Consider the following 71,035-nt stretch of genomic DNA (forward strand, 5'->3'; position numbering starts at 1 on the left):
ATTCCCATTCCCCGTTCCCCATTCCCCATTCCCATTCCCCATTCCCATTCCCATTCCCATTCCCATTCCCATTCCCCATTCCCATTCCCATTCCCATTCCCCATTCCCCATTCCCATTCCCCATTCCCCATTCCCCATTCCCATTCCCCATTCCCCATTCCCCATTCCCCATTCCCCATTCCCATTCCCCATTCCCCATTCCCATTCCCCATTCCCCATTCCCCATTCCCATTCCCATTCCCATTCCCCATTCCCCATTCCCATTCCCCATTCCCATTCCCCATTCCCATTCCCCATTCCCATTCCCCATTCCCCATTCCCCATTCCCATTCCCATTCCCATTCCCCATTCCCCATTCCCCATTCCCATTCCCCATTCCCCATTCCCCATTCCCCTTTCCCATTCCCCATTCCCCATTCCCATTCCCCATTCCCCATTCCCATTCCCATTCCCCATTCCCCATTCCCCATTCCCCATTCCCCATTCCCCATTCCCATTCCCATTCCCAATCCCATTCCCCATTCCCCATTCCCCATTCCCATTCCCCATTCCCATTCCCATTCCCATTCCCATTCCCATTCCCCATTCCCCATTCCCCTTTCCCATTCCCCATTCCCCATTCCCATTCCCCATTCCCCATTCCCATTCCCATTCCCCATTCCCATTCCCCATTCCCCATTCCCCATTCCCCTTTCCCATTCCCCATTCCCCATTCCCAATTCCCCATTCCCCATTCCCCATTCCCCATTCCCCATTCCCATTCCCATTCCCCATTCCCCATTCCCCATTCCCATTCCCATTCCCCATTCCCCAATCCCATTCCCCACATCCCATTTCCCATTCCCCATTCCCAGTTTTCCCTCCCTGCGGATCCCGAGCCCATCCCAAATCCCCCGTCCCGTCCCATCTGGGCCCGACCTGTCCGACCCGGGGCCGTTCCCGCCCCGGCGCTGGCCCGGAGCTCCGGCCGGATCTCCGGGATGCGCCCGGGCCCCGTCCGAGCGCCGGCGCCACGGCCCGGAGCAGCCGGAGATGCCACCAGGGCGGACACCGCGTCCCCACGTGAGTGTCCCGTCCGGAGACAGCGCCCGCGCCACGCAATCCTGGAATCCTGGAATGGTTTGGCTGGGAAGCCACCGTCAATCCCATCCAGTTCCACCCTCGCCATCTTCCACCGCCCCGGGCTGCTCCAAGCCCTGTCCAGCCTTTCCCTGGACACTCCCAGGGATCCAGGGGCAGCCACAGCTCCTCTGGGAATTCCCTTTCCAAATCCCAGCCAGGAATTCCATCCCAAATCTCCTCTTTTCCGCTTCCACGGCCATTCCCTGTGTCCTGTCCCTCCATCCTCATCCCAAGTCCCTCTCCAGCTCTCCTGGAGCAGGGATGGAGGACAAGGAAGCGCTCTGGGTGCTGAGGACCCAGGGAACCCAGAGTTCCCAAAAACGAGGAGGCAGAGCGACAGGATCCCAAACAATCCGACGCCGTTTCCACGGGGTTGGCTCTGGAAGCTCTTCCCGGTGCATCCCGAGGCTTCCCAGGGTCAGGAGCTGCTGGGAAAGCCTTTTTGGGGTCTCTGGGGTGTCCTGGTGCTTCACCCGGGGTTCCTCACCCTGAGTCTGTGACTCCTGGTGGGTTTTTTGTGCAAAATGCAGAGGGAGCAAAGAAAAGGAGGATTTTCATGGAATGCTGTTGGGATTTTAGGAAAGACACCGGGGCGCAGTGATGGGAGATCCTACAGGTGAATAATTCTTGGCGATCCCATCCAGACAGGAGATGATGGAGCACGTGGAGACCTCCAGGATCCCTTTGGATCTCCCAAACTTTGCCTTTTCAGCAGATCCATGGGTTCATCTCCACGAGGAGGATCCCCAAATCCTTGTGAGGAGAGAACAGATCCAAGAAATAGATCAGGGAAGCTCTGGAATGCTTGGATTGGACTGGATTAGGGATTGGATTTAAATAGATTTTAGGAAGATTTCCTTTGCTGGAAGGGCTGCCCCAGGGTGGAGTCCCCATTCCTGGAGGGATTTAAAATCCCTGTGGATGTGGCACTTGGGGACACGGACTCGTGGTGGCCGTGGCAGTGATGGACTCCACGGTCTTGGAGAACTTTTCCGACCTTAACAATTCCATGAGGAAAACACAAGCAGGAAGCAGAACATCAACACATCCCGGCCATAAAAGCACCGGGATCAGGCTGGAAAATCCCGTTCCCTCATGGGGTTGAAGCCCAACGAGGTTTCCATAAAACAGGCCCCTGATCCTGGAATCCCGGATAAAGTTGGGAATGGGGAGAAGGTGTTGGAGTCTCTCTCATGGAGCTGTTCCATGGGGAGAATTCCAGTGCTGTCAGAGAGGATGTGGGAGAACTGGGAATTCCTGCAGGGATGGGACATCCCAAGCTGCATCCAGGGAAATTAAAAACTGTGGAAGGGGAAGGGGTTAGGAGGGGAAGAATCAACCCACACCACTGCTGAGGAAAGGATCCCTGAGGGGTTGCACCTGGATTCGGGGCAGTTCTGCAAGGAAAAACTGAGTTTTGGTGGTTTTTTGTGTCAGAGAGACACAAATTCTCTCGTAATTCCTTCAGCGACCTCTCCCAGGCCTCTGTGAGCTCCGCCAGGCTCTTCCCAAATCGAACATCCCAAGTTTGGACGGGCTTTTTTTTTCCAGCTGGGATTTGCCAGCTTGTCAGGAGGGGACAGAAAAAGGGAAAATGTTCTGATCGATGATTATTTTTCCCTCTAACGAGATCCCGAGCAGGAATAATTTGGAAAGGTATTTGAGGTATTAAACTAAAATCCCAAGGAGTGGCTGAGCGCTTCAATACTTTTAGAACCCGAATGCTCGGAGTTAATCCGAATTTTCCGAGTCTGGTTTTTATCTTTTGTTCCTCTCATGCAGCACCTCCTCCGTTTGAGGCTCAACCCTGGCACGTTCCTTCATCCGACCACGGATCCGACACGGAGTAAAGGAGGATCCACGGCATCCTTCATCCAAGCAGAACATTTGGGAAAACGACAGGGAAGTTTTGGGATCTGAAGCTGTTTTCCTGTGGCTGCTGCTACTTTGCTTTTCCCTCTGGGTACACACGGAATTTCCGGAGCTCTGACCATGGAGAAGCTTCCTTAGATCCTTGCCGGAGCTGCTGGATCTCGCGGGAGGTCGCCCGTGGATCGTTTGGACATCCTGGAGCACATCCCACGGAAAAACCTGGAGACAGAATTCCTTTCTCACGTTAAACCAATTCCATCTTCTCCCTTGCGACAGCGAGAAGGAAATCAAATCCAACACTTTGGATTTGCACGCGGATCCACGAGGAGCTGGGATTGAAGAGATTGGGAATCCCGCGCTCGCTCTTCTCTCTTTCATTCCTGCAGTTTGGGAAATTCCCAAAAAACACAACAAAGAGCAGTTTTTGAGGATGAGGGGATTGAAAGCACTGGAATTCACCCCAGAGATCTGGGACGAAACGGAACCTTTTCCACGCATTGGGAAAAATCACGGCAGGAACCCTCAGCATTGATGGGCAAAAAATCACATTTCAGAGGAAATTCCAACCTCCAGCCACCAATCGCAGAACTCTGAAAGATGGAAAAGACCTTTGAGAGCCCCAAATCCACGCCCACCTTCCTTCAAACCACGTCCACGGGTTTTCCGGGCGCTCCCAGGAACGGGGATTCCATTCAGTGAGATGAAGATTCCATCTTTTCCATGAGGAAATTGCTCCTGATGTCCGACCTCATCCTCCCCTGGTGCAGCTCGAGGACGTTTCCGTGTGGATGAGGAGGAAACTTCTGAGCATCCAAATCATTGATTTTACAACTCAGCGCCTCTCCCAGATTTTGGGTTTTTTTTCCTGGTTTTCCTCGGTGCTTGGAAGGATGAGTTCATCCCAACCAACCCAAAGGCCTAAAACCCGACAAATCGGAGCTGCCAACTCCCAAAAAAATCATCCAGGAGCTTGCAGGTGGGAATTACCTCCTGCATCCTCAGATCTGTTAATTACGCAGGAGAGAGACGGATGGATTTTGATGAAGAAAGTGAAATTTTGAGAATTTAAAGCGAGGTGGAACAAAGCACCATTCCCTGGAATTGCAGATCTCTCCTCACCAGCCTTGTTTTTTTTTTTTTTTTTACATAGGAAACCAAATTAAACCGATTGCTCCATGGGTTCTTAAATCCAAAATTTTTTTATTTGTTTTGTTTCCATTAGGCAGCAGTCGAGGTCACAGCCACGTTCCAAAGATGGAAATTGTGTCCGTGGTTTATCTTTCCCCATCAACATTCCCTGGAATTGTACAATTCCCAGGATCTGAGTGGTCTCGGACAGGCTCTGTGCCTTGACTGCATTCTAAATGCTTCACTGCACATTTTAAAGCTTAAACCTTCTCTGATTTATACGGTTTTTTTTGGTACTTATTTTTTGTACTTTATTAAAAAAAAAATAAAGTTATTAAGAGAAGATTGAAGCTTTAAAATGATGCTGTAAAATAATAAACAGAACTGCCCGGGAGCGTGTCGAGCCAAGTCGATTATCCTCGGAATACCAACAGAGCTGCAGGAATTAATCAGAATAAAATCAGATGTACTTATACTGTCTGTAAACACATTTTACAACATTCCCGAGGTCAGGAAATGGGCTGGAATCTGAAATGGGGAAGAAAAATAAAAAAGTGTGTTTTTTGTGGATGGGGGCAGCAGGTGGGAGGGTTTTTGGGAATGCCCAGCTCCCAAAATGGAATTTTCTTGATGATTCCGAGCTAAAGAAGCAGAAAATTTGGGGGAAGAAAAAAAAATATAATATTAAGATATAAAGGTGCTGTAATCAGTGGATGAAGCTGATAAGGAGCAGGGGAGGAGATTTTAGTCCTCACTCAGGAATTTTTAGGGAATTTGGGAACAAGACCCCAAGGAAAAATCAGATTTAACTGGAGAATAGCAGGAGCTCATTAGTGAGAACTTCAGAAATTGTCCTTTTTTAGTTGTTTTTTTCCTCCCGGAGTCGGTGTTTTTAGGGAGGCACAAGGATATTGGGAATATTTGAGTGAGGAGCTGTTTTTAGGGAGGCACAAGGATATTGGGAATATTTGAATGAGGATTTGTTTTTAGGGAGGCACAAATATATTGGGAATATTTGAAATCCATCACCTTGTGCCTGCTGGAGGATGATTCAAACCCCATTTCAACTTGTTCCAATTCAAGTCCATTCCAACACAAACCATGCCAGCATTCTGGGATTCTCTCCAGGCTGAAGCTCCTTTCCAACGTGAAGGAATCTTTGTACAAAATCTAAATTTAAATAATGATTTTCCCAGGATGCCACCAGGGATGGGATCTGGGAGCTGGTGGCACCAAAAAGGTCCTGGCAAACAGCAACAACCTGGCTGAAGCTCCTTTCTCTGTGAGAAATAGAAATATCTGCATGAAATCTAAACTAAGTTAATGATTTTCCCAAGGAATAAAACCCTCCAGAATCCAGGGATTGACCAGGATGCCACCAGGGAGGAGATCTGGGAGCTGGTGGCACCAAAAAGTTCTCGGCCAACAGCACCGACCTGGCTGAAGCTCCTTTCCCACGTGAAGCCATTTTTGTATGAAATCTATTCTTCCCCACATGAAGAAATCTCTATACAAAATCGAAAATTAATGATTTTCCCAAGGAATAAAAACCTCCAGAATCCAGGGATTGACCAGGATGCCACCAGGGAGGAGATTTGGGAGCTGGTGGCACCAAGAAGGTCTTGGCAAACAGCAACAACCTGGCTGAAGCTCCTTTCTCTGTGAGAAATAGAAATATCTGCATGAAATCTAAACTAAGTTAATGATTTTCCCAAGAAATAAACCCTCCAGGATCCAGGGATTGACCAGGATGCCACCAGGCAGGAGATCTGGGAGCTGGTGGCACCAAAAAGGTCCTGGCAAACAGCAACAACCAAACAGTTTCCAATTCCCCAACCAAGATCTGAGAAAATCCCTGTCTCCAGAGCTCATGTGAGTTTTAGAAGTGGCTGGATGTTCCCAGATGAATCCTGAGATGATTTTATAGGATTGATGCAGAATTTGGGATGTAAGAGAATCCAGCAGACCTCTTCCAGCCTTCTGCTTTAAGCAGGGTCAGATCTGGGATCATCGCAGGATGCTGAAGGCTTTAGGGCTTCCAAATCCTCCCAAAGAGGAGAAGACACAATTACTGTGAGGGATATTGTGACATTTTGGGAATCACGGAAAATCCTGAGCCAAAAGAATCATTAAATCCAACTCTAGCCCTGCACAGACACCCCAAAAATCCCTCCCTGATAAAATAATCCCGTAGCCTTGGGAATGTCACCATTCCCTGGGGATCCTGGTCAGTACCCGACCCTTTAGTGAAGAACCTTTTCCCAATAAATAAAGTTTTTCTCAATATCCAGCTGCCCCTCGGCTGGGCTGGGTTTGCTTCCAGGGACCCCTTCATCATCTTCACCCTTCAAACAGCACATTCTCCTTCCCTGCTCCTCCTCCGTGCACTCCCCGGGAATCCCTCCCGCTCCAGGAGGGATTTTTCTCCTTTTGGCAGGAAAATTCAGTTATTTTTTCCCTCCTGGAGTCGGTGTTTTGCTATCACACAGCGCTGAGGGAGCGCTGATCCTCAGCCCCTCAGGCAGATCCCAGCACAGGCGGGAATTTGGGAACGAGACCCCGGGAAAAACTGGATTTTAACGGGGAAATAGCACGATCCCATTATTGAGAAGTTCATAATTTGTCCCTTTTTAGTCGTTTTTTTCCTCCTGGAGTCGGTGTTCTGTTACCACCGAGCGCTGAGGGGGCGCGGCCGCCTCAGCCCCGCGCGGTTCCCCTCAGGGCGGATCCCAGCACCGGCTGGAATTTAGGAACGAGATCCCGGGAAAAATTTGATTTAATGGGAGAATAGCGTGATCCCATTATTAAGAAATTCAGAAATTGTCCCTTTTTAGTCGGTTTTCCCCTGCTGGAGTCGGTGTTTTCCTACCACCCAGCGCTGAGGGGGCGCGGCCGCCTCAGCCCCGCGCGGTTCCCCTCAGGGCGGAATCGCAGAGAAAGCGCGAATTTGGGGAAAACCTGGATTTTAACGGGGAAATAGCACGATCCCATTATTGAGAAGTTCATAATTTGTCCCTTTTTAGTCGGTTTTACCCTCCAGGAGTCGGTGTTCTGTTACCACCCAGCGCTGAGGGGGCGCGGCCGCCTCAGCCCCGCGCGGTTCCCCTCAGGGCGGAATCTCAGAGAAAGCGCGAATTTGGGGAAAACCTGGATTTTAACGGGGAAATAGCACGATCCCATTATTGAGAAGTTCATAATTTGTCCCTTTTTAGTCGGTTTTTCCCTCCAGGAGTCGTTCTTTTCCTATAACCCAGCGCTGAGGGGGCGCGGCCGCCTCAGCCCCGCGTGGTTCCCTCAGGGCGGATTGCAGCACCGGCTGGAATTTAGGAACGAGATCCCGGGGAAAAACTGGATTTTAACGGGGAAACAGGATAATCCCCCTACTGGGAAATTCAGAAATTGTCCCTTTTTAGTCGGTTTTTCCCTCCTGGAGTCGGTGTTTTGCTGCCACCGAGCGCTGAGTGGCGCGACTGCCTCACCCCGCGCGGTTCCCCTCAGGGCTGATCCCAACATCGGCGGGAATTTAGGAAGGAATTCCCGGGGAAAAACTGGATTTTAACAGGGAAATAGCAGGATCCCATTATTGAGAAGTTCAGAAATTGTCCCTTTTTAGTCGGTTTTTCCCTCCTGGAGTCGATGTTTTGCTACCACCGAGCGCTGAGGGCGCGCTGATCCTCAGCCCCTCAGGGCGGATCCCAGCACCGGCGGGAATTTGGGAACGAGACCTCGGGGAAAAACTTCAATTTAACGGAGAAATAGCAGGATCCCATTATTGAGAAGTTCATAATTTGTCCCTTTTTAGTCGGTTTTTCCCTCCTGGAGTCGATGTTTTGCTACCACCGAGTGCTGAGGGAGCGCTGATCCTCAGCCCCTCAGGGCGGATCCCAGCTCCGGCTGGAATTTAGGAAGGAGTCCCCGGGAAAAAAACCTGGATTTTAACGGGGAAATAGCACGATCCCATTATTGAGAAGTTCATAATTTGTCCCTTTTTAGTCGGTTTTTTCCCTCCTGGAGTCAGTGTTTTGCCACCACCGAGTGCTGAGGGCGCGCTGATCCTCAGCCCCTCAGGGCGGATCCCAGCTCCGGCTGGAATTTAGGAAGGAGTCCCCGGGAAAAAAATGGATTTTAACGGGGAAACAGGATGATACCCCTACTGGGAATTTCAGAATTTGTCGGTTTTTTGTCGTTTTTTTCCTCCTGGAGTCGGTGTTTTGCTATCACCCAGCGCTGAGGGCGCGCTGATCCTCAGCCCCTCAGGGCGGATCCCAGCACAGTTGGGAATTTGAAAGCGATCCCGAGGAAAAAACGGATTTTAACGGGGAAACAGCACAATCCCAAGACTGGGACCTTCAGAATTTGTCCCTTTTCAATCTGCAGCTGTAAGATCAGCTACAAGGATGTTTTTACACCCTGGGAACGCTGTGTCCAGGGACAGGAGGGATGTGGAGCTCCAATAAAGATGAGGAAGGTCCTGGAGCATCTCCCTGGTGTGAAAAAAGCCAATCAACTTGGTTTTTAGAATTTTAAAAGTTTAACAATAATAAAATGGTTATAAAACTAATAACACAATTAGAGTAATAAGGTTTAGAGTTAGGACAATTATAAGACAAAAAGGAAAGAATTATGGATATCCGGATGCTCTCGGACACAAAGTCACGAAAAGCATCCCTTGTGAACAAAGGAATAACCTTAAAATCCTTAAATGCCTGTTGCGTATTCATATATCTCATACATGATGCATCAATTCCTTGCAAATTAAGAACTTTTTTGGATTGATTCCCTGATTGATTCTTTGGTCGATTCCCTGATTGATTCCTTGGTTGATTCCTGGATTGATTCCCTGATTGATTCCTTGGTTGATTCCTGGATTGATTCCTTGATTGATTCCCTGATTGATTCCTGGATTGATTCCTTGATTGATTTATTGAGTGATTCCTTGGTTGATTCCTGGATCGATTCCTTGATCGATTCCTTGATTGATTCCTTGATTGATTCCCTAATTGATTCCCTGATTGATTCCTGGATTAATTCCCTGATTGATTCCTTGATTGATTCCCTGATTGATTCCCTGATTGATTCCTTGATTGATTCCTGGATTGATTCCCTGATTGATTCCCTGATTGATTCCTTGATTTATACCTTGATTGATTCTTTGATTGATTCCCTGATTGATTCCTTGATTGATTCCCTGATTGATTCCTTGATTGGTTCCCTGATTGATTCCCTGATTGATTCCCTGATTGATTCCTGGATTAATTCCCTGATTGATTCCCTGATTGATTCCTTGATTTATACCTTGATTGATTCTTTGATTGATTCCCTGATTGATTCCTTGATTGATTCCTGGATTGATTCCCTGATTGATTCCTTGATTTATACCTTGATTGATTCTTTGATTGATTCCCTGATTGATTCCTTGATTGGTTCCCTGATTGATTCCCTGATTGATTCCTGGATTAATTCCCTGATTGATTCCTTGATTTATTCCCTGATTGATTCCCTGATTGATTCCTTGATTTATACCTTGATTGATTCTTTGATTGATTCCCTGATTGATTCCTTGATTGGTTCCCTGATTGATTTATTGATTGATTCCCTGATTGATTCCCTGATTGATTCCTTGATTTATTCCCTGATTGATTCCTTGATTGATTCCTGGATTGATTCCCTGATTGATTCCTTGATTTATACCTTGATTGATTCTTTGATTGATTCCCTGATTGATTCCTTGATTGGTTCCCTGATTGATTCCCTGATTGATTCCCTGATTGATTCCTTGATTGATTCCTGGATTGATTCCCTGATTGATTCCCTGATCCAGGCGACTCCGCATCCACCCGCCCCCTCAACTTTCCACAAACACAACCAGGGGAACCAGGGGACCCCCCAGAACCCCCCAAATCCCGGGATTTCCCCAAAAAACCCGGGATTTTCCCCCAAAACCCGGGATTTCCCCCCAAAACCCGGGATTTTCCCCCAAATCCCGGGATTTCCCCCCAAAACCCGGGATTTCCCCCCAAATCCCGGGATTTTCCCCCAAATCCCGGGATTTCCCCCCAAAACCCGGGATTTCCCCCCAAAACCCGGGATTTTCCCCCAAAACCCGGGATTTCCCCCCAAAACCCGGGATTTTCCCCCAAAACCCGGGATTTTCCCCCAAATCCCGGGATTTCCCCCCAAAACCCGGGATTTCCCCCCAAAACCCGGTATTTTCCCCAAATCCCGGGATTTCCCCCCAAATCCCGGGATTTCCCCCCAAAACCCGGGATTTCCCCCCAAAACCCGGGATTTCCCCCAAATCCCGGGATTTCCCCCCAAAACCCGGGATTTTCCCCCAAAACCCGGGATTTCCCCCCAAATCCCGGGATTTCCCCCCAAAACCCGGGATTTCCCCCCAAAACCCGGGATTTCCCCCCAAAACCCGGGATTTCCCCCCAAATCCCGGGATTTTCCCCCAAATCCCGGGATTTCCCCCCAAAACCCGGGATTTCCCCCAAAACCCGGGATTTTCCCCAAATCCCGGGATTTTCCCCCAAATCCCGGGATTTTCCCCCAAAACCCGGGATTTCCCCCCAAATCCCGGGATTTCCCCCCAAAACCCGAGATTTCCCCCAAAACCCGGGATTTTCCCTGAAAACCCGGGATTTCCCCCCAAAACCCGGGATTTTCCCTGAAAACCCGGGATTTCCCCCCAAAACCCGGGATTTCCCCCCAAAACCCGGGATTTCCCCCCAAAATCCCGGGATTTTCCCCCAAATCCCGGGATTTCCCCCCAAATCCCGGGATTTTCCCCCCAAAACCCGAGATTTCCCCCAAAACCCGGGATTTCCCCCAAAACCCGAGATTTCCCCCAAAACCCGGGATTTCCCCCAAAACCCGAGATTTCCCCCAAAACCCGGGATTTTCCCTGAAAACCCGGGATTTCCCCCCAAATCCCGGGATTTCCCCCCAAATCCCGGGATTTTCCCCCCAAATCCCGGGATTTTCCCCCAAATCCCGGTATTTTCCCCCAAATCCCGGGATTTCCCCCCAAAACCGGCCGCGCTCCCGGCGCGCTCCCGGCGCCCCCTGCTGGTTGCTATGGCAACCGCTCCCCTTGTGCAGCACGACGCTTTACGGCATTTCGCGACGGCGCGGGCCGGCGCTGCTTTACGGCAGCGCGGCGGCCTAGGCCGCGGGATCCGCCGGGATGAAGCAGAAAAGGAAAAAGGGAGAAGGTAAAAAATAAAAATAAGAATAAATAACGAGACCTGAGCGGCAGCAGCGGGTCCGGGGCAGGGGATGGAGCCGGGCACCGGCGGCGGTGGGAGCGGCGGGGGCTCGGCCTGGAGGAAAGGAGGCTCGGGGGGAACCGGGACGGGATGAGGAGAAGCGGCTTCAAAGTGTGCTGAGGGGGGAAAGGAGCGATTTATTGCCTAAAAACGGAACATTTCTGCCCTAAAACGGGGGGATTTATTGCCTAAAAACGGGGGGATTTATTGCCTAAAACGGGGGGATTTATTGCCTAAAACGGGGGGATTTATTGCCTAAAAACGGAACATTTCTGCCCTAAAACGGGGGGATTTATTGCCTAAAACGGGGGGATTTATTGCCTAAAAACGGAACATTTCTGCCCTAAAACGGGGGGATTTATTGCCTAAAACGGGGGGATTTATTGCCTAAAAACGGAACATTTCTGCCCTAAAACGGGGGGATTTATTGCCTAAAAACGGAACATTTCTGCCCTAAAACGGGGGGATTTATTGCCTAAGAACGGAACATTTCTGCCCTAAAACGGGGGGATTTATTGCCTAAAAACGGAACATTTCTGCTCTAAAACGGGGGGATTTATTGCCTAAAAACGGAACATTTCTGCTCTAAAACGGGGGAATTTATTGCCTAAAACGGGGGGATTTATTGCCTAAAACGGAACATTTCTGCTCTAAAACGGGGGGATTTATTGCCTAAAAACGGAACATTTCTGCCCTAAAACGGGGGGATTTATTGCCTAAAACGGGGGGATTTATTGCCTAAAAACGGAACATTTCTGCCCTAAAACGGGGGGATTTATTCCCTATAACGGGGGGATTTATTGCCTAAAAACGGAACATTTCTGCCCTAAAACGGGGGGATTTATTGCCTAAAAACGGAACATTTCTGCTCTAAAACGGGGGGATTTATTGCCTAAAAACGGAACATTTCTGCTCTAAAACGGGGGGATTTATTCCCTATAACGGATGGATTTATTCCCTATAACGGATGGATTTATTCCCTATAACGGGGGATTTATTCCCTATAACGGGGGGGATTTATTCCCTATAACGGATGGATTTATTCCCTATAACGGGGGGATTTATTCCCTATAACGGATGGATTTATTCCCTATAACGGATGGATTTATTCCCTATAACGGGGGATTTATTCCCTATAACGGATGGATTTATTCCCTATAACGGGGGATTTATTCCCTATAACGGGGGGATTTATTCCCTATAACGGATGGATTTATTCCCTATAACGGATGGATTTATTCCCTATAACGGATGGATTTATTCCCTATAACGGGGGATTTATTCCCTATAACGGGGGGGATTTATTCCCTATAACGGATGGATTTATTCCCTATAACGGGGGATTTATTCCCTATAACGGGGGGATTTATTCCCTATAACGGATGGATTTATTCCCTATAACGGATGGATTTATTCCCTATAACGGGGGATTTATTCCCTATAACGGGGGGATTTATTCCCTATAACGGATGGATTTATTCCCTATAACGGATGGATTTATTCCCTATAACGGATGGATTTATTCCCTATAACGGATGGATTTATTCCCTATAACGGGGGGGATTTATTCCCTATAACGGATGGATTTATTCCCTATAACGGGGGGGATTTATTCCCTATAACGGATGGATTTATTCCCTATAACGGATGGATTTATTCCCTATAACGGGGGGGATTTATTCCCTATAACGGGGGATTTATTCCCTATAACGGATGGATTTATTCCCTATAACGGGGGATTTATTCCCTATAACGGATGGATTTATTCCCTATAACGGGGGGATTTATTCCCTATAACGGATGGATTTATTCCCTATAACGGATGGATTTATTCCCTATAACGGATGGATTTATTCCCTATAACGGGGGATTTATTCCCTATAACGGATGGATTTATTCCCTATAACGGGGGGGATTTATTCCCTATAACGGATGGATTTATTCCCTATAACGGGGGGGATTTATTCCCTATAACGGATGGATTTATTCCCTTTAACGGATGGATTTATTCCCTATAACAGGGGGATTTTCCCTTTTTTTTCCCATTTTCCCCCATTTTTTCCCCATTTTTTCCCCATTTTTCCCCATTTTCCCTGTTTTTGCCCATTTTTGCCCATTTTCACCCCGTTTTTGCCACAGGGGAGCGCAGCCAGGCAGAGCTCAGGGTCATGGCCATCACTGACATCATCCAGCCGGGAAATCTGATTTTTCCCCGTTTTTTCCCCATTTTTTCCCCGTTTTTCCCCATTCTTTCCCCATTTTCCCCATTCTTTCCCCGTTTTTTTCCCATTTTTTCCCCATTTTTCCCCATTTTCACCCGTTTTCACCCCGTTTTTCCCGCAGGGGAGCGCAGCCAGGCGGAGCTGAAGGTCATGGCCATCGCTGACATACAACAGCCGGGAAATCTCTCATTTTCCCCATTCTTTCCCCGTTTTCCCCCATTTTTGCCCATTTTTGCCCGTTTTCACGTGTTTTCACCCCGTTTTTTCCGCAGGGGAGCGCAGCCAGGCGGAGCTGAGGGTCATGGCCATCGCTGACATAAACCAGCTGGGAAATCTCTCATTTTCCCCCATTTTTTCCCCGTTTTTCCCCCGTTTTTCCCCATTTTTTTGCTGTTTTTCGCCGTTTTTCCCATTTTTGCCCATTTTTGCCCGTTTTCACGTGTTTTCACCCCGTTTTTTCCGCAGGGGAGCGCAGCCAGGCGGAGCTGAAGGTCATGGCCATCGCTGACATAAACCAGCCGGGAAATCTCCAATTTTTCCCCATTTTTTCCCCGTTTTCCCCATTTTTTCCCCATTTTTTTGCTGTTTTTCACCGTTTTTCGCCGTTTTCGCCCATTTTTGCCCGTTTTCACGTGTTTTCACCCCGTTTTTTCCGCAGGGGAGCGCAGCCAGGCGGAGCTGAAGGTCATGGCCATCGCTGACATAAACCAGCCGGGAAATCTCCGATTTTTCCCCATTTTTCCCCCGTTTTTCCCCATTTTTTTGCCGTTTTTCCCCGTTTTTCCCCGTTTTTTCCCATTTTTGCCCATTTTTGCCCGTTTTCACGTGTTTTCACCCCGTTTTTTCCGCAGGGGAGCGCAGCCAGGCGGAGCTGAAGGTCATGGCCATCGCTGACATAAACCAGCCAGGAAATCTCCAATTTTTCCCCATTTTTTTGCTGTTTTTCACCGTTTTTCGCCGTTTTCGCCCATTTTTGCCCGTTTTCACGTGTTTTCACCCCGTTTTTTCCGCAGGGGAGCGCAGCCAGGCGGAGCTGAAGGTCATGGCCATCGCTGACATCATCCAGCAGCTGCTGGACGCGCAGCGCCAGGGGAAGGACGTGGACGTGAACAGGTCGGTGCCGCCGCTCCCGTTTCTTCCCTTTTTCACCCCAATTCTCACCCCGACCCACCAAAATCCCCAAATTTGGTGATTTTGGATTTTTGTGATGATTTTGTTGGGTTTTTTTTTGTGATTTTGGGGTTTTTTTGGATTTTTTTTGGTGATTTGGGGAGGTGATTTGAGTGATTTTTTTGTTAATTTTGGGTGGTTTTCCGTGATTCGAATTTTTTTATGATTTTGGAACTTTTTTTGAGGATTTTTGGGACTTTTTTGTGATTTCAGTGGTTTTTTTGGTAATTTGGGGAGGTTTTTGGTGATTTTAGGTGGTTTTATGGTGATTTTGGGGTTTTTTTTGTTAATTTTGGGTGGCTTTCGGTGATTCGAATTTTTTTATGATTTTGGAACTTTTTCTGAGGATTTTGGGGACTTTTTTGTGATTTCGGTGGTTTTTTTGGTAATTTGGGGAGGATTTTGGTGATTTTAGGTGGTTTTTTTTGGTGATTTTGGATGGCTTTCGGTGATTCGAATTTTTTACGATTTTGGAAGTTTTTTTGATGATTTTAGGGGCTTTTTTGTGATTTCGGTGGTTTTTTTGGTGGTTTGGGGAGTATTTTTTTGTGATTTGGGCTTTTTTTATGATTTTGGGAGGTTTTTTGGTGATTTGGGGGGTTTTTTGGATGATTCATGGAATTTTTTGGTGATTTTGGGGTTTTTTGATGATTTGGAGTGTTTCTTTGGGTGGTTTTGGGTGTTTTTTTGGTGATTTTGTGGTTTTTTTGGTGATTTGGGCGGGATTTCTTGAGATTTGGGTATTTTCTAATGATTTTGTCACTTTTTTGTTGATTTTTTTGTTCATTTTGGGTGGTTTTTGGTGATTTCATTTTTTATGATTTTTGGAACTTTTTTGTGATTTTGGTGGGATTTTGGTAATTTGGGGTGGTTGTTTTGGTGATTTTGGGGTTTTTTTAATTATTTTTGCTGTTTTTTGATGATTTGGGGAGGTTACTTGAGTGATTTTTGTTTTGGTGATTTGGGTGATTTTTTTATGATTTTGTCAATTTTGCTGATTTTTTTTTGTTATTTTGGGTGTTTTTTGGTGATTTGGAGAGGTTTTTTGATGATTTTTGGAGGTTTTTTGGTGATTTTGTGGTTTTTTAGTGATTTGAGGAGGTTTTTTGGTGATTTGGGTGGTTTTTAATGATTTTGTCACTTTTTTGTTGATTTTTTTTTCTTTATTTTGGGTGGTTTTTGGTGATTTGATTTTTTTATGATTTTGGGGACTTTTTTGTGATTTTGCTGGGTTTTTGGGAAATTTGGGATTGTTTTTTGGTGATTTGTGGAGGTTTTTTGGTGATTGTTGTGGCTTTTTTGTGATTTGGGGAGGTTTTTTGGTGAATTTGGATGTTTTTTGCTAATTTTGGTGTTTTTTTGTTGATTTTGGGTGGTTTTTGTCAATTTTGGGTGGGTTTTGTGTGATTTCAGGTGTTTTATGGTGAATGGGGTTTTCTGTGATTTTTGTTGTTTTTTTGGTAATGTTGCGTGTTTTTTGTTCATTTTGGGTGTTTTTTGATGATTTGAGTGGCTTTTTGATTATTTTAAATGTTTTTGTGATTTTTGGTTTTTTTTTGTGATTTGGGGAGGGTTTTTTATGATATGGGGAGTTTTTTTGGTGAGTTTGGGCTTTTTTGGTGATTTCAGGCGGTTTTTGTTTATTTGGGGATTTTTTTTTAATCTGGGGAGGTTTTTTGGTGATTTTTGTGGTTTTTTTGATGATTTTGGGTGGTTTTTTCTCATGATTTTGTGTGGTTTTTGATTTTGGTTATTTTTTTATGATTTTGTGTGGTTTTTTGATGATTTTGGGTGTTTTTTGGTGATTTTGGGACTTTTTGGTGATTTGGGGAGGTTTTTTGGTGATTTGGGGAAGTTTTTTGGCAATTTCGGGGTTTTTTTCTGATTTTGTGTGTTTTTTGGTAATTCGGGGAGGTATTTTGTGATTTTGGGTATTTTTTGGTAATTTGGGCGGGGTTGGTAATTTTTTGTGGTTTTTTTGGTGTTTTGGGTTTTTTTTTTGTGTTTTTGGTGGTTTTTTGTGATCTTGGGTGTTTTTTTGGGGATTTGGGGAGGTTTTTTTTGGTGATACTGTGGTTTTTTTAATGATTTTGGCTGTTTTTTATGATTTTGGCTGTTTTTTATGATTTTGTGCATTTTTTGATGCTTTGGGTTTTTTTTAATTATTTGGGTTGATTTTTGATCATTCTGGGTTTTTTTATGATTTTGGTTGGTTTTTACTGATTTTGGTTAGTTTTTAACGATTTTATGTGTTTTTTTCCCCATTTTTCCTATTTTTTCCCTATTTTTCCTATTTTTTCAAGTATTTCACACATTTTTTTTCATTCCCCTGTCCCTTCACCCTCCCTGTGTTTTTTGTGCCGATTTCTCTGCTTTTTTGCTGATTTTGGTTAGTTTTTTACCAATTTTATGTGGTTTTCTTCCCATTTTCATTATTTTTTTCTCGATTTTTCCTATTTTTTCCCGATTTTTCCTATTTTTTCAACAATTTCACACATTTTTTCCATTCCCCTGTCCCTTCAAAATCCCTGTGTTTTCCGTGCCGATTTCTCTGCTTTTTGCTGATTTTGGTTGCTTTTTTAAGATTTTGGTTGCTTTTTTACCAATTTTATGTCGTTTTTTCCCTGTTTTCATTATTTTTCCCACGATTTTTCCCATTTTTTCCACAATTTCACCCATTTCTCCCATTCCCCCGTCCCTTCCCAGTCCCTGTGTTTCCGTGCCGATTTCTCTGCTTTTTTTGCTGATTTTGGTTTGTTTTTTAAGATTTTGGTTAGTTTTTTAGCAATTTTATGTGTTTTTTTCCCTATTTTCCCTTTTTTCCCATCTATTCCACACATTTTTAAATTCCCCCGTCCCTTCACACTCCCTGTGTTTCTGTGCCAATTTTTGTGTTTTTCACCGATTTTGGTTAGTTTTTTACCAATTTTACGTGTTTTTTTTTCCCGATTTTTCCCATTTTTTCAACTATCTCACCCATTTTATTTCCATTCCCCGTCCCCTCCCTGTTCCCGGTGTTTTTGGTGCCGATTTCTGTTTTTCACCGATTTTGGTTAGTTTTTTACCAATTTTACATGTTTTTTTTTCCTGATTTTTCCTATTTTCCCCATTTTTTCAACTATCTCCCCCATTTTATTTCCATCCCCCGTCCCTTCACTCTCCCTGTGTTTTGTGCCGATTTCTGTTTTTCACCGATTTTGGTTAGTTTTTTCCCAATTTTACGTGTTTTTCCCCCCATTTTCCCAACAATCTCCCCCATTTTATTTCCATCCCCGTCCCCTCCCAGTTCCCTTTGTTTTTTGTGCCAATTTCTGTTTTTCACCGATTTTGCTTAGTTTTTTAGCAATTTTACATGTTTTTTTTCCTGATTTTTCCTATTTTTTCAACTATCTCACCCATTTTTTTTCATTCCCCTATCCCTTCGCCCTCCCTGTGTTTTTGTGCCGATTTCTCTGTTTTTCACCAATTTTGGTTAGTTTTTTCCCAATTTTACATGTTTTTTCCCCCATTTCCCCAACAATCTCCCCCATTTTATTTCCACCCCCGTCCCCTCCCAGTTCCCTTTGTTTTTTGTGCCAATTTCTGTTTTTCACCGATTTTGGTTAGTTTTTTACCAATTTTACGTGTTTTTTTTTCCTGATTTTTCCTATTTTTCACATTTTTTCAACTATCTCCCCCATTTTATTTCCATCACCCGTCCCTTCACTCTCCCTGTGTTTTGTGTTGATTTCTCTGTTTTTCACCGATTTCGGTTAGCTTTTTCCCAATTTTACGTGTTTTTTCCCCCCATTTTTCCAACAATCTCCCCCATTTTATTTCCACCCCATCCCCTCCCAGTTCCCTTTGTTTTTTTGTGCCGATTTCTGTTTTTCACCAATTTCGGTTACTTTTTTCCCCCATTTTATTTCCACCCCGTCCCCTCCCAATCCCCGGTGTTTTTTGTGCCGATTCGTGTTTTTCACCAATTTCGGTTACTTTTTTCCCCCCATTTTCCCAACAATCTCCCCCATTTTATTTCCACCCCGTCCCCTCCTAGTCCCCGGTGTTTTTTGTGCCAATTTCTCTGTTTTTCACCAATTTCGTGTAGTTTTTTCCCAATTTTACATGTTTTTTCCCCATTTCCCCAACAATCTCCCCCATTTTATTTCCACCCCATCCCCTCCCAATCCCCGGTGTTTTTGTGCCGATTTCTCTGTTTTTCACCGAATTTGGTTAGTTTTTTACCAATTTTTCATGGTTTTCCCCCATTTCCCCAACTATCTCCCCCATTTTATTTCCACTCCCGTCCCCTCCCAATCCCCGGTGTTTTTTGTGCTGATTTCTCTGTTTTTCACTGATTTTGGTTAACTTTTTCCCAATTTTACGTGTTTTTTCCCCCATTTCCCCAACAATCTCCCCCATTTTATTTCCACCCCGTCCCCTCCCAGTCCCCGGTGTTTTTTGTGCCGATTTCTGTTTTTCACCGATTTTGGTTAGTTTTTTACCAATTTTACGTGGTTTTTTTCCCTATTTTCCCAATTTTTCCAACTATCTCACCCATTTTATTTCCATCCCCCGTCCCTTCACTCTCCCTGTGTTTTTGTGCCGATTTCTGTTTTTCACCAATTTTGGTTCGTTTTTTCCCCCATTTTATTTCCACCCCGTCCCCTCCCAGTTCCCTTTGTTTTTGGTGCCGATTTCTGTTTTTCACCGATTTCGTGTAGTTTTTTCCCAATTTTACGTGTTTTTCCCCCCATTTCCCCAACAGTCTCCCCCATTTTATTTCCACCCCCGTCCCTTCACTCTCCCTGTGTTTTTGTGCCGATTTCTCTGTTTTTCACCGTTTTCGGTTACTTTTTTCCCCCATTTTATTTCCACCCCGTCCCCTCCCAGTCCCCGGTGTTTTTTGTGCCAATTTCTCTGTTTTTCACTGATTTTGGTTCGTTTTTTCCCAATTTTACGTGGTTTTTCCCCCCATTTTTCCAACAATCTCCCCCATTTTATTTCCACCCCGTCCCCTCCCAATCCCCGGTGTTTTTTGTGCCAATTCGTGTTTTTCACCAATTTTGGTTAGTTTTTTACCAATTTTACGTGGTTTTTTTCCCTATTTTCCCAATTTTTCCAACAATCTCACCCATTTTATTTCCATGCCCCGTCCCTTCACTCTCCCTGTGTTTTTGTGCCGATTTCTCTGTTTTTCACCAATTTTGGTTACTTTTTTCCCCCCATTTCCCCAACAATCTCCCCCATTTTATTTCCACCCCCGTCCCCTCCCAGTTCCCTTTGTTTTTGTGCCGATTTTGGTTAACTTTTTCCCAATTTTACGTGTTTTTCCCCCCATTTCCCCAACAGTCTCACCCATTTTATTTCCATCCCCCGTCCCTTCACTCTCCCTGTGTTTTTGTGCCGATTTCTGTTTTTCACCAATTTTGGTTCGTTTTTTCCCCCATTTTATTTCCACCCCGTCCCCTCCCAGTTCCCTTTGTTTTTGGTGCCGATTTCTGTTTTTCACCGATTTCGTGTAGTTTTTTCCCAATTTTACGTGTTTTTCCCCCCATTTCCCCAACAATCTCCCCCATTTTATTTCCACCCCCGTCCCCTCCCAGTTCCCTTTGTTTTTGTGCCGATTTTGGTTAACTTTTTCCCAATTTTACGTGTTTTTTCCCCCCATTTTCCCCAACAATCTCCCCCATTTTATTTCCACCCTGTCCCTTCCCAGTCCCCGGTGTTTTTTGTGCCGATTTCTGTTTATCACCAATTTTGGTTAGCTTTTTCCCAATTTTACGTGTTTTTTCCCCCATTTTCCCAACTGTCTCACCCATTTTATTTCCATCCCTGTCCCCTCCCAGTTCCCTTTGTTTTTTGTGCCGATTTCTCTGTTTTTCACCAATTTTGGTTCGTGTTTTCCCAATTTTATGTGTTTTTTCCCCCCATTTCCCCAACAATCTCCCCCATTTTATTTCCACCCCGTCCCCTCCCAATCCCCGGTGTTTTTTGTGCCGATTTATGTTTTTCACCAATTTCGGTTACTTTTTTCCCCCCATTTCCCCAACAATCTCCCCCATTTTATTATTAACATTTATTACTAACATTTATTACGTTTTTTGGGCTGATTTCTGCGTTTTCCCCGTGTCTGCTCCCCGCAGGCTGCGCAGCGCGGCGGCGGCGCGCGTGGGGCTGCGCTCGCAGCCGCGCCGGGTGGAGCTGCTGGCCGCGGTGCCGCCGGCGCAGCGGGACCTGCTGCTGCCCCTCCTCAGGGCCAAGCCCGTCCGCACGGCCAGCGGGGTCAGAAAATCCCTTTTTCCCCAATTTTCACCCCAAAATCCCGCGGGAATCGCAGCAAACGGAGACGCGGAAGTCGAGGGGGAGACCAGGGAAAAGGCCTTGGGGTGTGGGGTGTGGGGTGTGGGGTTTGGGGTTTGGGGTTTGGGGTTTTTGGGGTTTTTGGGGTTTGGGGTTTGGGGTTTGGGGTTTTTGGGGTTTTTGGGGTTTGGGGTTTGGGGTTTGGGGTTTTTGGGGTTTGTGGTTTTTGGGGTTTGGGGTTTGGGGTTTGGGGTTTTTGGGGTTTGTGGTTTTTGGGGTTTGGGGTTTGGGGTTTGGGATTTGGGGTTTGGGGTTTGGGGTTTGGGGTTTGGGGTTTTTGGGGTTTGGGGTTTGGGGTTTGGGGTTTGGGGTTTTTGGGGTTTGGGGTTTGGGGTTTGGGGTTTGGGGTTTTTGGGGTTTGGGGTTTGGGGTTTGGGGTTTGGGGTTTTTGGGGTTTGGGGTTTTTGGGGTTTGGGTTTTGGGGTTTGGGGTTTTTGGGGTTTGGGGTTTTTGGGGTTTTTGGGGTTTGGGGTTTGGGGTTTTTGGGGTTTGGGGGGTTTGGGGTTTTTGGGGTTTGGGGTTTGGGGTGTGGGGTTTGGGGTTTGGGGGTTTTGGGGTTTTTGGGGTTTGGGGTTTTTGGGGTTTTGGGGTTTGGGTTTTTTGGGGTTTGGGGTTTGGGATTCGAGGTTTGGGGTTTGGGGTTTGGGGGTTTGGGGTTTTTGGGGTTTTTGGGGTTTGGGGTTTGGGGTTTGGGATTCGAGGTTTGGGGTTTGGGGTTTTTGGGGTTTGGGGTTTGGGGTTTTTGGGGTTTGGGGTTTTTGGGGTTTGGGATTTGGGGTTTGGGGTTTGGGGTTTTTGGGGTTTTTGGGGTTTGGGGTTTTTGGGGTTTGGGGTTTTTGGGGTTTGGGGTTTTTGGGGTTTGGGGTTTGGGGTTTGGGGTTTGGGGTTTTTGGGGTTTTGGGATTTCGGGTTTTTGGGGTTTGGGGTTTGGGGTTTTTGGGGTTTGGGGTTTGGGGTTTTTGGGGTTTGGGGTTTTTGGGGTTTGGGGTTTGGGGTTTTTGGGGTTTGGGATTTGGGATTTTTGGGGTTTGGGGTTTGGGGTTTGGGATTTGGGGTTTGGGGGTTTTGGGGTTTGGGGTTTTTGCGGTGTGGGGTTTGGGGTTTGGGGTTTGGGATTTGGGGTTTTTGGGATTTGGGGTTTTTGGGGTTTGGGGTTTGGGGTTTGGGGTTTGGGGTTTTTGGGGTTTGGGGTTTGGGGTTTTTGGGGTTTGGGGTTTGGGGTTTGGGGTTTTGGGGTTTGGGATTTGGGGTTTGGGGTTTTGGGGTTTGGGGTTTGGGGTTTTGGGGTTTGGGGTTTGGGGTTTGGGGTTTGGGGTTTGGGGTTTTTGGGGTTTGGGGTTTGGGGTTTTTGGGGTTTGGGGTTTGGGGTTTTTGGGGTTTGGGGTTTGGGGTTTTTGGGGTTTGGGGTTTTTGGGGTTTGGGGTTTGGGGTTTTTGGGGTTTGGGGTTTTTGGGGTTTGGGGTTTTTGGGGTTTGGGATTTGGGGTTTGGGGTTTGGGATTTTTCAGATTTGAGATTTGGGGTTTGTGATTTTTGGGATTTGGGATTTTTGGGGTTTGGGGTTTGGGGTTTGGGGTTTGGGGTTTGGAGTTTGGGGTTTGGGGTTTTTGGGGTTTTTGGGGTTTTGGGGTTTGGGGTTTGGGGTTTGGGATTTGGGGTTTGGGGTTTGGGGTTTGGGGTGTGGGGTGTGGGGTGTGGGGTTTGGGGTTTTTGGGGTTTGGGATTTTTGGGGTTTGGGGTTTTTGGGGTTTGGGGTGTTTGGGGTTTGGGATTTGGGGGGTTTGGGGTTTGGGGTTTGGGGTTTTTGGGGTTTGAGGTTTGGGGTTTTTGGGGTTTGGGATTTTTCAGATTTGAGATTTGGGGTTTGTGATTTTTGGGATTTGGGATTTTTGGGGTTTGGGGTTTTGTGTTTGGGGTTTGGGGTTTGGGGTTTTTGGGGTTTGGGGTTTTTGGGGTTTGGGGTTTGGGGTTTTTGGGGTTTGGGATTTGGGGTTTGGGGTTTTTGGGGTTTGGCGTTTGGGGTTTTTGGGGTTTGGCGTTTGGGGTTTTTGGGGTTTTTGGGGTTTTTGGGGTTTTTGGGGTTTGGGGTTTGGGGTTTGGGGTTTTTGGGGTTTGGGGTTTTTGGGGTTTTTGGGGTTTGGGGTTTTTGGGGTTTGGGGTTTGGGGTTGGGGGTTTTTGGGGTTTGGGGGGTTGGGGGTTTGGGGTTTGGGGTTTTTGGGGTTTTTGGGGTTTGGGGTTGGGGGTTTTTGGGGTTTGGGATTTGGGGTTTGGGGTTTTTGGGGTTTGGGGTTTGGGGTTTTTGGGGTTTGGGGTTTGGGATTTGGGGTTTGGGGGTTTTGGGGTTTGGGGTTTTTGCGGTGTGGGGTTTGGGGTTTGGGGTTTGGGATTTGGGGTTTTTGGGATTTGGGGTTTTTGGGATTTGGGGTTTGGGGTTTGGGGTTTGGGGTTTGGGGTTTGGGGTTTGGGGTTTGGGGTTTGGGGTTTGGGGTTTGGGGTTTTTGGGGTTTGGGGTGTGGGGTTTGGGGTTTGGGGTGTTTGGGGTTTGGGGTTTGGGGTTTGGGGTTTGGGGTTTTTGGGGTTTGGGGTTTGGGGTTTGGGGTTTTTGGGGTTTGGGGTTTTTGGGGTTTGGGGTTTGGGGTTTGGGATTTGGGGGGTTTGGGGTTTGGGGTTTGGGGTTTTTGGGGTTTGAGGTTTGGGGTTTTTGGGGTTTGGGATTTTTCAGATTTGAGATTTGGGGTTTGTGATTTTTGGGATTTGGGATTTTTGGGGTTTGGGGTTTTGTGTTTGGGGTTTGGGGTTTGGGGTTTTTGGGGTTTGGGGTTTGGGGTTTGGGGTTTTTGGGGTTTTTGGGGTTTGGGGTTTTTGGGGTTTGGGGTTTGGGGTTTGGGGTGTGGGGTGTGGGGTGTGGGGTTTGGGGTTTTTGGGGTTTGGGGTTTTTGGGGTTTGGGGTTTGGGGTTTTTGGGGTTTGGGGTTTGGGGTTTGGGGTGTGGGATTTGGGGTTTGGGGTTTTTGGGGTTTGGGGTTTGGGGTTTGGGGTTTGGGGTTTGGGGTTTGGGGTTTGGGGTTTTTGGGGTTTGGGGTTTGGGGTTTGGGGGGTTTGGGGTTTTTGGGGTTTGGGGTTTGCGGTTTGGGGTTTGGGGTTTGGGGTTTGGGGGTTTGGGGTTTGGGGTTTGGGGATTGGGGTTTGGGGTTTTTGGGGTTTGGGGTGTTTGGGGTTTGGGGTTTCGGGTTTGGGATGTTTGGGATTTGGGATTTTTCAGATTTGAGATTTGGGGTTTGTGATTTTTGGAATTTGGGATTTTTGGGGTTTGGGGTTTTGTATTTGGGGTTTGGGGTTTTTGGGGTTTGGGGTTTGGGGTTTGGGGTTTGGAGTTTTTGGGGTTTGGGGTTTGGGGTTTGGGGTTTTTGGGGTTTGGGGTTTTTGGGGTTTGGGGTTTGGGGTTTTTGGGGTTTGGGGTTTTTGGGGTTTGGGGTTTTTGGGGTTTTTGGGGTTTGGGGTTTGGGGTTTGGGGTTTGGGGTTTTTGGGGTTTGGGGTTTGGGGGTTTGGGGTTTGGGGTTTGGGATTTGGGGTGTTTGGGGTTTGGGGTTTGGGGTTTGGGGTTTCGGGTTTCGGGTTTGGGATTTGGGAATTTTGGGGTTTGGGGTTTGGGGTTTTTGGGGTTTGGGGTTTGGGGTTTTTGGGGTTTTTGGGGTTTGGGATTTGGGGTTTGGGGGGTTTGGGGTTTGGGGTTTTTGCGGTGTGGGGTTTGGGGTTTGGGGTTTGGGGTTTGGGGTTTGGGGTTTTTGGGGTTTGGGGTTTTTGGGGTTTGGGGTTTGGGGTTTGGGGTTTTTGGGGTTTGGGGTTTTTGGGGTTTGGGGTTTGGGTTTGGGGGGTTTGGGGTTTTTGGGGTTTGGGGTTTGGGGTTTGGGATTTGGGGTTTTTGGGATTTGGGGTTTGGGGTGTGGGGTTTTTGGGGTTTGGGGTTATTGGGGTGTGGGGTTTGGAGTTTTTGGGGTTTGGGGTTTGGGGTGTAGGGTTTTGGGGTTTGGGGTTTGGGGTTTTTGGGGTTTGGGGTTTGGGGTTTGGGGTTTTGGGGTTTTTGGGATTTGGGGTTTGGGGTTTTTGGGGTTTGGGGTTTGGGGTTTGGGGTTTGGGGTTTTTGGGGTTTGGGATTTGGGGTTTGGGGTTTGGGGTTTTTGGGGTTTGGGGTTTGGGGTTTGGGGTGTGGGGTTTGGGGTTTGGATTTGGGGTGTGGGGTTTGGGGTTTGGGGTTTGGGGTTTGGGGTTTGGGGTTTTTGGGGTTTGGGGTTTTTGGGGTTTGGGGTTTGGGGTTTGGGGTTTTTGGGGTTTGGGGTTTTTGGGGTTTGGGGTTTGGGTTTGGGGGGTTTGGGGTTTTTGGGGTTTGGGGTTTGGGGTTTGGGATTTGGGGTTTTTGGGATTTGGGGTTTGGGGTGTGGGGTTTTTGGGGTTTGGGGTTATTGGGGTGTGGGGTTTGGAGTTTTTGGGGTTTGGGGTTTGGGGTGTAGGGTTTTGGGGTTTGGGGTTTGGGGTTTTTGGGGTTTGGGGTTTGGGGTTTGGGGTTTTGGGGTTTTTGGGATTTGGGGTTTGGGGTTTTTGGGGTTTGGGGTTTGGGGTTGGGGGGTTTGGGGTTTTTGGGGTTTGGGGTTTGGGGTTTGGGGTTTGGGGTTTTTGGGGTTTTGGGTTTTTGGGGTTTGGGGTTTGGGGTTTGGGGTTTTTGGGGTTTGGGGTTTTTGGGGTTTTGGGTTTTTGGGGTTTTGGGTTTGGGGTTTGGGGTTTTTGGGGTTTGGGGTTTTGGGGTTTTGGGGTTTGGGGTTTGGGGTTTGGGGTTTGGGGTTTGGGGTTTTTGGGGTTTGGGGTTTGGGGTTTGGGATTTGGGGTTTTTGGGGTTTTTGGGGTTTGGGGTTTGGGGTTTGGGGTTTTTGGGGTTTTGGGTTTTTGGGGTTTGGGGTTTGGGGTTTGGGGTTTTTGGGGTTTTTGGGGTTTGGGGTTTTTGGGGTTTGGGGTTTTTGGTGTTTGGGGTTTGGGGTTTGGGGTTTTTGGGGTTTGGGGTTTGGGGTGTTTGGGGTTTGGGGTTTGGGGTTTTTGGGGTTTGGGGTTTGGGGTTTGGGGTTTGGGGTTTGGGGTTTGGGGTTTTTGGGGTTTTTGGGGTATGGATTTGGGGTTTGGGGTTTGGGGTTTTTGGGGTTTGGGGTTTTTGGGGTTTGGGGTTTGGGGTTTGGGGTTTGGGGGGTTTGGGGTTTTTGGGGTTTGGGGTTTGGGGTTTTTGGGGTTTGGGGTTTGGGGTTTGGGGTTTTTGGGGTTTGGGATTTGGGGTTTGGGGTTTGGGATTTGGGGTTTTTGGGGTTTGGGGTTTGGGGTTTTTGGGGTTTGGGGATTGGGGTTTGGCGTTTGGGGTTTGGGGGTTTTGGGGTTTTTGGGGTTTGGGGTTTGGGGTTTTTGGGGTTTGGGGTTTGGGGTTTGGGGTTTTTGGGGTTTGGGGTTTGGGGTTTGGGGTTTTTGGGGTTTGGGATTTGGGGTTTGGGGTTTGGGATTTGGGGTTTTTGGGGTTTGGGGTTTGGGGTTTTTGGGGTTTGGGGATTGGGGTTTGGCGTTTGGGGTTTGGGGGTTTTGGGGTTTTTGGGGTTTGGGGTTTGGGGTTTGGGGTTTGGGGTTTTTGGGGTTTGGGGTTTGGGGTTTGGGGGGTTTGGGGTTTTTGGGGTTTGGGGTTTGCGGTTTGGGGTTTGGGGTTTGGGGTTTGGGGGTTTGGGGTTTGGGGTTTGGGGATTGGGGTTTGGGGTTTTTGGGGTTTGGGGTGTTTGGGGTTTGGGGTTTCGGGTTTGGGATGTTTGGGATTTGGGATTTTTCAGATTTGAGATTTGGGGTTTGTGATTTTTGGAATTTGGGATTTTTGGGGTTTGGGGTTTTGTATTTGGGGTTTGGGGTTTTTGGGGTTTGGGGTTTGGGGTTTGGGGTTTTTGGGGTTTGGGGTTTTTGGGGTTTGGGGTTTGGGGTTTTTGGGGTTTGGGGTTTTTGGGGTTTGGGGTTTTTGGGGTTTTTGGGGTTTGGGGTTTGGGGTTTGGGGTTTGGGGTTTTTGGGGTTTGGGGTTTGGGGGTTTGGGGTTTGGGGTTTGGGATTTGGGGTGTTTGGGGTTTGGGGTTTGGGGTTTGGGGTTTCGGGTTTCGGGTTTGGGATTTGGGAATTTTGGGGTTTGGGGTTTGGGGTTTTTGGGGTTTGGGGTTTGGGGTTTTTGGGGTTTTTGGGGTTTGGGATTTGGGGTTTGGGGGGTTTGGGGTTTGGGGTTTTTGCGGTGTGGGGTTTGGGGTTTGGGGTTTGGGGTTTGGGGTTTGGGGTTTTTGGGGTTTGGGGTTTTTGGGGTTTGGGGTTTGGGGTTTGGGGTTTTTGGGGTTTGGGGTTTTTGGGGTTTGGGGTTTGGGTTTGGGGGGTTTGGGGTTTTTGGGGTTTGGGGTTTGGGGTTTGGGATTTGGGGTTTTTGGGATTTGGGGTTTGGGGTGTGGGGTTTTTGGGGTTTGGGGTTATTGGGGTGTGGGGTTTGGAGTTTTTGGGGTTTGGGGTTTGGGGTGTAGGGTTTTGGGGTTTGGGGTTTGGGGTTTTTGGGGTTTGGGGTTTGGGGTTTGGGGTTTTGGGGTTTTTGGGATTTGGGGTTTGGGGTTTTTGGGGTTTGGGGTTTGGGGTTTGGGGTTTGGGGTTTTTGGGGTTTGGGATTTGGGGTTTGGGGTTTGGGGTTTTTGGGGTTTGGGGTTTGGGGTTTGGGGTGTGGGGTTTGGGGTTTGGATTTGGGGTGTGGGGTTTGGGGTTTGGGGTTTGGGGTTTGGGGTTTGGGGTTTTTGGGGTTTGGGGTTTTTGGGGTTTGGGGTTTGGGGTTTGGGGTTTTTGGGGTTTGGGGTTTTTGGGGTTTGGGGTTTGGGTTTGGGGGGTTTGGGGTTTTTGGGGTTTGGGGTTTGGGGTTTGGGATTTGGGGTTTTTGGGATTTGGGGTTTGGGGTGTGGGGTTTTTGGGGTTTGGGGTTATTGGGGTGTGGGGTTTGGAGTTTTTGGGGTTTGGGGTTTGGGGTGTAGGGTTTTGGGGTTTGGGGTTTGGGGTTTTTGGGGTTTGGGGTTTGGGGTTTGGGGTTTTGGGGTTTTTGGGATTTGGGGTTTGGGGTTTTTGGGGTTTGGGGTTTGGGGTTTGGGGGGTTTGGGGTTTTTGGGGTTTGGGGTTTGGGGTTTGGGGTTTGGGGTTTTTGGGGTTTTGGGTTTTTGGGGTTTGGGGTTTGGGGTTTGGGGTTTTTGGGGTTTGGGGTTTTTGGGGTTTTGGGTTTTTGGGGTTTTGGGTTTGGGGTTTGGGGTTTTTGGGGTTTGGGGTTTTGGGGTTTTGGGGTTTGGGGTTTGGGGTTTGGGGTTTGGGGTTTGGGGTTTTTGGGGTTTGGGGTTTGGGGTTTGGGATTTGGGGTTTTTGGGGTTTTTGGGGTTTGGGGTTTGGGGTTTGGGGTTTTTGGGGTTTTGGGTTTTTGGGGTTTGGGGTTTGGGGTTTGGGGTTTTTGGGGTTTTTGGGGTTTGGGGTTTTTGGGGTTTGGGGTTTTTGGTGTTTGGGGTTTGGGGTTTGGGGTTTTTGGGGTTTGGGGTTTGGGGTGTTTGGGGTTTGGGGTTTGGGGTTTTTGGGGTTTGGGGTTTGGGGTTTGGGGTTTGGGGTTTGGGGTTTGGGGTTTTTGGGGTTTTTGGGGTATGGATTTGGGGTTTGGGGTTTGGGGTTTTTGGGGTTTGGGGTTTTTGGGGTTTGGGGTTTGGGGTTTGGGGTTTGGGGGGTTTGGGGTTTTTGGGGTTTGGGGTTTGGGGTTTTTGGGGTTTGGGGTTTGGGGTTTGGGGTTTTTGGGGTTTGGGATTTGGGGTTTGGGGTTTGGGATTTGGGGTTTTTGGGGTTTGGGGTTTGGGGTTTTTGGGGTTTGGGGATTGGGGTTTGGCGTTTGGGGTTTGGGGGTTTTGGGGTTTTTGGGGTTTGGGGTTTGGGGTTTTTGGGGTTTGGGGTTTGGGGTTTTTGGGGTTTTTGGGGTTTTGGGTTTTTGGGTTTGGGGTTTGGGGTTTGGGGTTTGGGGTTTGGGGTTTGGGGTTTGAGGTTTTTGGGATTTGGGGTTTTTGGGGTTTGGAGTTTGGGGTTTGGGGTTTGGGGTTTGGGGTTTGGGGTTTGCGGTTTGGGGTTTTTGGGGTTTGGGGTTTTTGGGATTTGGGGTTTTTGGGATTTGGGATTTGGGGTTTTTGGGATTTTTGGGATTTGGGATTTGGCATTTTTGGGATTTGGGGTTTTTGGGATTTGAGGTCATTCCACCCCAAAATACGCCCCCAGGGGAGAGGGGATTGTGGTGGGTCCCGCTGGGGCTCTGCAGCAGACGGGTTAATTCAGTTTATTGTGGGTCAGCTCAGTCTGAGTATCCCCCAAGTTTGTGCTGAAATCACCCAATTTGGTAAATCAGACCTAATTCTTTATATCAGACCCCAATTTGTACTGAAATAATCTAAATCTGCATATCCGGCCCCAATTTATACTGAAATCACCCAATTTTTTATATCAGACCGAATTCTTTATATCAGACCCCAATTTATATTGAAATAATCTAAATTTGCATATCAGAGCCAAAATTATACTGAAATCATCTAATTTTTTTTTAATCAGGCCTAATTTTTTATATCAGACCCCAGTTTATACTGAAATAACCAAAATCTGCATATCTGACCCCAATTAATACTGAAATAATCTAAATTTGCATATCTGACCCCAATTAATACTGAAATAATCTAAATTTGCATATCACACCCCAATTTTTACTGAAATAACCAAAATCTGCATATCTGACCCCAATTAATACTGAAATAATCTAAATTTGCATATCTGACCCCAATTTTTACTGAAATAACCAAAATCTGCATATCTGACCCCAATTTCCCTGGGAATCCCTGAGCTAATTCCACCAATTTCCCTGGAATTTTGGGAATTCCCGAGCCAATTCCACCAATTTCCCTGGAATTTTGGGAATTCCCGAGCCAATTCCACCAATTTCCCTGGAATTTTGGGAATCCCTGAGGTAATTCCACCAATTTCCCTGGAATTTTGGGAATTCCTGATCTAATTCCATCAATTTCCCTGGAATTTTGGGAATTCCCGAGGTAATTCCTCCAATTTCCCTGGAATTTTGGGAATTCCCGAGCCAATTCCTCCAATTTCCCTGGAATTTTGGGAATTCCTGATCTAATTCCTCCAATTTCCCTGGAATTTTGGGAATTCCCGAGCCAATTCCACCAATTTCCCTGGAATTTTGGGAATTCCCGAGCCAATTCCACCAATTTCCCTGGAATTTTGGGAATTCCGGAGCCAATTCCTCCAATTTCCCTGGAATTTTGGGAATTCCCGAGCCAATTCCACCAATTTCCCTGGAATTTTGGGAATTCCCGAGCCAATTCCTCCAATTTCCCTGGAATTTTGGGAATCCCTGAGCTAATTCCACCAATTTCCCTGGAATTTTGGGAATTCCCGAGCCAATTCCTCCAATTTCCCTGGAATTTTGGGAATTCCCTGAGGTAATTCCACCAATTTCCCTGGAATTTTGGGAATTCCCGAGCCAATTCCACCAATTTCCCTGGAATTTTGGGAATTCCCTGAGGTAATTCCACCAATTTCCCTGGAATTTTGGGAATTCCCGAGCCAATTCCTCCAATTTCCCTGGAATTTTGGGAATTCCCGAGCCAATTCCCGGTTTTCCGGCAGGTGGCCGTGGTGGCCGTGATGTGCAAACCCCACCGCTGCCCCCACATCAACTTCACCGGCAACATCTGCGTGTGAGTAGGGATTAAATTCCATTTTCTAGGTCAAAATTCAGTTTATTCCTTCCCCCAAAATCCCCAAAAATTCAATTTATTCCTTCCTCTAAAATCCCCAAATATTCAATTAATTCCTTCCACTAAAATCCCCAAAAATTCAATTTATTCCGTCCTTTAAAATCCCCAAAAATGCAATTTATTCCTTCCCCGAAAATCCCCAAATAATTCAATTTATTCCTTCCATTAAAATCCTCAAAAATTCAATTTATTCCTTTCCCTATAATCCCAAAAAATTCAATTTATTCCTTCCATTAAAATCCCCCAAAAATTCAATTTATTCCTTTCATTATAATCACCAAAAATTTAATTTATTCCTTCCTTTAAAATCCCCCAAAAATTCAATTTATTCCTTTCATTATAATCCCAAAAAATTCAATTTATTCCTTTCACTAAAATCCCCAAAAAATCAATTTATTCCTTCCATTAAAATCCCCAAAAATTCAATTTATTCCTTTCACTAAAATCCCCAAAAATTCAATTTATTCCTTCCATTAAATACCCCAAATATTTCAATTTATCCCTTCTTTTAAAATCCCCAAAAATTCAATTTAATCCTTCCATTAAAATCCCCAAAAATTCAAATTATTCCTTCCTTTAAAATCCCCAAAAATTCAAATTATTCCTTCCATGAAAATCCCCAAAAATTCAATTTATTCCTTCCATGAAAATCCCCAAAAATTCAATTTATTCCTTTCACTAAAATCCCCAAAAATTCAATTTATTCCTTCCATTAAAATCCCCAAATAATTCAATTTATTCCTTCCCCTAAAATCCCCAAAAATTCAAATTATTCCTTCCATTAAAATCCCCCAAAAATTCAATTTATTCCTTCCACTAAAATCCCCAAAAATTCAATTTATTCCTTCCACTGAAATCCCCAAAATTTCAATTTATTCCTTCCTCCAAAATCCCCAAAAATTCAATTTATTCCTTCCTTTAAAATCCCCAAAAATTCAATTTAATCCTTCCATTAAAATCCCCAAAAATTCAATTAATTCCTTCCACTAAAATCCCCAAAAATTCAATTTATTCCTTCCTTTAAAATCCTCAAAAATTCAATTTAATCCTTCCATTAAAATCCCCCAAAATTCAATTTATTCCTGCCATGAAAATCCCCAAAAATTCAATTTATTCCTTCCATTAAAATCACCAAAAATTTAATTTATTCCTTCCATTAAAATCCCCAAAAATTCAATTTATTCCTTCCCCTAAAATCCCCAAAAATTCAATTTATTCCTTCCTTTAAAATCCCCCAAAAATTCAAATTATTCCTTCCCCTAAAATCCCCCAAAAATTCAAATTATTCCTTCCCCTAAAATCCCCAAAAATTCAATTTATTCCTTCCTTTAAAATCCCCCAAAATTCAATTTATTCCTTCCCCCAAAATCCCAAAAAATTCAATTTATTCCTTCCATTAAAATCCCCCAAAATTCAATTTATTCCTTCCATTAAAATCCCCAAAAATTCAAATTATTCCTTCCATTAAAATCACCAAAAATTTAATTTATTCCTTCCTTTAAAATCCCCAAAATTTCAATTTATTCCTTCCTCCAAAATCCCCAAAAATTCAATTTATTCCTTCCTGTAAAATCACCAAAAATTTAATTTATTCCTTCCACTAAAATCCCCAAATAATTTAATCTATACCTTCCATTAAAAACCCCAAAAATTCAATTTATTCCTTCCACTATAATCCCCAAATAATTCAATTTATTCCTTCCTTTAAAATCCCCCAAAATTCAATTTATTCCTTCCATTAAAATCCCCAAAAATTGAATTTATTCCTTCCCCTAAAATCCCCAAAAATTCAATTTATTCCTTCCACTAAAATCCCGAAAAAATTCAATTTATTCCTTTCACTAAAATCCCAAATAATTCAATTTATTCCTTCCTTTAAAATCCCCAAAAATTCAATTTATTCCTTCCATTAAAATCTCCAAAAAATTAGTTTATTCCATTCATTAAAATCACAAAAAAAATACAAATATAAAAATAAACCCAGATTTTTTCACCATCAAAATGTTAAAATTTCCTAAATTTATGGAAAAATTGATGGGTGAAATCCCAAAATTTTAAATAATAACACATCCCTAAACTCAGGGAAAAAATACAGATTTTTTATCGTAAAAATGTTAAAATTCCCTGAATTTCTGAAAAAAAATCGGAATAAAATTCTGAAAAAAAAAATCTGAATAAAAAATCTGAAAAAAATCCTAATTTTCTATCAAAATGTTAAAATTCCCTAAAATTCTGAAAAAATTCTGAAAAAATCCCAATTGTCCATCAAAATGTTAAAATTCCCTAAAATTCTGAAAAAATCCCAATTTTCCTTTAAAATGTTAAGATTGCCTAAAATTCTGGAAAAAATTCTGAAAAAAAATCTGAATTAAAAAATCTAAAAAAAAAATCTGACTAAAAAAATCTAAAAAAAAAATCTGAATAAAAAAATCTAAAAAAAAAATTCTGAAAAAAATCCCGATTTTCCATTAAAATGTTAAAATTTCCTAAAATTCTGGAAAAAATTCTGAAAAAAACCCAATTTTCCTTTAAAATGTTAAAATTCCCTGAATTTCTGGAAAAAACTCTGAATAAAAAAAATTTGAACAAATTCTGAAAAAATCCCGATTTTCCATCAAAATGTTAAAATCTACTAAAGTTCTGAAAAAAATTCTGAATAAAATATCTGAAAAAAAATCTGAAAAAAAATCTGAAAAAAATTCCAATTTTCCTTTAAAATGTTAAAATTCCCTAAAATTCTGAAAAAATTCTGATAAAAAATCTGAATAAAAAAAGTCTGAAAAAAAATTTCCAATTTTCCTTTAAAATGTTAAAATTCCATAAAATTCTGAAAAAAATTCTGTAAAAAAATCCCAATTTTCCACATTTTCTGGGATTTTGATTCCAGCAAATCTCAGGCCTGAGATGGTTTTAAATTCATTAAAATGAATTAAAATTAAATTAAAATGAATTTAAATTAATATGAATTAAAATTTAAATAAAAATGAATTAAATTAAAATGATTGAACTTTAATTGAAATAAATTTAAACTAAATTGAAATGAAGGAAATTTAAAATTAAAATGGCTTAAAGTTATATTAAAATGAATTAAAATTAAAATAAAAATAAATTAAAATAAAAATAAATTAAAATTTAAATAAAAATTAATTAAAATAAAAATTAAAATGATTTAAAATTAAACTATAATTAAAATTTCAAAAAAATGTATTAAAATTAATTAAAATTAATTAAAATTTAGATTAAAATGAATTAAAATTAAAGTTATTTAAATTCAATTAAAATAAGTTTAAATTACATTCAAATGAATTTAAATTAAAATTAATTAAAACTAAAATGAACGAAAGTTAAATTAACATGAATTTAAATGAAAATTTATTTTAATTAAAATTAAAATAAAAATGATTTAACACTAAAATTAAAATGACTAAACTAAAACGAATTTAAATAAAAACAATTTTAAATTAAAATTACTTTAAATTAAATTATAAAGAATTAAAATTAAAATGAATTGAAATTAAATTATAATGACTTCAAATTAAAATGAATTTAAATTAAAGCAAATTAAAATTAAAATTAAAGCGAATTAAAATTAAATTATAATGAATTAAAATTAAAATGAATTGAAATTAAAATGAGTTTAAATTGAATTATGATGACTTCAAGTTAAAAGGAATTTAAATTAATGTGAATTAAAATTAAAATTAAAACAAATTAAAATTATAATGAATTATAATTAAAATTAAAATGAGTTAAAATTAAAATGAATTCAAATGAATTTAAATTTATTAAAATGAATTTATATATAAATTGTAATGACTTAAAATTAAAATAAATTTAAATTAAAGTCAATTAAAATTAAAATTAATGGGAATTAAAATTAAAGTGAGTTACAATTAAAGCAAATTAAATGTAAAACGAAATAAAATTAAAGCAAATTAAAATTAAAGTGAATTAAAATTAAATTATAATTAATTAAAATTAAAATGAAAATGCATTTAAATTGAATTATAATGATTAAAATTAAAATGAATTTAAATTGAATTATGACTTCAAATTAAAATTTATTTAAATTAATGTTAATTAAAATTAAAGCTAATTGAAATTAAAATTAAAGCGAATTAAAATTAAATTATAATGAATTAAAATTAAAATGAAAATGCATTTAAATTCAATTATAATGAATTAGAATTAAAATGAATTTAAATTTAATTATGACTTCAAATTAAAATGAATTTAAATTAATGCTAATTAAAATTAAAGCGAATTAAAATTAAAGTGAACTATAATTAAATTATAATGAATTAAAATTAAAATGAAAATGCATTTAAATTGAATTATAATGACTTCAAATTAAAATGAATTTAAATTGAATTATGACTTCAAATTAAAATTTATTTAAACTAATGCTAATTAAAATTAAAGCAAATTAAAATTAAAGCGAATTAAAATTAAAATTAAACCGAATTAAAATTAAATTATAATGAATTAAAATTAAAATGAAAATGCATTTAAATTGAATTATAATGAATTAGAATTAAAATGAATTTAAATTGAATTATGACTTCAAATTAAAATGAATTTAAATTAATGCGAATTAAAATTAAAGCGAATTAAAATTAAAGCGAATTAAAATTAAAGTGAATAAAATTAAAATTAAAGTGAATTAAAATTAAATTATAATGAATTAAAATTAAAATGAAAATGCATTTAAATTGAATTATAATGAATTAAAATTAAAATGAATTTAAATTAATGCGAATTAAAATTAAAGCGAATTAAAATTAAATTATAATGAATTGAAATTAAAATGAATTTAAATGAATTTAAATTGAATTACGACTTCATATCGAAGGGAATTTATATGAATGTGAATTAAATTTGAAATTAAAGCGAATTAAATTTAAAATTAAATTTAAATTAAAATTTAAAATTAATCGAATGTTAGGAATTCCGTGTTTGGCTGCAATTTGCATATCATTTGCATATTTCCCTCCTCAGGTACTGCCCGGGGGGGCCGGACTCGGATTTCGAATATTCCGCCCAGTCCTACACCGGCTACGAGGTAAAAAATCCCCATTTTCTGCTTTTTTACCCAAATTCACGTTTTTTTAAAGGAAAAAAATTGAATTTAATTTTAATTTTTTTAAATGACATGAATCCCCTTTGAAATGCTCAAAAATTCAATAAATTGCCTTTGATATTCAATGATAAATTGAATTTTTTTTCGATTTTCTCCCCGTTTTTGTGATTGGTTTTAAGCAAAAAAATTCAAATTTTAAAGAATTTTTTTTCTGTTTTAACTCAATTCTTGAAATCTTGAAAGGAAATGGGGAAAAAATTAAAAAATCCCAAATAAATTTTAAAAAAATGCTCAAAATTCTCCATTAAAAATAAAATTAATGGGTTTCCCTTGATGGAAAAAATGAGATTTTTAATTTTTAATGGTGATAATTCAATAAATAAATAAATAATACTTTTTGAATTCTAATAAGTCAATTAATAAACAATTATTTAAAAATTATAATAATTCAATATATAAGTAATAATTTTTACTTATAAAAATTCAATAAATAAAGAATAATTTTTAAATTATCATAATTAATGTTTTTAACGATAAAAATTCAATAAATAATTTTTTAAATTATTATAATTCAATAAATAATGATTTTTATTTATAATAATTCAAGAAATAAACAATAATTTTTAATTTATAATAATTCAATAAATAGTAATTTTTAATTAAAAAATTTCAATAAATAAGAATTTTTAATTATTACAATTCAAAATATAAATATTAATTTTAAAATTATAGTAATTCAATAAATAAATAATTGTAATGGTAATAATCCAATAAATAATGATTGTTAATCATAATAATTGAATAAATAAATAATAATTTTAATTTTAATTAATCAATAAATAATAATTTAAAAAATCTACTAATTGAATAAACAATTCATATTTTTATTTATAATAATTGAATAAATAATTAATATTTTCATTTATAATAAATGAATAATAAGTAATATTAAAGGAGAATAATTCAATAAATAAATAATAATTTTAAATTATAATAATTCAATAATTTAGTAATAGGTTTTATTTCTAATAATTCAATAAATATATAATATTTTTAATTATAATAATCCAATAAAGAAAGAATATTTTTTAATTAGAATAATTCAATAAATAGTAATTTTAATTACAATAGTTCGTTAAATAATTAATAATGTTTAATTATAACAATTCAATAAATAGATAATAATTTTTAAATTGTAATAATTTAACAAAGAAATAATAATTATTAATGATAGCAATTCAATAAATTATTAATATTTAATGATAATAATTCAATAAATAATAATTTTTAATGATAATAATCCAATAAATAAATAATTATTATTAATTCTAGTAATTCAGTAAATAAATAATAGTTTTAAAATTCTAATAATTCAATAAGTAATTAATAATTTTTAATTATAATAATTGGATAAATAAATGATAAATTTTTTAATTTCATTTAATTTTTTTAATTTTTAAAAGAGTTTGAGGTGCCAAATTCCTGTTCAAAATTTCAATTTTTAAAGCACAGGTTTGGAAGGTTTTAAAAATTAAACAAAAAAATCGATTTATTTTGTGGGTTTGAAATTCTCAGCGTAATAAAAATCGGATTTCGTTATTTTTGAGTCGAAAAAATGATAATAAATTGAATTTTTGGGTATTTTTTTAATTTTTATTTTGTGGGTTTAAAATTCTCAAGATGTTTAAAGTCAGATTTTGTTATTATTAAGTGGGGAAAAATGATAATAAATTGAATTTTTGGTTTATTTTTTTTTTAATTTTTATATTTTGGGTTTTGGGTCCATCAGGATTTTAAGTTCTCACCACGTTAAAAATCAGATTTTTTTATTTTTAACAGTAAAAATTGATAATAAATTCAATTTTTTGGTTTATTTTTGTTTTTAAATTTTTATTTTGTAGGTTTAAAATTCTCAGCGTGTTAAAAATCAGATTTTGTTAATTTTAAGTCGGGAAGAACAATAATAATTTGAATTTTTAGTTTATTTTTTTTTGCAATTTTTATATTTTGGGTTTTGGGTCCATCAGGATTTGAAATTCTCAGCGTGTTAAAAATTGGATTTTTGTTATTTTTAAGTGGGGAAAATGATAATAAATTGAATTTTTGGTTTATTTTTTTATATTTTTCTTTTGTGAGTTTGGGTCCATCAGGATTTGATATTTTCAGTGTATTAAAAATTTAAATTTTGTTATTTTTAACACTAAAAATCAATAATAAATTGAATTTTTGGTTTATTTTTTTTACACTTTTGATACTTTGTGCTTTGCTTCTATCAGGATTTGAAATTCTCAGCGTGCTAAAAATCAGATTTTGTTATTTTTAGTGGTAAAAATTGATAATAAATTGAATTTTTTTGTTTTTTTTTTAAATTTTTATACTTTGGGCTTTGCTTCTATCAGGATTTGAAATTCTCAGCGTGTTAAAAATCGAATTTTCTTATTTTTAAGTGGGGAAAAATCGATAATAAATTGAATTTTTGGTTTATTTTTTTTACACTTTTGCTACTTTGTGCTTTGGTTCTATCAGGATTTGAAATTCTCAGCGTGATAAAAATCAGATTTTTGTTATTTTTAACAGTAAAAATGGGTAATAAATTGAATTTTTGGTTTATTTTTTTATATTTTTCTTTTGTGAGTTTGGGTCCATCAGGATTTGGTATTCTCAGTGTATTAAAAATTTCAATTTTGTTATTTTTAAGTGGGGAAAAATCAATAATAAATTGAATTTTTGGTTTATTTTTTTTACACTTTTGCTACTTTGTGCTTTGCTTCTATCAGGATTTGAAATTCTCAGCGTGTTAAAAATCAGATTTTGTTATTTTTAACTGTAAAAATTGATAATAAATTGAATTTTTGGTTTATTTCTTAACATTTTTATTTTGTGAGTTTGTGTCCATCAGGATTTGGTATTCTCAGTGTATTAAAAATTTCAATTTTGTTATTTTTAAGTGGGAAAAAACGATAATAAATTGAATTTTTCATTTAATTTTTTACCATTTTTTATTTTGTGAGTTTGAAATTCTCAGCGTGTTAAAAATCAGATTTTGTTATTTTTAACAGTAAAAATGGATAATAAATTGAATTTTTGGTTTATTTTTTTTGCAATTTTTATATTTTGGGTTTTGGTTCTATCAGGATTTGAAATTCTCAGTGTATTAAAAATTTCAATTTTGTTATTTTTAAGTGAGGAAAATCGATAATAAATTGAATTTTTGGTTTATTTTTTTTACACTTTTGATATTTTGTGCTTTGCTTCTATCAGGATTTGAAATTCTCAGCGTGTTAAAAATCAGATTTTGTTATTTTTAACCATAAAACTGGGTAATAAATGGAATTTTTTGGTGTTTTTAGCCCACGTCCATGAGGGCGATCCGCGCTCGCTACGATCCCTTCCTGCAGACCCGGCAGCGCCTGGAGCAGGTACCTGCATTTCCTTCTTGGGAATGCCAAAAATCCCCAAAAATCCCCAAAAATCAAATTATTCCAATTATTCTGCCCATTCCCTGCGCTCCTGAGCCGCAAAAAATCCAATTTTTCCATCGCCCGATTTCCAACGTTCCCTTCAAATCGGAATTTTCCACGTTCGCCGCGGAATTCTGATTTTTATCGGGGGGAAAATGAATTTATTTGGGGTTTTTTTCTGAGTTTATATGGATTTTTTTAAAAAAAAAAAATTCGGATTTTTTTGTCTTCTTGAGGAGTTTTTTTTCTATGTAAATTAAATTAAATTCGGATTTTTTTTTTGGGTCTTTTTACAAAAATTAAATTAAATTCAGAAATTTTTTTTAGTCTTTCTACAAAAATTAAATTGAATTCAAATTTTTTTTTGTCTTTTGGAGGAGTTTTTTTTCTACGTAAATTAAATTAAATTCGGATTTTTTTTTGGGTCTTTTTACAAAAATTAAATTGAATTCAGATTCTTTTTTTGAGTCTTTTCTACAAAAATTAAATTAAATTCAGATTTTTTTTTTGAGTCTTTCTACAAAAATTAAATTGAATTCAAATTTTTTTTTTGTCTTTTTCAGGAGTTTTTTCCTACGCAAATTAAATTCAAAATTTTTTTTGAGTTTTTTTTGGGTTTTTTCTACATGAATTAAAGGAAATTCAATTTATTTTTGTCCTTTTTGAGGAATTGTTTCTATGTAGATTAAAAGAAATTAAAATAATATTAAAATTTTTTTTTTTTGCCTTTTTGAGGCGTTTTTTCCTACACAAATTAAATTAAAATCAAATTTTTTTTTTCATTTTTTGGGGTTTTTTCTACATGAATTAAAGGAAATTCAAATTTTTTTTGCCTTTTTGAGGAGTTTTTTCTATGTAGATTAAAAGAAATTAATTTTTTTTTTGCCTTTTTAACTTGATTTGGAATAATTCTGATTTTTTGGGAAAACTTTCCACTCTTACATAAAAAAAAAAAAATTAAACTTTTTTTTTAACAAAATTATGACCAAAAAAAAATTTCCTCCCTGAAAAGCCACGAAAAAAAATCAAAAATCACCTAAAAAAAATTTAAAATGATGTTGAAATTTTTGGGAATAACCCCAAAACGCTCCTAAAAAAAATTAAAAATAATGAATTTTGGGAATAACCCCAAAACACTCCTAAAAAAAATTAAAAATAATGGGGAATTTTTGGGAATAACCGCAAAACGCACCAAAAAAATTAAAAATAATGGGGAAATTTTGGGAATAACCTCAAAATGCACCTAAATAATTAAAAATAATGGTGAAATGTTGCAAACACACCTAAAAAAAATTAAAATAATGGGGAAATTTTGGGAATAACCCTAAAAAAAATTAAAAATAATGTTGAAATTTTTGGGAATAACCCCAAAACACACCTAAAAAATTCAAAATAATGGGGAATTTTGGGAATAACCCCAAAAACCACCCCAAAAAAATCAAAATAACGTTGAAATTTTTGGGAATAACCCCAAAATTCACCCAAAAAAAATCAAAATAACATTGAAATTTTTGTGACTAACCCCCAACATTCCTTTTTTTTCCCGTCCGTCCGTCCGTCCGTCCGTCCGTCCAGCTGCGGCAGCTGGGCCACAGCGTGGACAAGGTGGAGCTGGTGGTGATGGGCGGCACCTTCCTGGCGCTGCCCGAGCCCTACCGGGACTCCTTCATCCGCGGCCTGCTCGACGCGCTCAGCGGCCACCGCTCCACCAGCGCCCGCGACGCCCTCAGGTGGGACACGCGCTGTTCCGGTGTTCCCGGTGTTCCCGGTGTTCCCGGTGTTCCCATTGTTCCCGGTGTTCCCTACCGGGACTCCTTCATCCGCGGCCTGCTCGACGCGCTCAGCGGCCACCGCTCCCTGAGCGCCCGCGACGCCCTCAGGTGGGACACGCACCTCCCACGGATCCCATTCCCGGTGTTCCCGGTGTTCCCGGTGTTCCCGGTGTTCCCGGGATTCCCAGTGTTCCCTACCGGGACTCCTTCATCCGCGGCCTGCTCGACGCGCTCAGCGGCCACCGCTCCCTGAGCGCCCGCGACGCCCTCAGGTGCGACACGCGCTGTTCCCATTCCCGGTGTTCCCGGGGTTCCCGGTGTTCCCATTGTTCCCGGGGTTCCCTACCGGGATCCTGTTTCCATTATTCCCAGTATTCCCGTTCCCAGTGTTCCCGGATCCCGGGGATCCCGGTCATCCCGGTGTTCCCGTTCATCCCGGTGTTCCCGTTCATCCCACTGTTCCCGCTCATCCCGGTGTTCCCGTTCCCACTGTTCCCGTTCATCCCGGTGTTCCCACTCATCCCGGTGTTCCCGTTCCCACTGTTCCCGTTCATCCTGGTGTTCCCGTTCATCCCGCTGTTCCCATTCCTGCTGTTCCCGATCCTCCCAGTGTTCCCGTTCCCACTGTTCCCATTCATCCCGCTGTTCCCGTTCCCACTGTTCCCGTTCATCCCGCTGTTCCCGTTCCCACTGTTCCCGTTCATCCCGCTGTTCCCATTCCTGCTGATCCCGTTCATCCCGCTGTTCCCGTTTCCATTATTCCCAGTATTCCCATTCCTGCTGTTCCCGTTCATCCCGCTGTTCCCATTCCTGCTGTTCCCGTTCATCCCACTGTTCCCGTTTCCATTATTCCCAGTATTCCCATTCCTGCTGTTCCCGTTCATCCCAGTGTTCCCATTCCCGCTGTTCCCGTTATTCCTGTTCCCGCTGCTCCCGGTATTCCCATTCCCACTGTTCCCGGTGTTCCCGTTCCCGCTGTTCCCGTTATTCCCATTCCCGCTGTTCCCATTGTTCCCGTTATTCCCGTTTCTGTTTCCATTCCCCATTCCCATTCCCGTTCCCATTCCCATTCCTGTTCCATTCCCGTTATTCCCGTTCCATTCCCGTTATTCCCGTTATTTCCGTTCCCGTTCCCATTCCCGTTCCATTCCCGTTCCCATTCCCGTTATTCCCGTTATTCCCATTATTCCCAGTATTTCCATTCCCATTCCTGTTCCATTCCCGTTATTCCCGTTCCATTCCCGTTCTTCCCATTATTTCCGTTCCCGTTCCCATTCCCGTTATTCCCGTTATTCCCATTCCAGTTATTCCCGTTATTCCCATTCCCGTTATTCCCGTTATTTCCGTTCCCGTTCCCATTCCCGTTCCATTCCCGTTCCCATTCCCGTTATTCCCGTTATTCCCATTATTCCCAGTATTTCCATTCCCATTCCTGTTCCATTCCCGTTATTCCCGTTCCATTCCCGTTCTTCCCATTATTTCCGTTCCCGTTCCCATTCCCGTTCCATTCCCGTTCCCATTCCCGTTATTCCCGTTATTCCCATTCCAGTTATTCCCGTTATTCCCGTTCCCATTATTCCCGTTATTCCCGTTCCCTCCGGCTGACCCGGAAAATCCCGAATTTTGGCGAATTTTGGCGAATTTTGGCGAATTCTGGCAGATTTTGGCAAATTTTGGCAGATTTTGGCAAATTTTGGCGGATTTTGGCGAATTTTGGTGAATTTTGGCGAATTTTGGCGTATTTTGGTGGATTTTGGCTGATTTTGGGTTGCTCGCTGGGGTTTGAGTCGCGCGCCGGAAAAGCGGGAAAAGGGAAATTTGGGATTTTTCCGGTGGTTTTGGCGTTCCGGGTTTATTTATTCTTGATTTATTTCTTTATTCGTTTATTCTTGATTCTTTTATTTATATTTTCTTTATTTCTTTCTTCTTTATTATTATTGCAGAAAAACCCCAAAAAAGTGAAATTTGACATTTTGGGGTCGTTGGGGGCGCGAGAACCTTTGGGGGGTTTGGGGTCGGCGCCGGCCTTGGGGGGCTTGGGAAATTTGGGACAAAAAATGGGATTTTAGGGCTGGAACGGCCAAAAAATGGGATTTTAGGGCTGGAATACCCCAAAAAATGGGATTTTAGGGCTGGAATGGCCCAAAAATGGGATTTTAGGGCTGGAATACCCAAAAAATGGGATTTTAGGGCTGGAATACCCAAAAAATGGGATTTTAGGGGTGGAATACCCAAAAAATGGGATTTTAGGGGTGGAATGGCCAAAAAATGGGATTTTAGAGCTGGAATGGCCCAAAAAATGGGATTTTAGGGCTGGAACGGCCAAAAAATGGGATTTTAGGGCTGGAATGGTGAAAAAAATGGGATTTTAGAGCTGGAATGGCCAAAAAAATGGGATTTTAGGGCTGGAATACCCAAAAAATGGGATTTTAGAGCTGGAATGGCAAAAAAAATGGGATTTTAGGGGTGGAATAGCCCAAAAAATGGGATTTTAGGATGGAATGGCCAAAAAATGGGATTTTAGGGCTGGAATGGCCAAAAAAATGGGATTTTAGGGGTGGAATGGCCCAAAAAATGGGATTTTAGGGGTGGAATGGCCCAAAAAATGGGATTTTAGGGGTGGAATAGCCCAAAAATGGGATTTTAGGGCTGGAATGGCCCAAAAAATAGGATTTTAGGGCTGGAATGGCCAAAAAATGGGATTTTAGAGCTGGAATGGCCAAAAAATGGGATTTTAGGGCTGGAATGGTGAAAAAAATGGGATTTTAGGGCTGGAATGGCCAAAAAAATGGGATTTTAGGGCTGGAATACCCAAAAAAATGGGATTTTAGGGCTGGAATGGCCCAAAAAATGGGATTTTAGGGCTGGAATGGCCAAAAAAATGGGATTTTAGGGCTGGAATACCCAAAAAATGGGATTTTAGAGCTGGAATGGCCCAAAAAATGGGATTTTAGGGCTGGAACGGCCAAAAAATGGGATTTTAGGGCTGGAATGGCCAAAAAATGGGATTTTAGATCTGGAATGACAAAAAAAATGGGATTTTAGGATGGAATGGCCAAAAAATGGGATTTTAGGGCTGGAATGGCCCAAAAAATGGGATTTTAGATCTGGAATACCCAAAAAAATGGGATTTTAGGGGTGGAATGGTCCAAAAAATGGGATTTTAGGGCTGGAATGGCCAAAAAATGGGATTTTAGGGCTGGAATACCCAAAAAATGGGATTTTTGGAACCATAATCTCCAGTAAAAGTGATTTAATAATCATCATTTCCATCAGGAATTATTTTAGAACCATAATCTGCAACAAAAGTTATTTTAGTTCCATAATCCCCAATAAAAGTGATTTTATAATTATAACTTCCAGCAGAATTGATTTTATAATTATAATCCCCAATAAAAGTGATTTTATAATTATCATTTCTAGCAGAAGTGATTTTATAATTATAATCCCCAATAAAAGGGATTTTATAATTATCATTTCTAGCAGAAGTGATTTTATAATTATAATCCCCAATAAAAGGGATTTTACGATTATAATTTCAAGTAAAAGGGAATTTCCATCCAATCCTTTGTATCTCCCTTTTTCCTCTGGAGGGCACCAAACCCTTTCCTTCTTTATTTTTAATTTTATTTTTATTTTTATTTTTATTTTTATTTTTATTTTTATTTTATTCTTATTGGTATTTTTATTTTTATTTTTATTCTTGTTTTTATTTTGATTTTGATTTTTATTTTTCTCTTTATTCTTGTTTCTATTTTTATTTTTATTTTTATTTTTATTTTTATTTTTATTTTTCTCTTTATTCTTGTTTTTATTTTTATTTTTAATTTTAATTTTATTTTTATTTTTATTCTTGTTTTTATTTTTATTCTTGTTTTTATTTTTATTTTTCTCTTCATTCTTGTTTTTATTTTTATTTTTATTTTTATTTTTCTCTTTATTTTTATTTTTCTCTTTATTCTTGTTTCTATTTTTATTTTTATTTTTATTTTTATTTTTATTTTTATTTTCTCTTTATTCTTGTTTCTACTTTTATTTTTATTTTTATTTTCATTTTTATTTTATTTTATATTTTATTGTATTTTATTGTATTTTAATTTTATTTATTTTACTTTATTTTATTTTATTTTATTTTATATTTTATTTTACTGTTTTTATTGTGTTTTAATTTAATTTAATTTAATTTTATTTTATTTTATTTTACTTTATTGTATTTTTATTGTATTTTGTTGTATTTTATTTTATATTTTATTTTATTTTATTGTATTTTATTTTATTTATTTTATTTTATATTTTATTTTATATTTTATTTTATTTTTCGGTATTTTAATTTAATTATATATTTTTTTATTTTATTTATTATATTTTATTGTATTTTATTTTACTGTACTTTAATTTTACATTTTATTTTATTTTATACTTTATTTTATTTGATATTTTATTTTATTTTAATTTTATTTAATTGTAGTTCTTTTACTTTATGTTCTTTTACTTTATTTTATTTGATTTTACTTTATTTAATTTTAGTTTATTTAATTTATTTAATTTATTTTACTTTATTTATTAATTTAATTTTTTAAATTTAATTTAATTTAATTTAATTTAATTTATTTGTTTTATTTTATAGTATTTTATTTTATAGTATTTTATTTTACTTTATTTATTTTATTTACTTTATTTTATTTACTTTATTTTATTTATTTTATTTTATTTTATTTGCTGCCTCCCTCGTCTCCAGTGCTTTTACCGTCCCCACAATAATTTCCAATCTCCCCGACCTTCCCCTGCAGAAAACAACAGCAGACAAAACTTCACATTTTCCACACAAAACTCATCCTAAACTTCACATTTTCCACACAAAACTCATCCTAAATACTTCTAAAATTATTTAAAACCCAATAAAATCAGCCAAAAACACCTGCAGAAAAAAAAATAAATATAATTATTTAAATTTAATGTGGGGAAGGAGCTTCAGGCAGGTCGGTGCTGTTGGCCACCAGCTCCCAAATCCCATCCTGGTCAATCCCTGGATTCTGGAGATTTTTATTTATTGGGAAAATCATTATTTAAATTTAGATTTTTACAGAAATTTAGATTTTTCACAGAGATTTTGTACAGAAATTGCTTCACGTGGGGAAGGAGCTTCAGCCAGGTTGGTGCTGTTGGCCGAGAACTTTTGGTGCCACCAACTCCCAAATCTCCCTGGTCAATCCCTGGATATTGGAGGATTTATTTAATGGGAAAATCATTAATTAATTTTAAGTTTTGTACAAAAATTTAGATTTTTCACAGAGATTTTATATAGAAATGGCTTCACGCGGGGAAGGGCGTTCAGCCAGGTCGGTGCTGTTGGCCAAGAACTTTTTGGTGCCACCAACTCCCAAATCCCATCCTGGTCAATCCCTGGATTCTGGAGGTTTTTATTTATTGGGAAAATCATTACTTAAATTTAGATTTTTACAGAAATTTAGATTTTTCACAGATTTTATATAGAAATTGTTTCATATGGGGAAGGAGCTTCAGCCAGGTCGGTGCTGTTTGCTGAGAACTTTTGGTGCCACCAGCTCCCAAATCTCCCTGATCAATCCCTGGATTCTGGAGGATTTATTTAATGGGAAAATCATTAATTAAATTTAGATTTTTACAGAAATTTAGATTTTTCACAGATTTTATATAGAAATTGTTTCACATAGAAAAGGAGCTTCAGCCTGGTTGGTGCTGTTGGCCGAGAACTTTTTGGTGCCACCAATTCCCAAATCCCATCCTGGTCAATCCCTGGATTTTGGAGATTTTTATTTAATGAGAAAATCATTATTTTAATTTAGAATTTTACAGAAATTTAGATTTTTCACAGAGATTTTAAATAGAAATTGTTTCACGTGGGGAAGGGCGTTCAGCCAGGTCGGTGCTGTTGGCCGAGAACTTTTGGTGCCACCAATTCCCAAATCCCATCCTGATCAATCCCTGGATTCTGGAGGATTTATTTATTGGGAAAATCATTAACTAATTTAGATTTTTACGGAAATTTAGATTTTTCACAGAGATTTTGTACAGAAATTGTTTCATATGGGGAAGGAGCTTCAGCCAGGTCGGTGCTGTTGGCCGAGAACTTCTTGGTGCCACCAGCTCCCAAATCCCATCCTGGTCAATCCCTGGATTCTGGAGATTTTTATTTAATGAGAAAATCATTATTTTAATTTAGAATTTTACAGAAATGTAGATTTTTCACAGAGATTTTATATAGAAATTGTTTCACGTGGGGAAGGAGCTTCAGCCAGGTCGGTGCTGTTGGCCGAGAACTTTTTGGGGCCACCAACTCCCAAATCCCATCCTGGTCAATCCCTGGATTCTGGTGGATTTATTTAATGGGAAAATTATTAATTAATTTAGATTTTTGCAGAAATTTAGATTTTTCACAGAGATTTTATATAGAAATTGTTTCACGTGGGGAAGGGCGTTCAGCCAGGTCGGTGCTGTTGGCTGAGAACATTTTGGTGCCACCAACTCCCAAATCCCATCCTGGTCAATCCCTGGATTCTGGAGATTTTTATTTAATAGGAAAATCATTAGTTAAATTTAGATTTTGTACAGAAATTTAGATTTTTCACAGAGATTTTGTACAGAAATTGTTTCACATAGAAAAGGAGCTTCAGCCAGGTCGGTGCTGTTGGCCGAGAACTTTTTGGTGCCACCAACTCCCAAATCTCCCTGGTCAATCCCTGGATTCTGGAGATTTTTATTTATTGGGAAAATCATTATTTTAATTTAAATTTTGTCCAGAAATTCCTTCAGGTTGGAAATGATCTTCACCCTGGAATGAATCCCAGAATCCCGGCGTGGTTTGTGTCACAAAGGACTTAAATTCCCCCCCGCCGCCCCAGAAACCCCCAAATTTCCCCTTTTTTCACCCAATAAATTCTGATTTTTTTGCCTGCTCTGCCAAGCCCGACCCTCGTCCATCTGCTCCCTCCTGCCGAGGTAATTTTCCATTTTCTCCTCGTGATGCTTCACCTCCGTCGTCCCTCCGAGGCTCCGACAAATCCCATCAAAATGATGTGACAAAAAAGGAGCCGCGTCCCTCACCACATCAAGAAATTATCGCCCAAAACCCCCTAAAATTCTGATTTTCTTGCAGATAAACACGCGAACTCCTCGTTTTTTTACCAAGATTAACGGGGAAACTTCAGGTTTTTCACAGCTAAATAAATCCCCTGCTTTCACTATTTTTCCAGCACCTCCTTTTGAGGGGAATAAACGATTTTTTTACACCGTTCAGACAGAAATTTATGCTCGAGGGGTTTGAGAAATAGGCAGGCTGAGGAGTGGGTGAAGAATTGCAGAGCCAGAGGGGAAAATCTTTATTTTTTGTGTTTTTGTGAGAGCACTGAGACGTTTCAGCATCGCTCCCGAATTTCTGGGTGCTCCACCAGATAATCTCCCTTTTTTTTTATAATTATTAACAATTTCCCAATCTCTCCAGGCTGGATATTTTTTTCTCCCCCTGGAGAAAAGATGAGAAATTAATTTATTTCTTTCTTTATTTTTTTTTTTTTGCTGGGAGCTGCTCCAGTCAAGCGTGGAGTTGATTGCGGCAGCTTTGAGGACAATGAGAGCGGGAGAAAGTGTAAGGGAAAAAAAATGTCCAAAAAAAGGGGAAAAAAATGGAAAAAATGGGGATGTAAATGAGAATTTTTGCTGCTCCTCTCACCTGACCCGTGAGTCATGAGGGGTGATGGGCTCAGTGAGTCACCGGCAGCACGGAGCTGACTCCTGGTGAGGGAGGAGAGATTTGGGGAGAAATCCGGGGAATTTGGGATCTGCAGCCCCGCCGGATTTGGGGAGAAATCAGGGAAATTTGGGATCTGCATCCCTGCCAGATTTGGGGAGAAATCAGGGAAATTTGGGATCTGCATCCCTGCCAGATTTGGGGAGAAATCAGGGAAATTTGGGATCTGCAGCCCTGCCGGATTTGGGGAGAAATCAGGGAAATTTGGGATCTGCATCCCTGCCGGATTTGGGGAGAAATCAGGGAAATTTGGGATCTGCAGCCCTGCCGGATTTGGGGAGAAATCAGGGAAATTTGGGATCTGCATCCCTGCCGGATTTGGGGAGAAATCAGGGAAATTTGGGATCTGCATCCCTGCCAGATTTGGGGAGAAATCAGGAAAATTTGGGATCTGCAGCCCTGCCAGATTTGGGGAGAAATCCGGGAAATTTGGGATCTGCATCCCTGCCAGATTTGGGGAGAAATCAGGGAAATTTGGGATCTGCATCCCTGCCAGATTTGGGGAGAAATGGGGGAAATTTGGGATCTGCATCCCTGCCAGTTCTGGGGAGAAATCAGGGAAATTTGGGGTCTGCAGTCCTGCCAGATTTGGGGAGAAATCAGGGAAATTTGGGATCTGCATCCCTGCCAGATTTGGGGAGAAATGGGGGAAAATTGGGATCAGCATCCCTGCCAGATTTGGGGAGAAATGGGGAAATTTGGGATCTGCATCCCTGCTGGTTTTGGGGAGAAATCAGGGAAATTTGGGATCTGCATCCCTGCCAGATTTGGGGAGAAATCAGGGAAATTTGGGATCTGCAGCCCTGCCGGATTTGGGGAGAAATTTGGGATCTGCATCCCTGCCAGATTTGGGGAGAAATCCGGGGAATTTGGGATCTGCAGCCCTGCCAGATTTGGGGAGAAATGGGGGAAAATTGGGATCTGCATCCCTGCCGGATTTGGGGAGAAATCCGGGGAATTTGGGATCTGCATCCCTGCCAGATTTGGGGAGAAATCAGGGAAATTTGGGATCTGCATCCCTGCCAGATTTGAGGAGAAATGGGGGAAATTTGGGATCTGCATCCCTGCCAGATTTGGGGAGAAATCAGGGAAATTTGGGATCTGCATCCCTGCCGGATTTGGGGAGAAATCAGGGAAATTTGGGATCTGCATCCCTGCCAGATTTGGGGAGAAATGGGGAAATTTGGGATCTGCATCCCTGCCAGATTTGGGGATAATTTGGGGAAATTTGGGATCTGCATCCCTGCCGGATTTGGGGAGAAATCAGGGAAATTTGGGATCTGCAGCCCTGCCAGATTTGGGGAGAAATCCGGGGAATTTGGGATCTGCATCCCTGAGCCAGCCTGGGAAGCGAAGGATCCAGGGAGAGCTCAGAGCCCCTCCAGGAGAAAATTTGGGATAAGGGATGGAGGGAACAGGACCCAGGGAATGGAATTTGGGAATTTTTGGCTTTTAGGGCTGGCTGGGATATTGGGAAGGAATTTTTGGCTGTCAGGATATTGGGAAGGAATTTTTGGCTGTCAGGGTGGGATATTGGGAAGGAATTTTTGGCTGTCAGGGTGGGATATTGGGAAGGAATTTTTGGCTTTTAGGGTGGGATATTGGGAAGGAATTTTTGGCTGTCAGGGTGGGATATTGGGAAGGAATTTTTGGCTGTCAGGGTGGGATATTGGGAAGGAATTTTTGGCTTTTAGGGTGGGATATTGGGAAGGAATTTTTGGCTGTCAGGGTGGGATATTGGGAAGGAATTTTTGGCTGTCAGGACTCGCTGGGATATTGGGAAGGAATTTTTGGCTGTCAGGATATTGGGAAGGAATTTTTGGCTTTTAGGACAGGCTGGGATATTGGGAAGGAATTTTTGGCTGTCAGGGTGGGGTGGGATATTGGGAAGGAATTTTTGGCTGTCAGGATATTGGGATGGAATTTTTGGCTGTCAGGGTGGGATATTGGGAAGGAATTTTTGGCTGTCAGGATATTGGGAAGGAATTTTTGGCTGTCAGGGCGGGATATTGGGAAGGAATTTTTGGCTGTCAGGATATTGGGAAGGAATTTTTGGCTGTCAGGACTCGCTGGGATATTGGGAAGGAATTTTTGGCTGTCAGGGTGGGGTGGGATATTGGGAAGGAATTTTTGGCTCTCAGGATATTGGGAAGGAATTTTTGGCTCTCAGGATATTGGGAAGGAATTTTTGGCTGTCAGGATATTGGGAAGGAATTTTTGGCTGTCAGGGCGGGATATTGGGAAGGAATTTTTGGCTGTCAGGATATTGGGAAGGAATTTTTGGCTGTCAGGACTCGCTGGGATATTGGTAAGGAATTTTTGGCTGTCAGGATATTGGGAAGGAATTTTTGGCTGTCAGGGTGGGATATTGGGAAGGAATTTTTGGCTGTCAGGATATTGGGATGGAATTTTTGGCTGTCAGGATATTGGGAAGGAATTTTTGGCTGTCAGGATATTGGGAAGGAATTTTTGGCTGTCTGGATATTGGGAAGGAATTTTTGGCTGTCAGGACCAGGTGGGATATTGGGAAGGAATTTTTGGCTGTCAGGACTCGCTGGGATATTGGGAAGGAATTTTTGGCTGTCAGGATATTGGGAAGGAATTTTTGGCTGTCAGGGTGGGATATTGGGATGGAATTTTTGGCTGTCAGGATATTGGGAAGGAATTTTTGGCTGTCAGGATATTGGGAAGGAATTTTTGGCTGTCAGGATATTGGGAAGGAATTTTTGGCTGTCAGGATATTGGGAAGGAATTTTTGGCTGTCAGGATATTGGGAAGGAATTTTTGGCTGTCAGGATATTGGGAAGGAATTTTTGGCTGTCAGGATATTGGGAAGGAATTTTTGGCTGTCAGGATATTGGGAAGGAATTTTTGGCTGTCAGGGCCGGGTGGCTCTGGCACAGAATTCCCAGAGGATTCGTGGCTGCTCCTGCATCCCTGGAAGTGCCCGAGGCCAGCTTGGAGCATCCTGGGCTCGGGGCAGCTTTTGGGGTTGGAGGTGGATGAGCTCCCAGGTCCCTTCCCACCCAACCCAGGCTGGAATTTTGGGATTGTGAAGGTTCACCAACGCCGGAATTTGCTTTTCCAATATCGAGGAACCAACCCCCTTTTAAAAAACGCTGCTTTGTAGAGTTAAAAATCTGTTCTGAACCACCCCAAATCAAACTTCTGCTCCCTGCAGGGCAGTCCGGGCGTGCTGCTGCTGCATTTTAACCAAAATTCGGCGTTTTTGCCCCGTTTTTTGGGTGCTGTGAAACCCGTGGGGTAGAAACGAGCTCCGTTCCTGCCTCCCACCAACCCCAGAGCGAGGTCAGAACAAACCCATCCCACCTCCTTGCTCCTGCAATTCCCCACCTCGTTCCTTTAATGGCTCTTAATTGCGCTTCCCGAGTGCTAATTACGACTGCAACAACAAAAAACATCCAAAAAAAACCCCAAAAAACCCCAAAAATGGAGGCAGGCTTTGAGTCACCCCACGGTGATTCACGCTCCACCTTGACCCAGGTGCTGCTTTCCCAGGCAGGGACAAATCCGTGGAATTTTGAGCAGGAAAAACCAATTTCAGCTCTTTTTTTTTTTATCATTTGACAGCCAGCTCCCGCCGTAACGAGCGGGTGAGTGACAGGGACTCTCCGAGCTCCAAATTGCAGCAATTTTGGGATGGGGGCCCTGGAGGAGGGAGCGGCGCTGGGAATCGCCCGGATCCATCCGAGCCCATCCCTCAAATCCCCCCGGACACCCCGGCGGAGAGAAGCGGCTCTTGCTGGAGTGCCAGAGCTCTGAGGGGAGAAAACCTGCCGAAAAATTCCCTTTTGTTCCCTGAAAACCTGCCGAAAAATTCCCTTTTGTTCCCTGAAAACCTGTTTAAAGTCCCTTTTGTTCCCTGAAAATCTGCCTAAATTCCCTTTTGCTCCCAGAAAACCTGACTAAATTCCCTTTTGTTCCCAGAAAACCTGCCCAAATTCCCTTTTGTTCCCAGAGATTTGCAGCCCTTCCCAGAAAACCTGCCTAAAAATTCTCTTTTGTTCCCTGAAAATCTGCCTAAATTCCCTTTTGTTCCCTGAAAATCTGCCTAAAAATTCCCTTTTGTTCCCAGAAAACCTGCCTAAATTCCCTTTTGTTCCCAGAGATTTGCAGCCCTTCCCAGAAAACCTGCCTAAATTCCCTTTTGTTCCCTGACAACCTGCCTAAATTCCCTTTTGTTCCCTGAAAACCTGTTTAAATTCCCTTTTGTTCCCTGAAAACCTGCCTAAATTCCCTTTTGTTCCCAGAGATTTGCAGCCCTTCCCGAGGAACCTGCCTAAATTCCCTTTTGTTCCCTGAAAATCTGCCTAAATTCCCTTTTGTTCCCTGAAAACCTGCCGAAAAATTCCCTTTTGTTCCCTGAAAACCTGTTTAAATTCCCTTTTGTTCCCTGAAAACCTGCCCAAATTCCCTTTTTTTCCCAGAAAACCTGCCTAAATTCCCTTTTGTTCCCTGAAAACCTGTTTAAATTCCCTTTTGTTCCCTGAAAACCTGCCTCAATTCCCTTTTGTTCCCAGAGATTTGCAGCCCTTCCCAGAAAACCTGCCTAAAAATTCCCTTTTGTTCCCTGAAAACCTGCCTAAAAATTCCCTTTTGTTTCCAGAAAACCTGCCTAAAAATTCCCTTTTGTTCCCTGAAAACCTGACTAAATTCCCTTTTGTTCCCTGAAAACCTGACTAAACTCCCTTTTGTTCCCTGAAAACCTGCCTAAAAATTCCCTTTTGTTCCCAGCAAACCTGCCTAAAAATTCCCCTTTGTTCCCTGAAAACCTGTTTAAATTCCCTTTTGTTCCCTGAAAACCTGCCTAAATTCCCTTTTGTTCCAGAAAACCTGCCTAAATTCCCTTTTGCTCCCAGAAAATCTGCCTAAAAATTCCCTTTTGTTCCCAGAAAACCTTCCTAAAAAATTCCCTTTTGTTCCCTGAAAACCTGACTAAACTCCCTTTTGTTCCCATAAAATCTGCCTAAAAATTCCCTTTTGTTCCCAGAAAACCTGCCTAAATTCCCTTTTGTTCCCTGAAAACCTGCCTAAAAATTCCCTTTTTTTCCCAGAAAACCTGTTTAAATTCCCTTTTGTTCCCAGAAAACCTGCCTAAATTCCCTTTTTTCCCAGCAAACCTTCCCTAAATTCCCCTTTGCTCCCCGAGCTCTGCAGCTGCCGATAATTCCCGAGGAACAGGCGGATTTTCCGTCGTGTCCAGCTTTGCCCGTGCCGAGGCTCCGATTTCCCGATTCCTCAGCCCTGGAATTGTCCAAGGCCGGGTGGGAGCAGCCTGGGGCGTCGAGGTTGGAATGGGATGAGCCCAAACATTCCATATTTACCATTTGCACGGTAAATATTTACTATTTTATTAAATATTTACTATTTGTCACCGTTCCCCCTTGGTAAATCTTGCGGGATTTAAGGAATTTTATCCCGAAGCTGCCTGCCTGGTGTGCTGCTCATTTCCTGCTGCACTTCCCAACTTTTACCTGCTGGAGTTCGATGTTATTGGGAAGCTGGCTAATTAAAAAAGTCATTTAATTTCATCAACTTCCCATCCTCTTTCCTTCCCCATCCAGGGATGGGATCCCTCATCCCGTTTTGCCTTTTCCAAGGGGAATTCCCAAGGGAATTTCATCTGTTCTCCATCAGTTTTCCATCAGTTTTCCTTCCCCATCCAAGGATGGGATCGCTCATCCCGTTTTGCCTTTTCCAAGGGGAATTCCCAAGGGAATTTCATCTGTTTTCCATCCTCATCCAGGGATGGGATCGCTCATCCCATTTTGCCTTTTCCAAGGGGAATTCCCAAGGGAATTTCATCAGTTTTCCATCCTCTTTCCTTCCCCATCCAGGGATGGGATTGCTCATCCTGTTCTGGCTTTTCCAAGGGGAATTCCCAAGGGAATTTCATCAGTTTTCCATCCTCTTTCCATCCTCATCCAGGGATGGGATTGCTCATCCCGTTTTGCCTTTTCCAAGGGGAATTCCCAAGGGAATTTCATCAGTTTTCCATCCTCTTTCCTTCCTCATCCAGGGATGGGATCGCTCATCCCGTTATCTCCCCTACCACACGGTTTTGCCTTTTCCAAGGGGAATTCCCAAGGGAATTTCATCCGTTTTCCATCAGTTTTCCATCCTCATCCAGAGATGGGATCGCTCATCCTGTTTTGCCTTTTCCAAGGGGAATTCCCGAGGGAATTTCATCATTTTTCCATCCTCTTTCCTTCCTCATGCAGAGATGGGATCGCTCATCCCATTTTGCCTTTTCCAAGGGGAATTCCCGAGGGAATTTCATCATTTTTCCATCCTCTTTCCTTCCTCATGCAGGGATGGGATCGCTCATCCCATTTTGCCTTTTCCAAGGGGAATTCCCGAGGGAATTTCATCATTTTTCCATCCTCTTTCCTTCCTCATGCAGGGATGGGATCGCTCATCCCATTTTGCCTTTTCCAAGGGGAATTCCCAAGGGAATTTCATCAGTTTTCCATCAATTTTCCATCCTCATCCAGGGATGGGATTGCTCATCCCGTTATCTCCCCTACCACACGGTTTTGGCTTTTCCAAGGGGAATTCCCAAGGGAATTTCATCATTTTTCCATCAATTTTCCATCCTCATCCAGAGATGGGATTGCTCATCCCATTTTGCCTTTTCCAAGGGGAATTCCCAAGGGAATTTCATCCGTTTTCCATCAGTTTTCCTTCCCCATCCAGGGATGGGATCTCTCATCCCGTTTTCCGCCCTACTGCAGCTCCTCCTCCATGGCAGATATCCAATTTTGGGAAGCCAAACCCACACGGTTTTGGCTTTTCCAAGGGGAATTCCCAAGGGAATTCCATCAGTTTTTCATCAGTTTTCCATCAGTTTTCCATCCTCTTTCCTTCCCCATCCAGGGATGGGATCCCTCATCCCGTTTTGCCTTTTCCAAGGGGAATTCCCAAGGGAATTTCATCCGTTTTCCATCAGTTTTCCATCCTCATCCAGGGATGGGATCGCTCATCCCGTTATCTCCCCTACCACACAGTTTTGGCTTTTCCAAGGGGAATTCCCAAGGGAATTTCATCAGTTTTCCATCCTCATCCAGGGATGGGATCGCTCATCCCATTTTGCCTTTTCCAAGGGGAATTCCCAAGGGAATTTCATCAGTTTTCCTTCCTCATCCAGGGATGGGATCGCTCATCCCATTTTCCGCCCTACTGCAGCTCCTCCATGGCAGATATCCAATTTTGGGAAGCCAAACCCACACGGTTTTGGTTTTCCCAAGGGGAATTCCCAAGGGAGATGCTGGAACCAAACCTGTCGGAATCCGTGGTATTGATGATTCTGAGATTGTAAAAACTCTCTGTCCTTCAGCCCCGTTGTGAAAGCAGAAATCATAAATTGTCTGTGCTGGTTTTTAAAGTTGTTTATTTTTGTTTATTTTTAACGTGTTCTGCTGCTCTGCCAAAGGTCTGTCCTCAGTGGGATGTTACAAACATGAAATACCAGAAACTCCCTGTGCTGGATTTACAATGTATTTTATATATATTTATTTAATACATATATTTACATATATTTAAAGATATATTTAAATATATAAAAATATATTTAATATATTGCAATAACGTGCCAATATTGATCACCTACATTGATCAGCGTGTCCCCGGCCTAAACCCAGTCCCCAGTTTAATGTTACAAACATTAAATACACAAACTGCAATATTTACAATAATATTCCAATATTGATCAGTGTGTCCCCGGCCTAAACCCAGTCCCCAGTTTAATGTTACAAACATTAAATACACAAACTCCCTGTGCAATATTTACAATAATATTCCAATATTGATCACCCACATTGATCAGTGTGTCCCCAGCCTAAACCCAGTCCCCAGTTTAATGTTACAAACATTCAATACACAAACTCCCTGTGCAATATTTACAATAATATTCCAATATTGATCAGCGTGTCCCGGCCAAACCAACAGAAAAATGCCAACACGCAGTGAGACATGGAGGGCGAGGAGAAGAAGGAGAAAAGGACAAGGCACACCCAATTCCCTCCAGCTCGTCCCCTCATCTAAAATCCTAAAATTTTATTTCCACACCCGTGCCACACTTAATTATTAATTAATTGAGCGCTGGTAATTGATGCAGTGAGGTTGGGAACTCTTTTCCCTGGGCAGAGATCACAGCCGGGGGCTCGGGGGCTCTGTCCTCACCCCTGAGACCTCCCGGGTCAGCTCTGCATTCCCACAATATTAAATCTCATTTTTTCCTCCGTTCCGCACCGACGGCGCCCACCGCGGCAGCAGAAAATGAGTTTTCCTTCAAATTCATTTAGCGCCGCTGAAAGGGCGTCAATGAGGCGAGCAGAGCGCAGCTGAGGGGAACATTAAAAACCAAAAAACCCAACCCCAAAATCATCTCCCTGCTCCGGCAGCTGCTTTCCAGGGGGGAAAAAATCGCCAAAATTTGAGTCGTGCCTGCCGGGAAAATCGGAATGCGGCATCCACGGCTGCAGGGCGGTGCCAGTGAGGAGGGGATTAACCCCGGGGTGGCGTGAGGAATGAGGGAATTAACCCAAAAAATGATGTTTTCTCTCTGTGACATCACCGGCGCGAGAGGAATTAAAAATGGGTAATAATCACCAGGTTCAAACTCGCACAGGTGGGCCTGGAACAAAAATAAAAAAAAAGCTCCTTTTGCAGCCATCCCATGCCAGAATTAACATTTGATTTTGGGTCAGCGCAGAACTTGTCGTGCTTTTGCCAGATGACACGAGGACGAGCGGAGAATTCCCTCTGGAAGGTGTTCGGCAGCAATTTGCTGGAAAGGCACGGGGGGAAAAAAAGCAGAGAAATTCATTTTTTAGGTGTGACAACGTCACGAGCCGGGAAAACGCTCGGAATTTTGGAGGAAAATGGGTTTGTGTGGGAATGCAGAGAGTCCCTCTGTGACCCCGGCTGTGATCTCTGCCCAGGGAAAAGAGTTCCCAACCTCACTGCATCAATTACCAGCGCTCAATTAATTAATATTTAAGTGTGGCACGGGTGTGAAAATAAAATTTTAGGATTTTAGATGAGGGGACGAGCTGGAGGGAATTGGGTGTGCCTTGTCCTTTTCTGCTTCTTCTCCTCGCCCTCCATGTCTCACTGCGTGTTGGCATTTTTCTGTTGGTTTGGCTGGGACACGCTGATCAATATTGGAATATTATTGTAAATATTGCACAGGGAGTTTGTGTATTGAATGTTTGTAACATTAAACTGGGGACTGGGTTTGGGCTGGGGACACACTGATCAATATTGGAATATTATTGTAAATATTGCACAGGGAGTTTGTGTATTTAATGTTTGTAACATTAAACTGGGGACTGGGTTTAGGCCGGGGACACACTGATCAATGTAGGTGATCAATATTGGAATATTATTGTAAATATTGCACAGGGAGTTTGTGTATTTAATGTTTGTAACATTAAACTGGGGACTGGGTTTAGGCCGGGGACACGCTGATCAATGTAGGTGATCAATATTGGCACATTATTGTAATATGTTAAATATATTTTTATATATTTAAATACATATTTAAATATACGTAAATATATGTATTAAATAAATATATAAAAAATATATTGTAAATCCAGCCCAGGGAGTTTCTGGTATTTCATGTTTGTAACATCCCACTGAGGACAGACCTTTGGCAGGGCAGCAGAACACGTTAAAAATAAACAAAAATAAACAACTTTAAAAACCAGCACAGACAATTTATGATTTCTGCTTTGGCTGCGGGGCTGACATGGATTTTCCACAACCTCGGGATCATCAATACCACGGATTCTGACATATTTAACATCATTTTTTACAATCTCGGGATCATCAATACCACGGATTCTGACAAATTTATTTAACATCATTTTTTACAATCTCGGGATCATCAATACCACGGATTCTGACAAATTTAACATCATTTTTTACAATCTCAGGATCATCAATACCACGGATTCCGACAAATTTATTCAACATCTTTTCCCAGGCGGGTGCCAGGCTTTGGAACACGCCCGGCAGCCCCGCGAGGTTCGGGAAATTTGGGAATTTTGGGATGCTCCGAAGCTGGCAATGCGGAGCTGGGGAGGTTTTGGTGCAGAAATAAGTTTAAAAAGGACTTTTAAGGGCACCGAAGCACGTCGTGCTCCTTCCCGCTCCTCTCGGGATGGAATTATTCCCGAAATCCCGTGAAACCACAACCTCCCGTCACAGCCGCCAACGCGGATTTTCCCTGGGGAAATCTCGGGTATGGAAATGGTTCCGAGATTGTGGAAATTTCAGTTCCCAAATTTCCTTCATTTCCCTCATTTCCCATATTTCCCTTCCCACATTTCCCAAATTTCATTTCCCAAATTTCCCACATTTCCCTAATTTCCCACATTTCCCATATTTCCCTTCCCACATTTCCCATATTTCCCTCATTTCCCGCATTTCCTTCATTTCCCTCATTTCCAAAATTTCCCTTCCCACATTTCCCATATTTCCCTTCCCAAATTTCCCAAATTTCCCTCATTTCCCGCATTTCCTTCATTTCCCACATTTCCCATATTTCCCTTCCCACATTTCCCAAATTTCCCAAATTTCATTTCCCTCATTTCCCACATTTCCCATATTTCCCTTCCCAAATTTCCCAAATTTCCCTTCCCACATTTCCCAAATTTCCCTCATTTCCCTCATTTCCCTCATTTCCCACATTTAATTTCCCAAATTTCCTTCATTTCCCTCATTTCCCTCATTTCCCACAATTCCCTCATTTCCCAAATTTAATTTCCCTCATTTCCCACATTTCCCTCATTTCCCACATTTCCCATATTTCCCCTCCCAAATTTCCCAACTTTCATTTCCCAAATTTCCTTCATTTCCCTCATTTCCCAAATTTCCCAAATTTCATTTCCCTCATTTCCCACATTTCATTTCCCACATTTCCCAAATTTCCCAAATTTCCCTCATTTCCCAAATTTCCCTCATTTCCCAAATTTCCCTCATTTCCCAAATTTCCTTTCCCACATTTCCCTCCTTTCCCTCATTTCCCAAATTTCCCAAATTTCCCATTTGGGGCTTTGAGTTTGGGGTGTTTTTGGTCAGAAAAACTGAAAAATGGTTGTTTTTGGGGCTAAAAAATTTAATTTATTCAGTAGAATTTTGGGGCGTTCAGTTTGGGACATTTTTATTCAGAAAAAATGAAAAATGGTTGTTTTGGGCTAAAAAATTTAATTTATTCAGCAGAATTTTGGGGCGTTCAGTTTGGGGCATTTTTATTCAGAAAAAATGAAAAATGGTTGTTTTTGGGCTGGAAAATTCTATTTATTTGGGGCGTTGAATTTGGGGCGTTTTTATTCAGGAAAACTGAGAAATGGTTGGTTTTGGGCTGGAAATTTTAATTTTTATTATTCGAGGTGTCCGTCTCACCCAGCGCCGTCTCCCTCAAAAAAAAAAATCAAATTTCAGGGTGGATTTAATAAAAGATCTTGTGTCGTTTCTTCTGTAATTTTAGATAAAATGATTTTTTAATTATAATTATTTTTCATTTTTTAATTTTCTTTTTCTTCCTGCCTCCTTCGTTAGCCCACGCCTGCAACTCGATATCGATTATTCCCTTGAAAAATTGATTTTACAGTTACGACCTAATGGTTTTATTGATCATCAGGCAGCAGAATGAGATTTTTTTTAAATTATTTTTTCCCATTTTTTTCCTGAAGTAATTGCATGGCAAAAACGAGAAAAAAAAATCAATTCATTAAAATTAAAATTAAAAATTAAAAATTAAAATAAATGGAATTATTGCTGCCCAGACTTCCTGCTTTTAGCTGCACGAAAGGAGAAAAAAAAGCAAAAAGATGCAAATATGTAAATTTCTGCACAAAAATTTGAATTTTCTCCTCGATTTTGAAATGTGGAGATTTTAGAGATTCATCCCTAAATGTGTCCCGGGCCGGGTTTTAATTTGTCAAATTTGCATAGAAAAGGTCAAAACGAGGAAAATTTCATTTATTTCCTCATTTTGGGGACCCCTCCCCAAGAAAGGGACAGCGACCCATTTAAAGGAACAAAAACTGATTTGCATACGAAGTGATTAGCATACGAAACGAGGAATGGGATGGACCAAAATAATGAATATTTATTTCTTATTTATTTATATTTTGAATATTTTAATATTTGCATGGATAAAATGACTCTGTGATCACTTAGAAGACCCGGAGTGGATTTGGGAATGGGATGGACCAAAATGATGAATATTTATTTTTTATTTATTTATATTTTGAATATTTTAATATTTGCACGGATAAAATGGCTCTGGGATCACCTGGAAGTGGATTTGGGAATGGGATGGACCAAATGATGAATATTTATTTTTAATTTATTTATATTTTGGGTATTTTAATATTTGCATGGATAAAATGGCTCTGGGATCACTTAGAAGACCCGGAGTGGATTTGGGAATGGGATGGACCAAAATGATGAATATTTATTTGTTATTTATTTATATTTTGAATATTTTAATATTTGCATGGATAAAAGGGCTCTGGGATCACCTGGAAGTGGATTTGGGAATGGGATGGACCAAAATTATAAATATTTATTTTTAATTTATTTATATTTTGGGTATTTTAATATTTGCATGGATAAAATGGCTCTGGGATCACTTAGAAGACCCGGAGTGGATTTGGGAACGGGATGGACCAAAATGATGAATATTTTTTTGTTATTTATTTATATTTTGAATATTTTAATATTTGCATGGATAAAATGGCTCCGTGATCATCTGGAAGTGGATTTGGGAATGGGATGGACCAAAATGATAAATATTTATTTTTTATTTATTTATATTTTGGGTATTTGAATATTTGCATGGATAAAATGACTCTGTGATCACTTAGAAGACCCGGTGTGGATTTGGGAATGGGATGGACCAAAATTATAAATATTTATCTGTTATTTATTTATATTTTGAATATTTTAATATTTGCATGGATAAAATGGCTCCGTGATCATCTGGAAGTGGATTTGGGAATGGGATGGGCCAAAATGATAAATATTTATTTTTTATTTATTTATATTTTGAATATTTTAATATTTGCATGGATAAAATGGCTCTGGGATCACCTGGAAGTGGATTTGGGAATGGGATGGACCAAAATCATGAATATTTATTTTTTATTTATTTATATTTTGAATATTTTAATATTTGCATGGATAAAATGGCTCTGGGATCACCTGGAAGTGGATTTGGGAATGGGACGGACCAAAATGATGAATATTTATTTGTTATTTATTTATATGTTGAATATTTTAATATTTGGATGGATAAAATGGCTCCGTGATCATCTAGAAGTGGATTTGGGAATGGGATGGACCAAAATGATGAATATTTATTTTTTATTTATTTATATTTTGGGTATTTTAATATTTGCATGGATAAAATGACTCTGTGATCACTTAGAAGACCCGGAGTGGATTTGGGAATGGGATAGAATCAAAATGATAAATATTTATTTTTTATTTATTTATATTTTGGGTATTTTAATATTTGCGTGGATAAAATGACTCTGTGATCACTTAGAAGACCCGGAGTGGATTGGGGAACGGGATGGACCAAAATGATAAATATTTATTTTTTATTTATTTATATTTTGAATATTTTAATATTTGGATGGATAAAAGGGCTCCGTGATCATCTGGAATTGGATTTGGGAATGGGAATGGACCAAAATGATGAATATTTATTTTTTATTTATTTATATTTTGGGTATTTTAATATTTGCATGGATAGAAGGGCTCCGTGATCATCTGGAAGTGGATTTGGGAATGGGATGGACCAAAATGATGAATATTTATTTGTTATTTATTTATATTTTGAATATTTTAATATTTGCATGGATAAAATGGCTCTGGGATCACTTAGAAGACCCGGAGTGGATTTGGGAATGGGATGGACCAAAATGATGAATATTTATTTGTTATTTATTTATATTTTGAATATTTTAATATTTGGATGGATAAAAGGGCTCCGTGATCACCTGGACCCCCAATATCCAAACCCATTTTTTCTCTTATTTTCTGCTGTAGAATTCCTTTTTTGGCATTTTTGAGAAAAGAAGGAAATCTCAATTCCCAAACTTTGCCTAAATTTGCCTAAATTTTCCAAAATTCGTCTTGTTTGGGTTTTTTTTTTTTCCCCTCTAAACATTTATTTTTTTTTTACGTAGGTTGGTAAAATTAAATAAAAATCGGTGGCAACAGATCTCCTGTTCCAGGCAGGAATTTTCCTTGGAAAATTGGCAAATATTGGGAATATTTCACTCCGGCATTTATTAATTAATCCGGGTGTTTGCAGTTACGGCTGGCGAATAATTTGTTTTTTTTGTAAAAATATAAAAATTTTGCTTTAAATTGCATTTGTTGTGAATGTAAGGGATGGGAGCTGAGAAAACAAATGCTTTTATTTGTTTTTTTTTTTTAAATTATTTTGGGATTTTTTGGTTATTTTGCTAAGACGGGACCTGCCTGGGAGCAGGCAGCGATGATGAATTTTGGGGGAAAATAATTACAAAATTTTATCATTATAAAAACTATATTAAAATTTATATAAAATTTTTATATTATATAAGAAATATAAATATATGATCTATTTATAATATTTTATACATTTATATACATTTTTAATATTTATTATATTTATAATATTTATTATATTTATAATATTTATTATATTTATATATTTATATATACTATATAATGATATAAATTATAGAAATTATATCTAAAATTATAATTATAGACATTTTAGAATGATACCATTTCAGAATTCATTCTAAGTATAAAATTTTGAAATTAATAATAATTATAAAATTTTAGAATGGATCATTGTTAGAACATTTTTAATTCTATAAATTTTTCATGATCAAATTGAGCGTCGGGATCCCTCCAGACCTTGCCCACAGTGGGAAGGGAAATAAAAATAAAACAAAAATCACTTTTCCCTCTGTTCCGCTCCTCGTTACGGCCAGGCGCTTAATTAGTGCCTGCCAACGCCGTTAATTAGTCCATGCAAATGAGGTTAATTAGCCCATGCAAACATCCTGCTTGGGTCAGGCCCGAAATGTGATTTAACTGAGCCACTTTAATTCATATTTTGATTTTTTTTAATGAATTTTTGGGTGGCAGCGCCGTTCCTGGGGGTTAAAATGATATAAAAATATTGAAAAATAAAATAAAATTAATTAATTTTAGGATTTCTTTACCTCAGAATTATTTAGGCCTGAAATGTGATTTAACTGAGCCACTTTAATTCATATTTTGATTTTTTTTTAATGAATTTTTGGGTGGCAGCGCCGTTCCTGGGGGTTAAAATGGGATAAGAGTATTAAAAAATTAAAGAAAATAAATTAATTTTAGGATTTCTTTACCTCAGAATTATTTAAGCCTGAAATGTGATTTAACTGAGCCACTTTAATTCATATTTTGATTTTTTTTTAAATGAATTTTTGGGTGGCAGCGCCGTTCCTGGGGGTTAAAATGTGATAAAAATATTAAAAAATTAAAGAAAATTAATTAATTTTAGGATTTCTTTACCTCAGAATTATTTAAGCCCGAAATGTGATTTAACTGAGCCACTTGAATTCATATTTTGATTTTTTTTAATGAATTTTTGGATGGCAGCGCCATTGCTGGGGGTTAAAATGATATAAAAATATTGAAAAATAAAATAAAATTAATTAATTTTAGGATTTCTTTACCTCAGAATTATTTAGGCCTGAAATGTGATTTAACTGAGCCACTTTAATTCATATTTTGATTTTTTTTTAATGAATTTTTGGGTGGCAGCGCCGTTCCTGGGGGTTAAAATGGGATAAGAGTATTAAAAAATTAAAGAAAATAAATTAATTTTAGGATTTCTTTACCTCAGAATTATTTAAGCCTGAAATGTGATTTAACTGAGCCACTTTAATTCATATTTTGATTTTTTTTAATGAATTTTTGGGTGGCAGCGCCGTTCCTGGGGGTTAAAATGGGATAAAAATACTGAAAAATTAACAAAAATAAATTAATTTTAGGGTTTCTTTTCCGCTCATATCTATCAATTATTTTAATCTCCTTTCTCTCTTTCCACTCTAATTTTTGCTGTTAACAGGACTTTATCCCAAATTACCTAAATTATATTTTTTTCTGCTTTTTTAACCGTTTTTTCCCCTTTTTTTCTGTTCATTTTTGCAGCTCTCTCTGCCGTCGTTTCCCTGACGCGATCAAATTCATTTCTGATTAGTGAACCACAAACTTGGAAATGTTTCCCTGACATTTTATTCTCATTTAATTTTAATTTATAATCCTTCTTTCGACAGCCTGTCCCCAAAATATTTTGATTTTTCCATAGATTTGAAGGGTGTTTTTATTTTTTAATGAGTCTGAACCCGCTCCGTTAATTTTTATTTTTTTGGCGGTTTTTTTTTTTGAAGTTTGAAGGATTATAATTGGGATTTTTTTATTTATTTTTGAAGTTTGAAAAATTGTATTCTTTGTTCTGCTCTGAGAGTTTTATTTCCAGCAGTGATGAATTTTGACAGGATTTTAATTGTTTTTTAATGAGGAGCTGAACTTAATCATCTTTTTCTTCCTCAAGGCGTCCCAAAAATCATAAAAATCATCATTTTTGCCCATTAAAAAAATTGGTATTCCCATTAAAAAATCCACTTTGGGATTTTTCCACCTTTCCAAAAAAAGTTTCTCCTTTTCTTGCTTGAAATTTATGTAATTAAAAGGGCACAAAAGGAGGAAAAAATCCAGAAAAAACCAAAAAAGGTTAAATTTTAAACTTTAATCCTTAAAAATCCTCACCTGGAGGACACCAGGAACTCTTCTGTAATTCACTTAAATCCCAAAATGGGTGGATTTTAACCAAAAATGGGATTTTTCCATGCAGGAGAGGTGGAAAATATTAAATTTTAACCTTTAATCCTTAAAAATCCTCACCTGGAGGGCACCAGGAACTCTTCTGTAATTCACTTAAAACCCAAAACTTGGGGATTTTAAGCAAAAATGTGAATTTTTCTCGGTGGCCAAACCATTGCCTTTACCAAAAACACAAAATTGGTGCATTTTAACCAAAAATGGGAATTTTTCCTGGTGGCTGGATCGTTGCCTGTACCAAAAACCCAAACTTGGGGATTTTAACCAAAAATGTGAATTCTTCCTGGTGGCTGGATCATTGCCTGTACCAAAAAACCCAAAATTGGTGGATTTTAACAAAAATGTGAATTTTCCTGGTGGCCAAACCATTGCCTGTACCAAAAACACCCTAAACTGGTGGATTTTAAGCAAAAATGGGAATTTTTCTGGTGGCCGGACCATTGCTTGCGCCAAAAACCCAAAACTGGTGGATTTCAACCAAAAATGTGAATTTTCCTGGTGGCCTGACCATTGCCTGCACCAAAACCCCAAAACTGGTGGATTTTGACCAAAAATGTGAATTTTCCTGGTGGCCTGACCATTGCCTGCACCAAAACCCCAAAACTGGTGGATTTTGACCCAAAATGTGAATATTTTTTTGGGGCAGGTATGCGGAGGGGAGCCGCTGCGTGGGGATGACCATCGACGCTTGGCCACACCATTGGTTGCACCAAAAAAACCCCAAAATTGGTGGATTTTAATGGGATTTCTCCTGGTGGCTGGACCATCGTTTCCACCAAAACCCCAAAACTGGTGGATTTTGACCCAAAATGTGAATTTTTCTCCTCAGGTACGCGGAGCGGAGCCGCACCCGCTGCGTGGGGATGACCATCGAGACGCGGCCGGACTATTGCCTGCGGCCCCACCTCAGCGCCATGCTGGGCTACGGCTGCACGCGCCTGGAGATCGGCGTGCAGAGCGTCTACGAGGACGTGGCCCGCGACACCAACAGGTCCGGCACGGGGACGGCGATCCCGGGAATCCTGGTGGGGTGGGACAACGTTCTTGGGAATTCTGGTGGGGTGGGACAATGTTCTTGGGAATCCTGGTGGGGTGGGACAATGTTCTTGGGAATTCTGGTGGGGTGGGACAATGTTCTTGGGAATCCTGGTGGGGTGGGACAATGTTCTTGGGAATTCTGGTGGGGTGGGACAGCGTTCCAGAGAATTCCAACAGGTCAGGGACACCATTCCAGGGACACCATTCCAGGTTCAGGGTCACCATTCCAGGTCAGGGACACCATTCCAGGGACACCATTCCAGGGACACCATTCCAGGTCAGGGCCACCATTCCAGGTCAGGGACACCATTCCAGGTCAGGGACACCATTCCAGGTTCAGGGACACCATTCCAGGTTCAGGGCCACCATTCCAGGTTCAGGGCCACCATTCCAGGTCAGGGACACCATTCCCGGTTTAGGGACACCATTCCAGGGACACCATTCCAGGGACACCATTCCAGGGACACCATTCCAGGTCAGGGACACCATTCCAGGGCCACCATTCCAGGTCAGGGCCACCATTCCAGGTCAGGGCCACCATTCCAGGTCAGGGCCACCATTCCAGGTCAGGGACACCATTCCAGGTTCAGGGTCACCATTCCAGGGACACCATTCCAGGTTCAGGGTCACCATTCCAGGGACACCATTCCAGGGCCAGCATTCCAGGTCAGGGCCACCATTCCAGGTTCAGGGCCACCATTCCAGGGCCACCATTCCAGGTCAGGGCCACCATTCCAGGTCAGGGCCACCATTCCAGGTCAGGGCCACCATTCCAGGTCAGGGACACCATTCCAGGTCAGGGACACCATTCCAGGGCCACCATTCCAGGACACCATTCCAGGTTCAGGGCCACCATTCCAGGTTCAGGGCCACCATTCCAGGTCAGGGACACCATTCCAGGTCAGGGACACCATTCCAGGTCAGGGACACCATTCCAGGTCAGGGACACCATTCCAGGACACCATTCCAGGTTCATGGACACCATTCCAGGTCAGGGCCACCATTCCAGGTCAGGGCCACCATTCCAGGTCAGGGCCACCATTCCAGGTCAGGGCCACCATTCCAGGGCCACCATTCCAGGGAATTCTGACTGGGCTGGGGCTCCATTCCAGGAATGACTTTTCCTTCTTCTTTTCCTGCTTCTTTTCCTGCTTTTCCTTCTTATTTTCCTGCTTTTTCTGCTTCTTTTCCTGCTTTTCCTTCTTCCTTTCCTCCTTTCCTGCTTTTCCTGCTGATTTTCCTGCTTTTCCACTGCTTTTCCTTCTTTTCCTTCCTATTTCCCTCCTTTTTCCTCTTTCTTTTCCTTCTTTTTTTTCCCTCCTTTTCCTTCTTATTTTCCTCCTTTTCCTGCCTTTTTTCCTCCTTTTTCCCCCTTGTTTTCCTTCTTTTTTCCCCTCCTTTTCCTTCCTTTTTCCCTCCTTTTCCTTCTTTTTTTCCCCCTCCTTTTCCTTCTTTTTTCCCTCATTTTCCTCTTTTCCTCCTTTTTCCCCCTCCTTTTCCCACTTTTTCCCTCCTCCTTATCCTTCTTATTTCCCTCCTGTTCCTTTTTATTTTCCTCCTTTTTCCACCTTCTTTTCCTTCCTTTTTCCCCTCCTTTTCCCGCTTTGTTTTCCCTTTTTCCCCCTTTTCCCCCCTTTTCCCCCTCCTTTTCCCCCTCCTTTTCCCCCTTTTCCCCCTCTTTTTTCCCCTTTTCCCCCCCTTTTTCCCCCTTTTTTCCCCTCCTTTTTCCCCTCCTTTTCCCCCTTTTCCCCCTCCTTTTCCCCCTCCTTTTCCCCCTTTTCCCCCTCTTTTTTCCCCTTTTCCCCCCCTTTTTTCCCCTCCTTTTTCCCCTCCTTTTCCCCCTTTTCCCCCTCTTTTTTCCCCTTTTCCCCCCCTTTTTTCCCCTCCTTTTTCCCCTCCTTTTCCCCTTTTCCCCCTCCTTTTCCCCCTTTTTTTCCCCCCTTTTCCCCCTTTTCCCCCCTTTTTCCCCCTTCCCCCCCTTTTTCCCCCTCCTTTACCCCCTCCTTTTTCCCCCCTTTTCCCCCTTTTTCCCCCCTTTTCCCCCTCCTTTTCCCCCTTTCCCCCCTTTTTTCCCCCTTTTTTTCCCTTTTCCCCCCCTTTTTTCTCCCTTTTTCCCCCATTTTCCCCCTTTTCCCCCTCCTTTTCCCCCTTTTTTCCCCCTCCTTTTCCCCCTTTTCCCCCTTTTCCCCCCTTTTTTCCCACTTTTCCCCCCTTTTCCCCCATTTTTCCCCCTTTTCCCCGGGCAGGGGCCACACGGTGCGGGCGGTGAGCGAGAGCTTCCAGCTGGCCAAGGACTGCGGCTTCAAGGTGGTGGCGCACATGATGCCCGACCTGCCCAACGTGGGGCTGGAGCGCGACCTGCACCAGTTCAGCGTGAGTCATTCATTAAAAACACAGTAATTAAAAACACGGTAATTAATTAAAGGTGGCGCACATGATGCCCGACCTGCCCAACGTGGGGCTGGAGCGCGACCTGCACCAGTTCAGCGTGAGTGCTCGTTAAAAACGCGGTAATTAAAAACACGGTAATTAAAGGTGGCGCCCAACGTGGGGCTGGAGCGCGACCTGCACCAGTTCAGTGTGAGTCATTCATTAAAAACACAGTAATTAAAAACACGGTAATTAAAGGTGACACCCAACGTGGGGCTGGAGCGCGACCTGCACCAGTTCAGTGTGAGTGCTCGTTAAAAACGCGGTAATTAAAAACACATTAAATAAAGGTGGCGCCCAACATGGGGCTGGAGCGCGACCTGCACCAGTTCAGCCTGAGTGCTCGTTAAAAACGCGGTAATTAAAAACACGGTAATTAAAGGTGGCGCCCAACATGGGGCTGGAGCGCGACCTGCACCAGTTCAGCGTGAGTGCTCGTTAAAAACGCGGTAATTAAAAACACGGTAATTAAAGGTGGCGCACATGATGCCCGACCTGCCCAACGTGGGGCTGGAGCGCGACCTGCACCAGTTCAGCGTGAGTCATTCATTAAAAACACCTTCGTTAAAAACACGTTAATTAAAGGTGGCGCCCAATGTTGGGCTGGAGCGCGACCTGCACCAGTTCAGCGTGAGTGCTCGTTAAAAACACGTTAATTAATTAAAGGTGGCGCACATGATGCCCGACCTGCCCAATGTGGGGCTGGAGCGCGACCTGCACCAGTTCAGCGTGAGTGCTCGTTAAAAACGCGTTAATTAATTAAAGGTGGCGCACATGATGCCCGACCTGCCCAACGTGGGGCTGGAGCGTGACCTGCATCAGTTCAGCGTGAGTGCTCGTTAAAAACGCGGTAATTAAAAACACGGTAATTAAAAACACGTTAATTAAAGGCGGCGCACATGATGCCCGACCTGCCCAACGTGGGGCTGGAGCGCGACCTGCACCAGTTCAGCGTGAGTGCTCGTTAAAAACGCGGTAATTAATTAAAGGTGGCGCACATGATGCCCGACCTGCCCAACGTGGGGCTGGAGCACGACCTGCACCAGTTCAGCCTGAGTGCTCGTTAAAAACGCGTTAATTAAAAACACGGTAATTAAAGGTGGCTCCCAACGTGGGGCTGGAGCGCGACCTGCACCAGTTCAGCCTGAGTGCTCGTTAAAAACACGGTAATTAAAAACACGGTAATTAAAAACACGGTAATTAAAGGTGGCGCACATGATGCCCGACCTGCCCAACGTGGGGCTGGAGCGCGACCTGCACCAGTTCAGTGTGAGTCATTCATTAAAAACACAGTAATTAAAAACACGGTAATTAAAGGTGGCGCCCAAAGTTGGGCTGGAGCGCGACCTGCACCAGTTCAGCCTGAGTGCTCGTTACAAACGCGTTAATTAATTAAAGGTGGCGCACATGATGCCCGACCTGCCCAACGTGGGGCTGGAGCGCGACCTGCACCAGTTCAGCCTGAGTGCTCATTACAAACGCGTTAATTAATTAATTAAAGGTGGCGCACATGATGCCCGACCTGCACCAGTTCAGCGTGCGTGC

At 41.3% G+C, this 71,035-nt stretch overlaps 3 protein-coding genes across 3 annotated transcripts in view; all 3 read left to right on the top strand.

Annotated features, from left to right (window-relative positions):
- FBXO16 (F-box protein 16) overlaps window positions 1–6,412 on the top strand; it is a 49,929-nt gene extending 43,517 nt beyond the window's left edge. Inside the window, exons 8-9 of the mRNA XM_077781773.1 lie at window positions 834–1,062; window positions 2,905–6,412. Of these exons, the coding sequence (XP_077637899.1) occupies window positions 834–1,062; window positions 2,905–2,972 (297 nt within the window). The 3' untranslated portion in view covers window positions 2,973–6,412. The remainder of the gene's footprint in view (window positions 1–833; window positions 1,063–2,904) is intronic.
- A 4,812-nt stretch (window positions 6,413–11,224) lies between these two features.
- On the top strand, window positions 11,225–41,560 carry LOC110484570 (elongator complex protein 3-like). Its single transcript, XM_077781774.1, has 7 exons — window positions 11,225–11,339; window positions 14,629–14,728; window positions 20,911–21,049; window positions 30,864–30,934; window positions 35,993–36,056; window positions 39,425–39,493; window positions 41,111–41,560. The coding sequence occupies exons 1-7, from the start codon at window positions 11,312–11,314 to the stop codon at window positions 41,558–41,560; spliced, it is 921 nt and encodes a 306-aa protein (XP_077637900.1). The 5' UTR covers window positions 11,225–11,311.
- Window positions 41,561–66,646: 25,086 nt separating this feature from the next.
- The window catches only part of ELP3 (elongator acetyltransferase complex subunit 3), a 20,957-nt gene continuing 16,568 nt past the window's right edge, over window positions 66,647–71,035 (top strand). The window contains exons 1-2 of the mRNA XM_077781775.1: window positions 66,647–67,013; window positions 69,307–69,433. Of these exons, the coding sequence (XP_077637901.1) occupies window positions 66,886–67,013; window positions 69,307–69,433 (255 nt within the window). The 5' untranslated portion in view covers window positions 66,647–66,885. The remainder of the gene's footprint in view (window positions 67,014–69,306; window positions 69,434–71,035) is intronic.

The sequence above is a fragment of the Lonchura striata genome, chromosome 3 (genome assembly GCF_046129695.1).
Source record: "Lonchura striata isolate bLonStr1 chromosome 3, bLonStr1.mat, whole genome shotgun sequence".
Lineage (NCBI taxonomy): Eukaryota > Metazoa > Chordata > Aves > Passeriformes > Estrildidae > Lonchura > Lonchura striata.

Coding starts and splice junctions, on each gene's coding strand:
- LOC110484570 (XM_077781774.1), top strand. CDS start 11,312: ATGAAGCAGAAAAGGAAAAAGGGAGAAG. Junction 21,050..30,863: donor CCGTCCGCACGGCCAGCGGG/GTCAGAAAATCC, acceptor GTTTTCCGGCAG/GTGGCCGTGGTGGCCGTGAT. Junction 36,057..39,424: donor AGTCCTACACCGGCTACGAG/GTAAAAAATCCC, acceptor TGGTGTTTTTAG/CCCACGTCCATGAGGGCGAT.